A 72,089-nucleotide genomic window follows, 5' to 3' on the forward strand; every position below is an offset into this window, starting at 1 on the left:
AGCATCATGACTTTGTTATCAATGAGTGGTCATGTGAAGACGAAAACGAAGACCTGAAGAAGAAGAAGAATGGAATACTTCTTCCTGATAATATACGAGCAATTATTGTAGGTCCATCCAATTGTCCTCATGACGCTGCTAACACACGTAGATGGAGTCCCATTTGAAAATGCTTGCGTATTTTCAAAAACAGTGTTCCAGCCCAAAAATCAGCTATTACAGGAGATATTGCACAGTGTAAAAGACGTTACATACACTACATGCAGTGAAATCGGTGATATCCCCCCACCTGAAAAAGTAAAACCAAAGACTGTGTTTTGACGATGTTGCTGTGGAAAATATTTCTGTTTCGGTCGTTATATGGGTGCTGATGTATCTTATCTACGCCAAACATATTCTAGAATACCGAAACAGTTGGTTACGGATAATGCAAACCTCATTATAACCTTCAAAGAAGACAATCTGAATTTGAAACATGTTTACCAAGCACTTGTAGGAACTGACATGTCGTTCAATGATTTTGTAAAGATATCTGCCGATTGCTGGAATCATTCACAGTACGGGTTTCTCGTCATTGATAAAACAAGAAAACTGAATGATGGTAGGTACAGGCGAAACTTTCAAGAGTTTCTGTGTACAGAGCGCGGTAAGAGATATCAGTATACGCTGATCCATGGACAAATTCGAGCTCATGTCTAGTTTTCAACCAGAGAGAATGAGTATAAATAGACAGAACATTCGCTTGTACATGGATGCGAAAATTCAGGCTATCATGTATAAGGCTGGGGTATGTGCAGGGAGCTAGAGACTTATACCAGTCTCTTCTGAGAGCTTGTTTACATGCATCTTATGCTCACCGGCAAATTGGAGCCGACGACAATATGTTTGTCCTGCTCATCTGACTTGCTTTTTTTCTCCAGGCCATAAATACGAACTGATATTCCGGTATTCTGCACTACAAATTTAGGTACGTCCTGGATCTTCACAGGGAACTCGATACCATCAAAGTTATAACACTTATGAATGTCAAGGTATCTACGATATCTGTATGTGCGCTGCGGATCTTTTGTGTAATTTCTCTTGCAAGTCAGGACTGACCATGAAAAACAAACCTGATCGGTTATATTTTGGACATTAATACATTGATGCTTATCAGCTATATCTTTAGGTAGCTTGATATAGCTAGACCCTCCATTTACCAGATCATAGACATGTGTATGGACGTCCAGCTGTAGTACTGAGCTGAGTGGTTTAGCTGACCCTCTCACTCCCATCTCGACCCAGTATAGCACTCAAGGTGGATTTACGAAGCCACTCGGCGATTGACGTGCTCCCCATTATCACGGCATTTCTCCCCCAAATACAATGAAGACTTGTCTCTTCAAATACAGAATCAACTTTGGGGGGGGGGGGGGGGTGATAGTTTGATGCAGAGCAACGCACTGCATTTAATGGCGGGATATCGCAGATCGTAGACTACATTGAGGATCCCTTTTCCCTGACAGGAAGGCACACAAAATGAACAGGTTCTCGGTACCCTTCTGCAGGATTCTCGATCTTCGTGAAGGATATTCGCTCCTCAAAGGCGTCTGCAATCTCCGTGTATTCTAAATGTGGTATGGTGTCACTGACCTGATGTCCTTCACTAAAAGGATGGGAGAGGGAACTGCCAATGGCCACAAGATCGTTGCTATTACTAATACTATAACTACAACTAGCCGATGAAGTTGCTTGCAGTGATATGCCGAGCAGTATGTGCTGTTCCGTCCGAGATCAGCGAGGACTTGACAGCGGAGGAGGAGGAGGAGATGTGGCGGAAACGGGCCGCTGCGAGCAGCCTGCTTGCTGCAGCCCTGACCCGCTAGTCTGAGGAAGGACAGTCCATAGTCTTCGCCACCCCTGTTAGCCGAACTACGGAGTGTTGTGGGAATTGCCTCCCTGACACAGCTGCTGTACAGTTATGAAAAACAAAATTAAGTGCAATGTGCTAGACATCGCTTGCTGCCACTGCTGCTGCAGGGAAAGAAAGAATACTGACTCTTTGTAAGCAGAGTGAGTATGTGGTACCTATTTTACTCTGGCTGCTTGGCATTTCCCTCATCTCCTTGCAGCGATGAAGGTCATTCACATCTCCCCCATACACTGTGGCATTTCGCCCTCACCTGCATTGGGGAAGGTTCATCGATTCATCCTCCTATATTTTCTGCAATATAATGATCTACCAATAAAAAAGAACATACACACGCAAAAACTACAGGAAAAAAATACATTTTTTTCAGAATATACACTCACGTAAGATCTCTGACGGCTCCTACATATCTCCAGCACACATCCCTCCCCGTTCTTCATCTGCCAGGAAATCATCAACAAAAACAAAGAATATACACCGTATTACATATACAATGAAATTTAATTAGGTATACACAGTACTATGGAGATGAAAAAAAAGATATATATACTCATACAATATGAAAAAAGAAGTAATGTTTATCGATTCTAATCCTCGAAAATCGTCTACAGCGACAACAACATATTACATACACGATGAAAAATATATATACTACTTACGATCATGCTGTTACTGCTGTTGGACCTGCGCCTCCAGCTGTTCCACAAGTTGGTGTATGTATGCTGAAAAACCACGAAAAAAATTGACATGTAAATCCGAATTTGACGCTGTGAAACTTTTTTAGGAAAATATACACTGCAAAATCCGACCTCACACTATGGAAATAAAAATATGCGTACCTGGTAATTCCCACTGCCTGAGGCGTCACGCACACAGACACAGACACATAAACACCCACATACACACACACACACATACGTGAGCGAGAATAACACAGTATCGTAAAATGATGTTATCGAAAGTGTTGGAGCTGCACAGTAAATGTCCAGTGATGGCGAATACTCAGAGGTCATCTCTTTGTTGATGTAATGTTCTGCACAACACAAATCATTCCATAAACTGCAGTTTAACAGTTCTCTACAAATTTTCAATCTCTAGCACAACATGCCAGTTAATGTCCATTGATGCTTCTACACACATCAATAAAAGTTTTGCGTCACCTTGGTTCCGAGAGTTCCGGAAACTGTATAGAAAATTGGAACAGAGACCAACGTAAACATCATTACAGCGATGTGTGGTTTCCATGAGTACTAAAAATAGTACTCATGGAAAACACACATCGCATGTTGTACCACCATTCAGCGAGACCTTCAGAGGTGGTGGTCCAGATTGCTGTGCACACCGGTGCCTGTAATATCCAGCAGCACGTCCTCTTGCATTGATGCATGCTTGTATTTGTTGTGGCATACTATCCACAAGTTCATCAATGCACCGATGGTCCAGATTGTCCCACTCCTCAATGGCGACTCGACATAGATCCCTCAGAGTGGTTCAGCAGTATTTCTGGAACGATTCCCATTCAGTCATGTGCCTTCGAAGGATGGAATTCTGTGTGCATCGGTATTCCGCAGACATTCACCGGGTGAACGCTGCTTTGTTTGTGGTTCGGTCCAACCGTGACTGACAGTGCGTGCAGGCACAGCAGGACGCAAGGAGAAACAGAGAAAGCATACGTGTTTCAACAGGGATTTCTCAGATGCTTTTCTTTGAGGATTAGCATGACATTCGGTCTGTCAGTCATGGGGCCTGAGCTGTCGCTCCTGGATAGATGTGTAGCACGTCGCTTTGCACAATCCCGAGCGAGCTGCATGTGTGTTGGTGCGAGCTGGCATTTGCTGCAGTCCAGTTGACGGGGGACAGTGGATGCTGTGTGCTTCAGAATCGAACGATTTTTAACAACGTAATTACATGTGATGGGTGTTTCATGATGGTATTCGTTGTGCAACTGGAATTAAAAAAAAGATTGATGTAATTACTTCTTTACAAGACCTGCATCTTCCCAAACAGTAGAGAATGATGAGCAAGAGAGATCCAACCCCTTCTTTTATAAATAAACAATATACCCTCTGCTATGTAATCGAACTTCCTGTCATGAGATCCTCCCTCTCTACCACAGAGCCTCCAGTTTCCAGGTAGGTGAGGGGAGAAGGGAGGGGAGGGTTGGGGAGCTTCCCAGAGGGGAACGGTTAATTAATTGATCAGTCTAATTAAGTAGACAATCAAATTGATAAGAGTGAGAGGGGGCTATTTGAATAACACAGGCTTGATGGCTTGATAGCATACATGTATCAGGGAAGGGGGGGGGGGGGGAGAGGTTAGAGGTTTCCTGAGGGGATGAAGGAGTAGGTAGAGAGAGTGGGGTTGGGGAAAAATAGGTTAAGGACCTGTCAATCAAAAGGAAGGCTTATCCCCAGAGAACAATAGGTTTGCCACCAAGTGCATACCTGCCCCAGATATAGGCAACCTTCAAAAACAAAATGCTCCACTACATTAGCTTGCCCTACTACTAAAGAGGCCGATGTGCAGGACCAATTTTTTTCTGAATGGCTGGGCGATATTATTCGTTTGTTCGGAAGGCGGGGGGGGGGGGGGGGGGGCTCGATGTTTTCACCATCTTTGGCTGGTTGGCGATGACAGAATCGAGGCGCACACTCTGCAAACTTTCTTAAACAATTTCGTAAAAACTGTTTGTTAAAAAAGCATTCTTTTATTACTTATAGCTTTATATGTCAGGTTCTTGATGATGCACGCATCATGGTCATAGTTATTGCGATATTTACATGGTAGTAACACACTGTGTGAAAGTCGAAAATGCTTGCAACGAAAAATGGGATCGCTGTGAGTTTGCCATTAGTGCATATTACATAACATGTTGCTGCATATGAACTTCAGCTAACACACCAAATTTTTCTTTAGACTTGGGTGGAGGTCTCTGTCACCAATCTCAAGCCAGTTTATCTGATGTAGCACTCTCATTTACGATCGCGCCGCGCCAGCGATGAAGCTGTAATGAAATATCCACAATATTCCTCATATTTCATGAACGGTTTGAGATATCAAAGTGAGATTTTGGAAAAGGATAGCACACAAGGAAGAAAATATTTTACCGTATGGTTATTATGCAAAACTTCATTATCTGCTGTAAAATTCCACTAACAGTGTGAAACAGTGTAGTTTTTAGGGGCTATCGACAGCTGGTGAAATGGGGAATGCTGTGGGTTTTGGAACAGCATAAGTGAAGACATTACACGTTTATTTTGTACAGAAGACGTGTCTTTAGTAAGCTACTGACCTTACTTTTCCTCAGCTCCACACTTAATAAACTTTATAGAACACTGTTTCAGAATTCTCTCGCAACAGCGTCTGCACAACCTGTTAGAGAGATGACACTGTGTAAATACCGCTGTGTTTTGACAAAACAAGCAAATTTTAACAAGGCAACAAGAGAAATGTATAGGTTTTGCTCAAAATTCGCCACTCATGACGCTTCTCTGAAGGTTGCAAGTGGTTAACAGACCAAATGAAAATAAATCGCTGCGTTTTCTTTGGAATTCTTTTTAGATGCTAATCAAAGCAGAGGTGACAGATCTCTCCGAATGGTCACTGTGCAAGTGTGAGTGTGGAGGGGCTCCAGTAAATATTTACAAAAAATATGAACTTATTCTTCAGTTTAGAGCGCCACTTCCCTTCCAGCGCTCGACATTTCCCCTACAGTGCATACCCATTAACCACCCACTACTGGTCTCGCCACAAATGCCCTGCTGACTGTGCATGGTATTCTGCACAGACTGTAATTCTGGGTACTGTATTTTCAGGCCACTGTTTCCATTGAAGTTGAGCAAAATGTATTCTACATCTACACTATGTGATCAAAAGTATCTGGACACATCGCTGAAATTGACTTACAAGTTCGTGGCGCCCTCCATCGGGAATGCTGGAATTCAATACGGTGTTGGCCCACCCTTAGCCTTGATGACAGCTTCCTCTCTCGCAGGCATACGTTCAATCAGATGCTGGAAGGTTTCTTGGGGAATGGCAGCCCATTCTTCATGGAGTGCTGCACTGAGGAGAGGTATCGATGTCGGTCGGTGAGGCCTGGCACGAAGTCGGCGTTCCAAAACATCCCAAAGGTGTTCTCTAGGATGCAGGACAGGACTCTGTGCAGGCCACTCCATTACAGGTATGTTACTGTCTTGTAACCACTCCGCCACAGGCCGTGCATTACGAACAGGTGCTCGATCATGTTGAAAGATGCAATCGCCATCCCCAAATTGCTCTTCAACAGTGGGAATCAAGAAGGTGCTTAAAACATCAATGTACGCCAGTGCTGTGATAGTGCCACGCAAAACAACAAGGGGTGCGAACCCCATCCATGAAAAACACGACCACGCCATAACACCACCGCCTCCGAATTTTACTACACACGCTGGCAGGTGACATTCATCGGGCATTCACCATACCCACACCCTGCCATCACATCGCCACATTGTGTACCGTGATTCGTAACTCCACACAACGTTTTTCCACTGTTGAATCGTCCAATGGGGGCTCTCCTTACACCAAGCGAGACGTCGCTTGGCATTTACTGGCGTGATATGTGGCTTATGAGCAGCTGCTCGACCATGAAACCCAAGTTTTCTCTCCTCCCGCGTAACTGTCATAGTGCTTGCAGTGGATCCTGTTGCAGTTTGTAATTCCTGTGTGATGGTCTGGATAGATGTCTGCCTATTACACATTACGATCCTCTTCAATTGCCGGCAGTCTCTGTCAGTCAATAAACGAGGTCTCTCTGTACACGTTTGTGGTGTACGTGTCTCTTCACGTTTCCACTTCACTACCACATCGGAAACGGGGGACCTAGGGATGTTTAGGAGTGTGGAAATCTCGCATTCAGCCGTATGACACAAATGACACCCAAACACCTGACCATGTTCGAAGTCCATGAGTTCCACGGAGCGCCCCATTCTGCTCTCTCACGATGTCTAATGACTACTGAGGTCGCTGATAAGGAGTACCTGGTAGTAAGTGGCAGCACAATGCACATAATATGAAAAACATATGGTTTTGGGGGTGTCCAGATACTTTTGATCACATAGTGTACATATATCCTCTGCAAGCCACAGTACGATGCACCTTGTACCACTACTAGCTATTGCCTTTGCCGTTCCACACCCAGCCGGCCAGAGTGGCCGAGCGGTTAAAGGCGCTACAGTCTGGAACCGCACGACCGCTACGGTCGCAGGTTCGAATCCTGCCTCGGGCATGGATGTGTGTGATGTCCTTAGGTTAGTTAGGTTTAAGTAGTTCTAAGTTCTAGGGGGCTTATGACCACAGCAGTTGAGTCCCATAGTGCTCAGAGCCAGCCGTTCCACACCCAAATAAGCGAGGGAAAAATCACCATCTACATATCTTCGTGGTCCTTATGGAAATGTAGGAATTGGCCACTGTAGAATCGTTCTGCAGTCAGCCTTAAATGCCGGTTCTCTGAATTTCTTCGATAGTGCCCCACAAAAAGAACATCGCCTTTCCTCGAGGGATCCCCATTTAAGTTCCGAAAGAATCATCGTAATACTTGCGTACTGATTGAACCAACCAGCAATAGACCTACCAGAACACCTCTGAGCTGTTTCCATGCCTTCCTCTAATTCGACCTGTTGGGGATCCCCCACACTCAATCAGTACTCAGGAATGGGTTGCTCTAGTGTTCTATACGCTGTCTCCTCTACACTGATATGACTAAAGTCGTGGTATACTTCCTAATATCGGACCTCCTTTTGCCTTTCCATACCTCAGACCGTTTATGAGGTACGAGGGATTTGTAAATTTCTCTATCTGTCTTTTTCACTGGCGCATGCCTTCGTGACAGAGCTTCCTCTACATTGATTCCTTTCCCTGAAACTGGAGACAGATAGCGATATCCTTCAAAGTTTAAAGAATAATTCAATATGTTATCTACATTGTATACGCAGTAACATATGACGTAACAAGCATGAAACGCAAATTCTTAGAGACACTTATTTTTCACTGCCATGTTTAAGAATTTCTTGCAGTGGTTTACCTTATATTGAAATATCTCAGTAACTATGACCATTAGCGGTGTGATAGGCAGTTCATCATGAAGCCGACGAAATAAACTATAAGATGTGCGAGAATCAGAGTTTATGATCTAGTGGTTTCTTTAAAATCGTTTCAGAAAGATAGCACCTTGTCCGGATTGTGAGGCTTGCAGTTCACGTAGGCAAGCGAGCTTGGCGTTGTCAGCCGCAGACGAGTTCAGCACACGCTGCCAGCTGCGCTTCCCTCCACTCGCTCCGTACTGAACTGTCAAAAGTCGCAACGAATTTTGAACGCACTATAGGTCAGTTAGATACACTGTGAAAAGTCATGGTCCTCTAACACTCCCTTGGGTCACACGTGAAGGTTCTTTTACATCTGAAGACCTCTGTTGAGAACGACTTGCAGTGTTCTGTTTACTAAAAACTCCTCACTACAGTCACATAGCTGGCCTGATACTCCTTGTGCTCGTATGTTGTTCACTAGGCGGCAATGTGAAACTGTGTCGAACGCTTTCCAGAAGTAAAGGAACACGGCATTATACTGGCCGCCGGCGTCTACTACTTACTGGGGTTGGTGGACGAACAGAGCAGACTTAATAGCGTCATTGTTTTCGGAACCATTGCTGATTTCTACAGAGGAGATTTTCAGTCTTTAGAAACGTCATAATACGCGGTCGAAAATATGTTCCAAAAGTCTACAAAAAACCAACGTCAAAGATATCAGCCTATACCATATAGTTTTGTTCGTATGTTCGACGACATTTCTTGAAAACAAGAATAACCTAAGCTTTTTTGCAATCACCAGGAACGCTTCTATCATCCAGCGACCTAAGTACACTACTGCCAGAAGAGGAGCAAGTTCTTTCGCACACTCTGTGCGGGATCATATTGGTATCACGTTTTCTCTGTTGAGCGACTTCAGTTGTTTCTCTATTCCACAGTCACTGTCATTTTCACGTTCGTTCGACGATTTAAAGGAGGAATTACTGTGCGGTCTTCCTCAAACAGTTTTCTAAAAACACGTTTAGTATCTACATAGATACTCCGCAGGCCGTCATATGATGCATGGCGAACAGTACTTCCCGCCATTGGCAGAGGTTCCCTTCCGTGCTCCACCAGGCAAACAGAGCAAGGGAAAAACGATGTAAGGGGCAATATTTTTGGTTTTACTTATTCTAGGATTGAACCCAACTGTGTACGTTCAAATGACATGTTTAATGTCGCAATATTAGCACAAAAATACGCTTTTACACAGTTTTCAATGTGACAACAAAAACAGTTGTCAGGATAACGCATCTCATCAGCATCAAAAAGTGAAATAATCCTAAACTCAACAATATTAAATATTAACTCTCAGAAGGTTAAATTTACCTAAACACGACAATATTAATGTTTAACTAGAAGTTTATTTACAAAATTGTTCCTACACTTACGTTATGATGTTAGTCAGTACTACAAAAAACGTCCGATTCCGGTTCAAAGTTCGGTACTATTTTTAGGATGACAATCAAGTCTACGGTGGATGGATAGTTATGTGACAAATTGAGCAAAAGATGACCCAAGGTCGCTCGAATTTACAGTGGACGCAAGCTGGTGAACCAGCAAGTTTCGCCTCTGAACGCGGTATTTACCTTAAGCTGCAATGAGCTGTCATCTGCTAGGCCGCTCTCTTCCGCTGATATTCCTATAAAACTATTACAACTTTGCTGAATTTTCCAGCAGAAACTTTCCGTATGTTTCTCGTTATGCAAGAGAACGTGTACTTATCCCTAGTCTTAGAATGTGGCGATATACACATGCATGGTTGGAGCAGCGCGCAAATTATAGTGCTCTTTCAGTTCTTGCAAGAACAATTAACTAATTGGCTGGTTCGTTTCTCCACAGTCGGAGCTAAACGATGCTACAGCTGATTTCTAGCTGGATATCAGCTGCTGTGAACGCAGTGTTCACACAAATTACTCCTCTGCGTCGTACAGAGCGTTATGCACTCCATTCTGCACTTGACGCCAGTTCGGAGAAGAGTCCCTGAAAATTTCCGTCTTGCCTTATCTCATAGTCGAATTGTCTCCCCACCTGGGTTCTTTTGTTCCTCACGTCACGGCTTTTTTCGACCAATAGGAGCATTTCTCTTATTTTGTGGAAACTCTCTCTACAAATCGCAATATCCCTGCCAATAAACTGCGTCAGAGCTTTGGATCTTTTCTCCTTCCTAGCGCGTTTCCGCCAATCATACGTTTTGTGCCTGTTCCAGACGCCTAAATGCGTACATAGACCCTATTACGTGTGTACCACTCACTGGAAATGTGATCGAAAATGCGTCACTGGTATTGTTCCGTATCCATTTGGAATTCCGAAATGCAGTTTTCTAAAAGCTTTCTTTCCTGTCCTCCCTCAGATGGGCCATTATACTCGCTCTCCCTGTCTGAGTCACGTGGTCGTTTGTTGACTTTCCGCCTGGGACACCCTTTTAAGTGGTTTCCGTGGTACCCCCTGTAGTGCGGCCTTGCCTCTGCATCGTCCCTCTGAATTCCAAACTAAAACGCCTCTCCCTGCTTGTTTCACCTCCCGCTCAAACATGCATTAACGGAACAGTGTGTTAATTACCGTCAATTGAATGTCATCCCTTTTTGCATTACATACTGCTAGACAAATTTGCTCATTACCACCGAATTAAGTTAGGTGCCATATTCACCTTCCCATGTAAAGCTCTTATGTAAGGTGCGAATCTGACCTTCATTTATTCTGCCACCTTACAAATCTAACTACATGCTTCAGAATGGGTTGTGGTCCTTATGCGGAATGTATGTTGATGGCAGCAAGATCGTTCTATAGTCTTTCATACATGCCGGTTCTCTAAACTCCGTCAACGGCATTTTACAAACAAATAAATAAATAAATAAATAAAAAATCTTCTTTCCTCCAGGAATTGTCATTTGAGACCAAAGAGAATTTCCGTAATACTCGTTTTGATCAGGCCTATCTGTAATAAATCTAACAGCACGCTTCAGAACTGTTACGATGTCTTCCTTTAATACAACCAAGCGGGAATCCCAAACACTTGAACAGCACTCAAGAATGGATCTTGTTAGAGTTGTATATGCAGTTTCCTTTATAAATGAGCTACACTTTGCCAGCATTCTTCGAATATACAGACGTCGACCATTCGTTTTTCTAGTATGAGAACATTACAGGATTGTTTTTCCTTCTTGTCAGCATTAACTTTCAATACACGCTTCCAATGTGCGTTCACCGCGATGTCACCAAACACGGATGCGACCATCATGATGCTGTAAACAGAACCTGGATTCATAAAAAAATTACGTTTTGCCATTCGTGCTCTCAGGTTCGTCGTTGAGTACACCTTCGCAAGCGCTCCTGTCCGTCATGCAGCGTCAACGGTAACTGCAGCCATGGTCTCCGAGCTGATAGTCCATGCTGCTGCAAACGTCGTCGAACTGTTCGTGCAGATGGTTGTTGTCTGGAAACGTCCTCATCTGTTGACTCAGGGATCGAGACGTGGCTGCACGATCCGTTACAGCCATGCGGGTAAGATGCCTGTCATCTCGACCACTAGTGATACGAGGTCGCTGGAATCCAGCACGGCGTTCTGTATTACCATCCTGAACCCACCGATTCCATATTCTGCTATCAGTCATTGGATCTCGACCAACGCGAGCAGCAATGTCCCGATACGATAAACCGCAATCGCGATAGACTACAATCCGACCTTTATCAAAGTCGGAAACGCATTTCTCCTCCTTACACGAGGCATCACAACAACGTTTCACCAGGCAACGCCGGTCAACTGCAGTATGAATGCTCTGTGTGAATGCTCTGAAAAGCTAATCATTTGCATATCACAGCATCTTCTTCCTGTCGGTTAAATTTCGCGTCCGTAGCACGTCATCTTCGTGGTGTAGCAATTTTAATGGCCAGTAGTGTACTTGAAGTCAGCAGAGAGAGCTCCCCTGCACAAAATACATGAGTGGAACTGGTACAATGGGACGTAACTTCTGCCATGCGCTTTACAGTGTAGATGGAGATACACAAAATGTTTCTGAACAGCGATGATCAAAATTTCAGACACAAACCGCAATCCGGGTCCACTTTGCGCGAAAGTGTCAAACCAACTGATCGCGTGCGCTTCGAAACATCGTGCGTCGCACGATGTCCCGCTCATGTGTGCTTCCGAAGGACAATTCAGCACTTGGCAACAGTACGACCCGCCTGCGTGAATGATTTTTAAACGGGAAATTTCTTCAGCCTTCCTTTTGCTGTCTTATAGTGCCGCAACAGACTGATCGACGAGTGACTGAATAGCGGCATTCGACCCGCTTGGTGATTTTACGTAGAACCAGAGTTTTCTGAGGTTGTAGGCGTCATGTACGCTACACCGCACTGCGAAGCAAAGGAATTAGAAATCCCGACGTCTAATAAACCACGGCGACACAGCACTGGCCGATACTGGCAAGGGAAACTGCCCGCTTGTAGTCACCAGGCCGGAACAGGCGAAAGTTAACGAAATGCCAACTAAAAACCCCGCCTGGGCGTCAGCTGCCTCTGCCACATCGTTTTATCCTCGTTCTCGGTCTTTCTCGTCAGCTTTCTACGTCGAAAACTTCTTTTGATACCGAAATTAACTTTAGTGTCTTTAACAGGTTCCGCAATGGTTTAAACAACGCTTAGCTTAATGACGCCACGCACTGGCGTCCTATACGAAAGATAACTATCACATCTTGAAAGAGTCTACAGTTGCCACTAAAGTCTCCTATGGCACCTCTGCTCCGCAAATAATCAAACTATTGAAAGGGTGTGTGATGAAAGGAAGCAGTCCGCAGCTCGTGGTCATGCGGTAGCGTTCTCGCTTCCCGCGTTCCCGGGTTCGATTCCCGGCGGGGTCAGGGATTTTCTCTGCCTCGTGATGACTGGGTGTTGTGTGATGTCCTTAGGTTAGTTAGGTTTAAGTAGTTCTAAGTTCTAGGGGACTGATGACCTTAGATGTTAAGTCCCATAGTTCTCAGAGCCATTTGAAATGAAGCAAATTTCAAAGATAGTAAAGGGAGACGAGAATTTAATTTTGATTCGCGACTGGAATTCGGTAGCAGGAAAAGAAAGGAACAAATAGGAAAAATAATAAAACATGGACTGTATGAAAAGCATGAGAGGCGAAACCATCTGATAGAATTCTGAGCAGAGCAAAGTTTAATCATGGTTTAAGAAACATGAAATAAGACTGTATACAAGGATGAGACCTGGAGACGTCGGACGTTTTCAGATGGATTAAATAATTATAAGACAAATATTTCAAAATCAAATATTAAATTGCAAAACATTTCCAGATGTAGTCGTGGTCTCTGACCACAATTTGTTGGTTATGAATTGCAGATTAAAAGGAACGAAACTGCATAAAACTAGGAAATTAAGCAGGCGTGACTTTGATAAATTGAAAGAACAAAAGGCTGTTACGAGTTTCAAAGGTAGCATTAGTAACGGTTGACAGAAACAGGGGAAAGGAATGCCATACTGGATGAGTGGGTAACTTTGAGAGATGAAATAGTGAGGACAGCGGAGAAGCAAAAAGCCTGAGCCCAGGAAAAATTCTTCTATAACACACGACATACTGAATCGTAATTGACTATCGGAGAAAATATAAAAATGCAGAAAACGGAACAGGCAAAAGGGAATACAGGCGTCTAAGAAATGAGACTGACAGAAAGAGTAAAATGACAAAGCAAAAATAGCTGGACGAGAAACGTTAGTGAGAGGGAGCAGGTATGACTAAGGAAAACATAGATGCTGCCTACAGCGAAATTAAAGAGATCTTTCGAGAAAAAAGAAGCAGCTGTATGAATATTAAGAACTCAGACGTCAAGCCACTTTCAAACACAGGAGGGAACGTTGAAAGTACAAGGAATATATACAGGGGCTATACGACGGAAACGAATACAACCTTATACAAAGAGAAGATGTAGTAGATGACGATGCGATAGGAGGTACTGCGAGAAAAATTTGACAGTGCGGTGAAAGACGCATATCGAAACAAGTTCCTTGGAGTAGATGCCAATCCTTCGTAATTATTGAGATATTTGGGAGAGCGAGGCATAACAAAACTATTCCACCTGACAAGATACACAAGAGAGGTGAAATATGTTTCGACTTCAAGAAGAATATAATAATTCCTACCCCAAACAAGACAGTTGATGATAGATGTAAATATCATCGAACCATCAGTAATCGTTGCAAAACGCTGACACCAGTTATTAACACAAGAAAGGACAGCCTAGTCTTAGCAGAAGCCTATCCCAGGGCAGATCAGTTGGGTCACAGAAAAATGTAGAAGGACTGTCACTAAAATAGGCACCTGAAGGTCATACCACTGTCCTACAACACTGCCAGTTACTGATAGTTTCAAATGTTGGTGTAAATTCCGAAAAAATATTATACATCTCTATTTTTAGTCTAGAATATGAGAGAGTACTTTCCAAAAGAAAATTCTTGCCAGCTGCTAAGGAAAAAAGCTAACATTACAAGAAATTTTGAAAAAAAGTATTTTTTTTCTTCAGCCTGCGGAAAGAACAGAACCACAAACATATTTGGAGTGAAAATAATGTATGGGCATTCTCGAAGTTCTTAGATGCATGTGATACGTATTTTATAAAGAAAACCCAAAAGTACCCCGAGATAAAAAAAAACAAAAACAAAATACCGTTAAGAGATGTGAAACTACTACGCTGATAAATTTGCGTTCAGTTGGACACCGTAGAAACTTCCAGCGAGAAAGTTGTTATGAAAGTTATGAAATTAATTTTGGTTACATCTGGGACAACATCATGGTTTATGTCATGTGTGAACGCATTTTATTGAGGTGGCGCCGCCAGGATTTTAGTTCCGACAGCTCACCTTGATAGGACCGAGAATATTCCCTACCTCCCGAAAATTTATCCGCAGCTTTTACTGATCCTTCGTCACTGCACCCATCACCCAGTTATTCAATGTACACTGTACAAAAGTACCTGTTGGTACTTTCAGTTCAAGTAGAGCAAAACATTTTTGCGTGCGGTTTAGTGACAACCGAGTTTTAACGAAGTATACTACAAGACTATTGTCCTCATCACGCAGGAAGTGCATTTTACACAAACTTCCTACTTACTGCTGCGATGTCACTGCATTCCATTAAAAAGTTTTGTCCATCATCATACACTACTGGCCATTAAAATTGTTACACCACGAAGATGACGTGCTACAGACACGAAATTTAACCGACAGGAAAAAGATGCTGTGATATGCAAATGATTAGCTTTTCAGAGCATTTACACAAGGTTGGCGCCAGTGGCGACACCTACAACGTGCTGACATGAGGAAAGTTTCCAACCGATTTCTCATACTGCAGTTGACCGGCGTTGCCTGGTGAAACGTTGTGATGCCTCGTGTAAGGAGGAGAAATGCATACCATCACGTTTCCGACTTTCATAAAGGTCGAATTGTAGCCTATCACGATTGCGGTTTATCGTATCGCGACATTGCTGCTCGCGTTGGTCGAGATTCAATGACTGTTAGCAGAATATGGAATCAGTGGGTTCAGGGGGGTAATACAGAACGCCGTGCTGGATCCCAACGACCTCGTATCACTAGCATTCGAGATGACAGGCATCTTATCCGCACGGCTGTAACGGATCGTGCAGCCGCGTCTCGATCCCTGAGCCAACAGATGAGGACGTTTGCAAGACAACAACCATCTGCGCGAACAGTTCTACGACGTTTGCAGCAGCATGGACTATTAGCTCGGAGACCATGGCTGCAGTTACCCTTGACGCTGCATCACAGACAGGAGCGCCTGCGATGGTGTACTCAACGACGAACCTGGGTGCACGAATGGCAAAACGTCATTTTTTCGGATGAATCCAGGTTCTGTTTACAGCATCATGATGGTCGCATCCGTGTTTGGCGACATCGCGGTGAACGCACATTGGGAGAGTGTATTCTTCATCGCCATACTGGCGTATCACCCGGCGTGATGGTATGGGGTGTCTTTGGTTACACGTCTCGGTCACCTCTTGATCGCATTGACGGCACTTTGAACAGTGGACGTTACATTTCAGATGTGTTACGACCCGTGGCTCTACCCTTCATTCGATTTCTGCGAAACCCTACATTTCAGCAGGATAATGCACGACCGCACGTTGGAGGTCCTGCACGGGCCTTTCTGGATACAGAAAATGTTCGACTGCTGCCCTGGCCAGCACATTCTCCAGATCTCACACCAATTGAAAACGTCTGGTCAATGGTGGCCGAGCAAATGGCTCGTCACAATACGGCAGTCACTACTCTTGATGAACTGTGGTATTGTGTTGAAGCTGCATGGACAGCTGTACCTGTAAACGCCATCCAAGCTCTGTTTGACTCAATGTCCAGGCGTATGAAGGACGTTATTATGGCCAGATGTGGTGTTTCTGGGTACTGATTTCTCAGGCTCTATGCACGCAAATTGCGTGAAAATGTAATCACATGTCAGTTCTAGTATAATATATTTGTCCAATGAATACCCGTTTGTCATCTGAATTTCTTCTTGGTGTAGCGATTTTAATGGACAGTAGTGTACTTTCTGAATCAAAAACCAAGAGACCGGAGAAGACAAACAACGGAGGGCTCTGAGCCAGAATAATTAACTTTTTCTCGGTAATCAATCTATATTTTTCTAGTTGTCGGATACTCTCGTCTGTCGTAGATCGAAGTACTGTTCCACGCACTAACTTTTTGTCAAAATCGCCAAATACCGTAATTTCCGTTTTATTTCTATCCCTTCCTCGGATAATCTAAACATGTGCTCACATTTAGAGATTCTGTGATGTTACTACACTGTTAATTCGGAATGCAGTCGATTCGGAAATGCCACAAGGTTTTGTTGTCATTTTATGAACTTGTGCAAAATGTATACTTATTCCTGGTTTCTTTATTGTTGGCCATATAAGTAAAAAATTTTCTGTACGTTCTATACGATAATTTTAGAATATTTTGGAATGTCTTTTCACCCTTTGCCCACACCGCACACCGACCGGCGTAGCATTACACGTGGGCCCTTGCTCATTCATTTCCCGCTGCCAAACACTGTTCCACGGCACACTGAAATCACACGTGAACACACGATATCGCACGGAAACACAGACCACTCAGCTGGCGCTGACCTAATGCAAAATGCACTACAGAGGGGCCGAGCGGATGACGCCTCTGCACGATGTCAGGAATCGTCTGCAAGCGCTCGTGGCGCTAAGAAAAGATTGTTCAGTGAATCGTTTATTGTGGCAACTTTACAAAGGGCCTTTGTCCGTAGTTGCCTTCTGCCCTGGTCACGGCCAGACTCTCCGTGTCGGAGGCTGCACCAGTGCTTGCGCCTGCGTCCTAGCGAAACGTCGTTCCTCTTGCGTCGATACGGTTGCTTAGCCCACCTGCTTTCTTTGGGATTGGAATTATTATATTCTTCTTGAAGTCTGAGGGTATTTCGCCTGTCTCATACAACTTGCTTATCAGACGGAAAAGTTTTGTCATGGCTGGCTCTCCCAAAGCTATCAGTAGTTCTAACGGAATGTTATCTACTACTGGGGTCTTGTTTGGAGTTAGGTCTTTCAGTGCTCTATCAAATTCTTCACACAGTATCATATCTCCCATCTCTTCCTCATCTACGTCCTCTTCCATTTCTACAACATTGACCTCAAGTACATCGCCCTTGTATAGGCCCTCTATATACTCCTTCCACCTTTCTGCTTTCGCTTCTTCGCTTAGGACTGGTTTTCCCTCCGAGCTCTTGATATTCATACAGGTGGTTCTCTTTTCTCCAAAGGTCTCTCTAATTTTTCTGTAGGCGGCATCTATCTTACCCTAGTGATATATGCTTCTACATCCTTACATTTGTCCTCTAGCCAATCCTGCTTAGCCATTTTGCACTTCCCGTCGATCTCATTTTTGAGACGTTTGTATTCCTTTTCGTCTGCTTCAGTCACTGCATTTTTCTATTTTTCTCATTTCAGCAATTAATTTCAATATCTCTTGTGTTACCCAAGGATTTCTACTAGCCCTCGTCTTTTTACCTACTCGATCCTCTGCTGCCTTCACTATTTCATCTCTCAGCGTTACCCATTCTTTTACTACTGTATTCCTTTCCCCTTTTCTTGTCAGTCGTTCCCTAACGGTCCCAATGAAACTCTCTAGAACCTCTGATTCTTTCAGTTTATCCAGTACCCATCTCCTTAGATTCCTACTTTTTTGCGGTTTCTTCAGGTTTAATCTGCAGTTCATAACCAATAAATTGTGGTCAGAGTTCACATCTGCCCCTGGAAGTGTCTTATAGTTTAAAAACTGGTTCCCAAATTTCTGTGCTGCCGTGCTGGCCGAGCGGTTCTAGGCGCTTCAGTCTGGAACCGCGCGACCGCTACGGCCGCAGGTTCGAATCCTGCATCGGGCATGGACGTGTGTGATGTCCTTAGGTAGTTAGGTTTAAGTTGTTTCTAAGTTCTAGGGCACTGATGACCTCAGATGTTAAGTCCCATAGTGCTCGGAGCCATCTTTGAACCAAATTTCTGTCTTACCATTATATAATCTATCCGAAACCTTCCAGTGTCTCCAGGTCTCTCCCACCTGTGCAGCCTTCTTTCAAGGTTCTTAAACCAAGTGTTAGCTCCCCCGCCCTGCTGGCCGCGCGGTCTAGCGCGCTGCTTCCCGAGCGGGAAGGTGTGCCGGTCCCCAGCACGAATCCGCTCGGCGGGTTAGTGTCTAGGTCCGGTGTGCCGGCCAGCCTGTGGATGGCTTTTATGGCGGTTTTCCATCTGCCTCGGCGAATACGGGCTGGTTCGCCTTATTCCGCCTCAGTTGCACTATGTCGGCGATTGCTGCGCAAACACTGTCTCCACGTGCGTGTACACCATAATTACTCTACCACGCCAGCATTTGGGTTTACACTCATCTGGTGTGAGACGTTTCCCAGGGGGGGGTGGGGGTGGGGGTGGGGGGGGGGGGGAGGGGCTTCCACTGGAGGACGAACCACACAAAAATCTGAGTTCGGTGTGGGGCTGCAGTGGGGTGGTTGGACTGCTGTGGCCTGTTGTGGGCTTGTGAACCACTGTGGGCTACGGCAGGGCGAAGCCTCTCTGTCGTTTCTAGCTCCCCGGTTTAAATACACAATACACAAGTGTTAGCTATGATTGTTATACTCTGTGCAAAATTCTATCAGGCGGCTTCCTCTGTCATTCCTTACCCCCAGTCCACATTTACCTACTACATTTACTTCTCTTTCTTTTCCTACTATCGAATTTCACTCACCCATGACTATAAAATTTTTTCATCTCCCTTAACTATCTGAATAATTTCTTTTACCTCAACATACATTTGTTCAATCTCTTCATCATCTGCAGAGCTAGTTGGCATATAAACTTGTACTACTGTGGTAGACATGGGTTTCATGTCTCTATTGGCTACAATAATGTGTTCATTATGCCGTTCGTAGCGGCTTATCCAGGTTCCTATTCTTTTGTGTGTTATTAAACCTGCTCCTCCATTACCCATATTTGATTTTGTGTTTATAACCCTCTATTCACCATACCAGAAGTCCTGTTCCTCCTATCACCGAACTTCACTAATTCCCACTATCTCTAACTTTAATGTATCCATTTTCCTTTTTAAGTTTTCTGACCTACCTGGACGATCAAGGGATCTCACATTCCACGCTCGGAACCGTAGAACGCCAGTTTTGTTTCTCCTGATAACGACGTCCTCCTGAGTAGACCTCTCCCGGAGATCCGAATGGGGGACTATTTTACCTCTGGAATATTTTACCCAAGAGGACACCATCATCACTTAATCATATAGTAAAGCTGCATGCCATCGGGAAAAACTACGGCTGTAGTTTCCGCTTGATTTCAGCTTGATTATAGAGATTATGATAAACAAGTGTGTTGTGAACGATGATGAATGATCGAGCCGTTTCTGTGGAAGTACCTTTAAAACCTTCGAACAGTAAATTTTTTCTTAGGTTCGGTTATTTCCAATCAACCAAGAATGTAACTTTTCAGGACGTTAATATTTCCTTTAAAGTACTTGATGGAAAAGCATGGATCTTTATGTGTATGCGTGTATTTCTTTCAACAAAAAATGTGCTGAAATCAGACTGACCCAACACTGTTATTGGAGTAGAATTTTAAATTTAAATTGTTGTATCAATAAGTTATTTATTTTGTTGACTGTACTTCAGCTCGCTCGATGTGTAAATTTTGACGTGTTACGTGATTAATAATTCATGATATGAAGTTCTATAATACTCTTCTGTGATGTATGAACATATGAGTATAGGGAATTTTAATCCAGAAAAAATGATTTCTGAAAAATGCCATAAACCCAATCTACATAAAAGGCCTGATTAGTAATTCGGAAAAAAGTTCTTTGAGTTCGATGAAATGTGAAATAATTTCAGTGAATCGTGGAGCAAAAAAAGGATTCCTCAGCTCCACGAGACCAATACTGGACTCATTCCTTGAGTTCGATCTTCTCACTTTTCCTTAATTTTTTAGTTTGAGAAATGGACAAAGCGGAGATGAGGAAAGCCAAATAATCGACATAAACAGTTAGTTTCACGTAATCGCCCTTTACAGGCCAGATAGAGACATGTTCGATGGGAGGAAAACAGCTGCCTGGTAGTTAGTACAGAAAAAGACAGGTGCTTAAGGAAGAAGACGATGAGAATCAAAATGATGCTCTACAACGGTATTTAAAGCAAAAGAGATGATGACATAGCAGCGTGGAGGGTGGAAAGATGGATGCTGAGCCACAGACCAAAGAACCTAGCGGAACTACAAAGCCACGTCTTAATCTTCAGGACATCACCACAAAGCTGACCAGAACATCCCTATGACCACGAAGACAGCAGCACTGTTGACAGTGGGCCATCCACAAGATTTTCGATTGGTCTCCTCCACTCGACAGAAGCCCTAGTTTATGAGGGAACCTCCGAGAACGACGCATCTCGCGGAACTGAAATTAGGCGAGCCGAGTCGTAAAACACCGGAGGGACTTCAGCTGCAGTAGTCACCACCGCAGATGGGAAGGAAGGCGAGTCTAAACTTGAAGACACAATTGACTCAGATCCTGGAAGATGGCCGGACGTTACTAACGATTGCCTTCGAACGACTTTGGTCATGGTAGGTCCTCCCGAGTGCATTCATCAAGATGAAGAACATCTTAAAACACAGACAACCGGCGCTTCAATCCTGTGCATTATAGCTATTCTTTGAAGAATCTAGAAAAAGCAGACAGTGTACCCACTGAGCAAGAATGCTTTAATATGCTTTTGTTGCAAATTTTTTTCGTCATCTACAGTAAAACTTGCAAAGAACGGTATAAGGGACTGACAGTACCTTGCTTCTTATCTCGAAAGACATGGGAAGCCTACTGAGCACTTGAATTCAAACAAAAACTGGATCATGTTAGTAGTGGAGCAACAAGGACATCAGAGCACATTGCGGGTTGCCTACATCAGGGCCAGGAATACATTCAGAGGTAAACCTGTTGTTCTCTTTTGATTGGTAAGTACTTAACCTATTGTTCTGCTAAGAGAATTAAGACCGCCTGGAGATGCTCCATCCTTTTGATTGACAGTTTCTTAACCTATTGTTTCCCCACATATCCCCCTCCACCTACTCCTCCACCTACCACTCCTCCTCCCCAACCTCTCTGGGAACCCCCTCATCGATACAAGAACGCTTTTGGTATAAATTTGATTGACTAATTAATTAAATATATCAAATAATTAACCCCCTCTGGAAACACATCCAACCATCCCCCTCCCCACACCACACCCAGAAATGGGGGGGGGGGGGCAAAAGGTGTAGTTGATCGGCCACTTGAGGGAAATCGATACAGTATATGGAATATTGTTTAAACTATTTAGACACTGTGCAGAATATTCCAGAATGAGATTTTCACTCAGTAGTTGAGTGGGCGCTGGTATCAAACTTCCTGGCTGATTAAAACTATGTGTGCCGGACCTAGACTCGAACTTGGGACCTTCTCCTTTTGTGGGAAAGTGCTCTACCATCCGAGTTACGCAAGCACGACTCACGCCCCGTCCTCACAGCTATAATTCCACCAGTACTTCGTCTCCTACCTTCCAAACTTCACAGAAGCTCTCCTGCGAACCTTGCAGAACTAGCACTCCTGGAAGAAAGGATATTGTGGAGACATGGCTTAGCCACAGCCTGTGTATTTACGCTGTCACAGATTGCTTAAACATATTTGAAAAACATTCTCACGTCTCGCCATGCGTGCAGGCTCTCCAGAGTCGGGATGACCGGAGGGATTTTGGAAATGACAGCGCGCTTACTGCACTGCTGTTGGCTGTCAGCTGCCTTCTCAGGAGGTCTGTATACGTGAAACAGCCTGTTGGATACCAATGACGCAAGAGCCACCTTTCATCCAAAGTAAATACCTGATTGCGATTCGATCCTGAAATACTGCTGAAGTTAATAAATAATTAATTTCCAGTCACATGATCGTGATGTAGGGAATATAAGGCGGGCATGGTTGCTTTTTCACACACACACAAATTGGCAATGTCACTAAACTAGAAGCAGGCTAACTGTAACCTGACCCAGGCTTCCTGGCGCACTTCCTCATGGTGAATTTCATGAACTGCTTCAGGAGTCATTAAATCTGCCACGGAATATCACAACTTGAATATATTGATATTTGATGTCACAATTGGAAGCGGTGATGTATGAAATGATAGTTGGAATTTTAAATTTGAAGTGAATTTATATTGTCACGGCTATAGTTCCCGACCACCATAGGTCTGCTAAGTATATTTTCTTTTTTAAAGCGCTATAGAATTCGTAATTCACTGGTTCTCTCTGTTACACCAGAATGAAGAAGGAAGGGGGAAAGGGTCTATCATGTGATGGGACAGTAACAATAACAACAACAACAAATACCTATGCAGGACAGAGTCCACTTATTGAGAAGCACTAAACATGACACACTTAAACCACGATCCGGTCCGTAGTAATAAGTTGTCATGGCCAGATGTCAGGGATCGCTATCCATCGGGAATTTGGCGTCGCGACATAACCTGCGATCGTTAACAGACAACTTCTCCTAATCACATTCATCAGAGGACTTCCAACTCTGTGTGTTGAAACACGTCAATCGGTGGAAACCTGTTCCCGTGCCCTCCTCTTTGATGCTTTCCTGAAAAAAAAGAGAGCCATTTGCATCTAAAGTGACATGGATCTGCATTAAAGGACTATAGAAAGTATATGGAGTGATTGGTTGAGAGGAATAGATGGATATGTTGCTAGAGGCCATTTATCACGCATTTAACCATTTTTTTCCATTGTTCTGTCTGGGTGTATCAGTTGTGGGGTATAACCTGCGATCTACTCGTAAACGACTGACTTAGAGCACTATCTATCTGCGATCGTTAGGAGCAAACCTCTCCAAAGCACAGTCATCAGAGGACTTCCAACTCATATGCGATGAAACGCGTCCATCGGTGGAAAACCTGTTCCAGTATCCGCCTCTAGACGAACGAACATGTACGTGAAGTAGTCCATTTCTCTGTCCAGTCGGATGTAAATCGAGCCTTCAATTTCATACAGGTACGAAGCGACTGTTAGTATGTTTGTCGTGTTCGTCCTATCCTAAATGCATGCACGTAGGCAAGTCAGGATTTTTTCGTAGGTTAGTGTATAAGATGCGCAGATATTCTCATACAAAATGAAACAGCACACGGGTATGTCAGCAGTATGATCATATACATATGGAAAACTGTGAAAACAGTAATGAAAATGACATAAAATTGGTGAAATTCAAGAAAAACCTGGTATAATCATGAAAAATTGATGTGAGATACGTAAAAATTGAGGGAAATACCATGAAATATGTAAAATCACTAAAACATAATAAAATTACGGAAATTAACAGAGAATACATAAAATCAGAGACAAATACCAAAAAAAGAGTACTGAGGAAAATCGAGAACATTGCGCGTTCAGGAGGAGGAGAGTAGACTAATGTAACATATACACACCTTAATAGTGGAAAGAGGTGGCATACTAGAGACACGGCGCCAAGGCTAAACGACAATATTATCCCTCACATGAGCAATACGGCCTATCATCAGACCAAGGTTTCCGTGTGCAAGAGGAAGGTTAGTTAATAGGGGCAGTGGTATACTGCGATAAGACTGTTACCTCTCCTCTGGCTACTAATCGTGGTGTTTATTTCCTTGTAAGATGTCGCTGTTTCTTCGTATGCGTTTTTGGCTGTCGGCTATCATTTTAAAGAGCTGTTGTGAATATATCATACTTTCCGAACCGTAACTGGGCTTGAACTTCGTAAACAGCCGGTGTCATACACCTCTGGAAACCTATCTGGTGTTTATGTTACAAAGAATGGATGTTTTCTTTGGTGTGCAAGGTAGTAGTTTCATCACTTTACAGATTTTCACCACAGATTATCGTAGAGGTACTTGAATGGAGAATATATGTTCGAGAATTAACAACGCACAGTCATCTATCTACATTCGCAATCGTACTCACAAAGTAGTGGAGGGGTGGTTTAGCGATGATACAGAAACTGGGCAGCATGCTGCTGTGTCATTGGGCGCCACTGAAATTACAAAAAAAAAAAAAAACTGGTAAAATTGCTAAAATTGACCACACTACCAACTATGATGCTTATTACAGTACATCGACGGTGTCTTTTCCATCCCATCTGTCCACTGGTTCACTGCTGATTACCACATAACCACTGACACTGACATCACTTGTTTGAAATAGAGAGAGAGTCTTGGTGGAAGGCCACACTCTCCGGAGGTGGCCTACACCTAAACAGTGATCGCGTACATGACTGTAATATGGGAGATCAATCGAAACAGGACACCTATACATCTGCAACCACATCGTTGTGAAAGATAACTTTAAATGTCGATGTCGCCAGTCACCCTCATACAGCTGATTGGAAATGCCCCACAATGCTGAAAAACTCTTCCAGTTTCCATATGTTGCAATGTCTTCCGATTTTTTTATATCAGTAAGAAACACCGCCTCTGTCTTTTATTTCCATCATCCTGTATGTGTTATGAAAGCAGCAGCAGCATAATTTACACCGTACGGTGTTTTCTGTGAGAGTCAATGGATCGAAACATGTTAATGTAGGTTTGGCATCTGACACAAAGCTTGAAGTCATGGTGAAAAAACAAAACGACAGTGGTGTATATAGCTGTAGTCATACACTGTTTGAATATGTACAAAAGGGAAAGAAACAGTGTATCAAAAAACAATACGGGGACCCTCTCTTGTGATCAGTCTGTGGGATATGCTCCTCCTACAATATAGGTGATGAAACTTGTGAAGGCCTGTGGAAATAACTTTTTTCACTGGCCACCTGCTCCAATGAAAGAATACCTGTATATTTAGTAGGATCGCCACATACGCTCGATGCTGGCATGCAAACGGCATTTGTTTTCGATATATGTACCAGATGAGAGGGACGCAGTAACGTAATATGGAGTTCTCCGTCAGATGATGTTAGAGGAGTTTTTATAGTTTGTAGTTCTTTTCTCTATTGGATGGTACAAAATAATGATGACAGAAAAAATGTTTGGGTGACAGAAATGAATAATGAAGATCTCCTTCAGGCGGCAGTACCTGTATGTAGTTTGGAGACATCACAATGCAGCGGCATAATCCTCATCCTTCTTCCTTCCTAATTTTCCCAATAAGAAACACCATCATAGGTGTTCATACTGTCCTTTCTACTACCTCGTGTTGCAGGACAGTGAAAGCTCCGTTTGGTGCTGGCCTTACACATTGTACGGGATATGGACGACCTACGGCAACATGCACACATTTCCACCTAGTGGTCAAAAATATGATCCTGTTGCATTAACTCAGCTCACTCTGTTCCTCCGTAGGATGCAGAAGACAGATATAGCACTCTCCGGCTTCTGTTCAGTTTTGACTTAAACTGGGATGGTCACATGGACGAAGATACAGATAGGGTGGGACAGAGACCATGGAGCTGGAATTTTTGCTGTAGGAGATAGATTCGAAAAAGGTGACTCGTTTGGAGATATGAGAGGGCCACGAACATTATTCACCAGTGGCTGTAATTATTAAAATGCGTCTCCATAGGATCCAACGAAAGTATGTGGTTGAACGCATAGCCTTGATTCCAGATCGCTGGCAGCATTTCTACCAGAAAATGTAACGCTACTAGCGAGTCTTGTGTGTGTCTGTGGAACCAAGACGGCTTTTTATGCAGGTGACAGTAACACAGTCATTGTGATCGTGTTTTTAATAGCGCAGTACTTACGCAAAATGTATGTTGCCACCAGCAGAATCCTTATGTGTTCAGCTTCAGATGATGGTTCTCAATAGTGTTCCTTGAAAAGAACATCGTCTTCCCTCCAGTAATTCCCATTTGAACTACCTGGTGAGTGTAATCCGACAGTTAAAAAAGATTTACCCGCCATGCAAAGTGATTCTCGTGATCAATTTAATTAATTAGCCTATCAATTTGACATCAGTAACATGCCGCCTGGCAGGTGGAAGCGATGGCTGGGGCACCACACAAATGATTCGTGACTTGGAACGGTAATCAGGCTTTCTTTTGCGGCGATATCTCTTAGCGATATTTCAGTCCTTCACCTAAACAGCGAGAGACGACCATCGTAATAAAATCAGTTGTATTGCCGAATTTATAAAGTGACACGTAGTATGAACCTGATATTTACGACTTCAACGAAATGTTACAAGACTGAGTTCTGCTGTTATCTTTTCGACGTAGTCACATCATCTTTGGACGAGAGATTCACTCAGTTGCAGTCTCATCGCAGTCATTTTGATTTTCTGTACGACATCGGCTAGCTGAAGAACACGGCTCCTTATAGCCTGGACGAAAAGTGTAGAAACCTCGCAGCGGTTTTGCAAGACGAATCAAGCGATGTTGATGCGCTGGAATCGAGGAAAGAACTTAAAATGCTTTCAGCTTTGGTGAAACCCGGAATAGGTCCAACAGAGACTTTGAATTTCATAGCAAGACATAATATGTGCCCCTGTGTTAACATTGTTCTAAGAATTCTCCGAAAACTCCTGGTGACAGTTGCCAGTGAAGAGAATAGTTTCTCAAACCCAAAATTGAAAAAAACTTATCTCAGATCAACGATAAGGCAAACTCGTTTAAGTGAACTTGCAGAGGAAAAATTGCACGTATCAAGGGAAACAGGTTGCGCAAGCGAAAGCCAAGAAGATTTGATTTGTCTAGTGTTTTTTTTTTTCAAATGTTCAGATTCTCTGTTCTTTCCGTGTTGTTTTTTATATTTTCAGCACAAAATAAATTGTTATTCTGCACATTAATGTTCAAAGCACATTAAAATGTAAATTTTTTATTGCTTTGTAATTCTGTTTTGTTTTCCGGAGAATACATTATCGGTAAACAACCATAAAAAATGTTCATTTACGGTAACTGTAAATTCGCATAGTTTTTAAAATTATTTTTAAAAGCTATATTTGTTCAACTCATATGACTAACTTTTCAAGTAAAATTTCCACACATACAAAAAATGGACTGATTTCAACATTACACAAACTTTTTTTAAAAAAAGTTGGAAGAGCGGCCATTTCGCATTTCACACGGGGCGGCAGTTAGGTTTGTACCAGCGTAGAAACATTTGGACATGCGGAAGAGAAATAACGAATAAACCATTGAAAGCAATACATTTTACAAACAATCCTGTTGGACGAACATCCGCAACTGAGCATTATACTAGAGGTTGAAAACACCGCTTCAGTTGTAAATTTCTTTTATTATCACTACCAGTTTCGGGCTCTCAGAAGCCCATCCTCAGGTGTCGCAACTGTGCTATGGGCCCCGAGCGCCGCGGTGGACGTCCGCTTGAAGATGAAGAAATGCTGCAGGATGAAGACTATGCTTCACGAATGTTCTGAAGCACAGTTTAATTGGACTCATATCTCCATTCGCAGTTTCCAGCAAGTTGTATTTTTCAGAATTCAGGTACAAATATTTCCTAAAGTTTGTAACGCATTGCTCTAATTTTTTTCTGTAACTTGCAATAGTCCATACTTATGTAGCAGAGCTAAGCTTTGTTGCAGAATCAACTAAATTATAGAAAAAATAACATTTTAATTAGGAAAAAAATTATAAAAATTAAAATGTAAGATGTGAATTTTTTATTCTTTTAGTATACATAAGAGGTGGAATTCAATAGGTCTAGTACCTCAGCCATCATGTCATGCATACCTGGTAAAAAAAATTTCTCCTTCAAATGTATAACATTGGATTAAATGGTACCTCAATTTGAGGAAGCATTTTGGAAAAAGAAAATTCTATCAGTTCCTTTGCAATTTTTTTTAATGTGGTACCATGATATAATTTTGTAGGTGAATTTAGCGGCATACGTCGTTACTATGTGCGAAATCCTTTGCGAATAGAGTTAGTAGCATAGGGGTAATAAAGTTAAACGTCACGCGTGATGCAACAGTTTTTCACGCATCTCAGTATTTATGACGTCATACTGTATGTGGTACCGTGACATACTTTTGTAGATACATTTAGCGGCACAAGTGGATACTGCCTTCGAAATTTATTGCCAATACATTTATAACATAAACGTAATCCATTTAAACGTCATGCAAGATGAGCCAGTTTTTCACGTATCTCACAGTTTATGACGCCATATCTCCCGAACTATGATGAGTAGGTGGTTCTTACCCGACAATAAGGGATATGTGGATAAGTTTGCTTGAAACCGGTTCAGCGGTGTAGGAGGAGATGTGAAACACACACACAAAACGTTTTTCTCTTCATCTCATATATTGGCAAAACTAATATGATTATTCTAGTAACTGAGGAAAGAGTGTACAGAGCTCGCCACGTTCGCCGGCCGGAGTGCCCGAGCGGTTCTAGGCGCTTCAGTCTGGAACCGCGTGTCCGCTACGGCGACAGGTTCGAAACCTGCCTCGGGCATGGATGTGTGTGATGTCCTTAGGTTAGTTAGATTTAAGTAGTTCTAAGTCTAGGGGACTGATGACCTCAGGTGTTAAGTCCCACAGTGCTTAGAGCCATTTGAATCATTTTTCGCCACGTTCTTTTTGAGACAGATATTGCTCATTCACATGCATTCGGCGTCTTTTTAATGGCAAAGACCGCAAAATGTCTTATTAGTTGTGTTACCACATACAGGTGCACATATATGTTATTATTAATATTATTATTATTCACATATGGGCCCAATAGGACCACACGCGGTACAATCAATGTCTCTTTTTATGGTTGACTTCCTTTGTGTCCAAATTTGTTTCATCCTTTCAGAATGAAGTATCTTTCCTTCATCAGACTACGGTGTTCCAGTCCGTTTTCTAGATCTGACCAACTTTCCAATCAAATTACTTTGGTCTGAGCGTGTTTCTGTATGTAACGTCTGCCTGAGTTAGACCGGACACTTTTAAGATCCTCCTTAATCGCAGCGATCCATTTCATTGGGTCAGTTTTGGCCTTACGTCTGTTTCCGTAGAATTCTGCTATTTATTTTGTAACGTAGTGGGTGCCATTCTTTTAATGTAACCGTAAAATTAAATCTTCGTTTTCTCATGTTACCATGTATGAGTGTGTATTCTTCTACTTCCTTATTGCTTCTCAGCCTATAAGTATCACCATCACTAATTTTGGGGCCACAGCGAATTTCGTCTGCAGCCTTTTCCAGAACGTTTTCTTGTATGATTTCCCCCAGGTATTTAAATTAAGAAACCTTTCTTATTTTTCCATACTTATTCTACAAAAACTTTGGTGCTCGTTTGTTGCATGTTACATAATCCGTTTTTTCGAATGATATTTGTAATCCTACTTTTTCTGCAACTTCTTTAAGAATTTCAATTATTTTTTTTAAATCTGTGGTAATATCCCCAGTTAAAATTGCCATATCGTCTTCAAAGGCGAGGCAATCTACTCTGATATTACTTCTGCCTAACTTGATTGATTGATCTATATTTTGATTCAACTTTTGCTCTCGCCGTTCTGTAATTACCTTTTCCAAAACACAGCTAAACAATAATGATGGGGAAAATCCATCTCCCTGTCTAACATCAGTCTTTATATCAAACGGTTCGGAAATTTTTTCCATGAATTTAACTTCAGAGCTAGTGTCAGTTAACGTTTCCTTAATCAGTGTTTTATTATCTAGCCGTTCTTCCTTTAAAGTTTGGAAAAGAGATTCAAAATCAACTGAGTCGTAGGCCTTTTTAAACTCCACAAATGTTCATACAATATTGTTACTAGAAATCCTCTGCTCCCTAAGGATTAGTTTTAAATTAAGAATTTGTTCCGGACAGGATCTGTTTGGTCTACAGCCTGCTTGGTATTCACCAGTTTTAGGTTCTAATTGTTCTTGGGCTCTATTAAGTCAACACTGCAAGAGAATTTTGTATTCCTCGGTAATTATTAACATAGGTTCTATCCCCATTTTTATGCACTGGATGAATTAGGGCAGTTTTCCAATCCTCAGGTATTTTCTCAGTTTGCCAGATATGTGGAGTGATCTCGTTTATAGCGGTAGGGCCAGCTGATTCTGGTAGATCTGCGATTATACCATCTTCTCTCGATGCTTTATTGATGAGTCTGTTAATTTGTTTAGTTATTTCGATTTCGTCAGGTTCTTTAGAGTTAGGGCTGGTGTTACTACTTTGGTTGGAATTTATTCGCTGATTGTGGACAGTTTAATAGTTTTTCAAAATAATTAGCAAGTACCTTACCATTTTCCTGGTTGTTAAAGGCCAAACTGCCATTTTCATTTTTGACACAAACACTTTGAGGTTGGTAAGAAGTTATTTTTGTTTTGAATGTTTTATAAAAGTTTCTTGTTCTTTTGGAAGTCTTTTTCGATTTCTAAAATTTGGACATTTTCTTAGTTTCTTATAGTCGTCGGATTAATTCAGATGTTTCTTTTCTTACAGTGAGAAAGATCGTTGTACGTATTTTCAGTTTCGTTTCTATTCCATTGTTTTGAATGCCTCATATATACACTACTGGCCATTAAAATTGCTACACCACGAAGCTGACGTGCTGCAGACCCGCAATTTAACCGATAGGAAGAAGATGCTGTGATATGCAAATGATAAGCTTTTCAGAGCATTCACACAAGGTTGGCGCCGGTGTCGACACCTACAACGTGCTGACATGAGGAATGTTTCCAACCGATTTTTCATACACAAGCAGCAGTTGACCGGCGTTGCCTGGTGAAACGTTGTTGTGATGCCTCGTGTAAGGAGGAGAAATGCGTACCATCACGTTTCCGACTTTGATAAAGGTCGGATTGTAGCCTATCGCGATTGCGGTTTATCGTATCGGGACATTGCTGCTCGCGCTGGTCGAGATCCAATGACTGTTAGCAGAATATGGAATCGGTGGGTTCAGGAGGGTAACACGGAACGCCGTGCTGGATCCCAACGGCCTCGTATCACTAGTGGTCGAGATGACAGGCATCTTACCCGCATGGCTGTAACGGATCGTGCAGCCACGTCTCGATCCGCGCCGCAGCAGAGCCACGTGCGGTACTACCGCAGTCTGAACAGTCGCGACACTCACTGTTGTGAAAGTTGTTACCGTTTCACAGATGGAGGGACACTAGTGCTCCAAGCGGCGAGTAAGGTGAACATCAAACGCGTTTGTTTTGCATCAATTTCCTACGTAATTTACGAAATATTTGAGTTATTTTCTTGCCTCCAAGGGTTTGTGTAGTATCAGAAGGCATATATGTTTCTAAAAATGATTCTAAAATAAGCGCAAGTATGGACAAAAACCATGAATCGAATGGCAAGCTACAACACATTCGTGAAGAATCACTTGTGACGTTTTAAGAAGCACAGACATGTACCTCTACATGGAAAAGCGATCGTTCGGTAGGCCTACTGTGTTTGTCATTGTCGCCTGTTGCCACAAGTACGACCTTCATCTTTATATTATTCTAAGTGGGACAAGCAACTGCCAAATAGTGGGAGAAATGTGTTGAAAACATTATAATGAGCTGATTACATTTCACGCAAAACCAAATATTTGAATAATTTTCAAACAATCTGTCAGTGAACAAGGTGCTAACAAAATAATGTCATCACACGAAGGAAGCAAGAAAAATTAAGTGACTAATAACATAAGTGAATAAAACACATACCAAACATTACACTTTTGTAAGACATGAATAACTGCACTTAATCTAGCCACTTCATCGTCAAAGCACGTCTGTGTGTACGATTCACACGAATCTGGCACTGATACATGGAGAGCTGAACTGGCTGCTTGTGTGTCATAGGACTGTTTTACAGTTTTAGATGGATTGTCGAATCTTTGTGGCAGTTTCCTCTTCATCGTCAGTTGAGGTGGCTTACTAGGGATGTCAAACAGTGAGGGTGCTGCATTCCACACGTGTTTATTATTGTCTGCGCTCATGAACTGGTTTTGTTCGAGATGTAGCGAACAAAATTGAATATTATTATACAGGTAAAGTGGGTCTTTTCTTATAAGGTCTTCTCGTCTGCTATTAACTAGCCATTTTCTGCTCCTAAAACGAAACATTAATCATTAATACACATGTAGTTTGCAAGTGAATCCTGACGATACAGTTTAGTTCAAAAAATGGCTCTGAGCACTATGGGACTTAACTGCTGAGGGCATCAGTCCCCTAGAACTTAGAACTACCTAAACCTAACTAAACTAAGGACATCACACACATCCATGCCCGAGGCAGGATTCGAACCTGCGACCGTAGCGGTCGCGCGGTTCCAGACTGAAGCGCCTAGAACCGCTCGACCACACCGGCCGGCACAGTTTAGTAACATGATGGTATATATCTCTCAGGATCTTAGGAAACCTAAAAAAAGACAGCTGTGATGTCTTCTTCCTTTTGTTGCTACAATTTATTGCGCTACAAACGCTCCCGCTTGTAATAACGACCGTAGAAATCAAAATAAACAATCACTATTCGCTTTCACGAGTGCGCCGAACTCACAGTTTAAGTTTCTGGCCGCTTGGGGAGCTGATGGCGCGGTAGACAACAAAATCGAGGCGAAGTGTCGCGACTATGTTAGACTGTGGTACTACAGTTGCCTTTTTCGACAGTCGCGACATGCCTGTGACAGCAGGTCAGTATGCTACCGCCGAGCAGTGCGTACTGTCCGCACGCTTCCTTACCCGCCGCTACAAGTTCGAATATTACAAAAGAATGCCAAACACGCCAGAGACGATGGTGCATCTGAATGAGGGAGTGTTCAATCTGAATCTGTACATATTATTATAGGGTACGTGTGTATTTCTCCTCTTAAACCAATTGATCGATTTCAATCAAGCTTTGTACACATACACTAAAAAACAGCCCACACGCGTCACTGGATGCGGACATGGAGGTGCATGTGGTCAGCACACCGCTCTCCCGGTCGTATGTCAGTTTCCGAGGGCGGAGCCGCTACTTTTCAATCAAGTAGATCCTCAATTTGCCTCACAAGGACTGAGTGCACCCCACTTGCCAACAGCGCTCGGCAGACTGGATGGTCACCCATACAAGTGCTAGCCCAGCCCGACAGCGCTTAACTTCGGTGATCTGACGGGTACTGGTATTACCATTGTGGCAAGGCCGTTGGCACACATACACTATAAGACTAAAAAAAAAAAAGAAATGCACCACGGAGGAATTATACGAAAGGGACGGAAATCAGTAGACGTGATGCACATGTACAGACAAATGATTGATTACGGTTTCAGAAAAATTGGATGATTTATTCAAGAGGAAGAACTTCACAAATTGAACAAGTCAGTTACGCTTGGTCTACCTCCGGCCCTTATAGAAGCAGCTGTTCTGCTTGGCATTGATTGACAGTGCTGCTGGATGTCCTCCTGAGGGATATCGTGTCAAACCCTGTCCACCTGGCGCGCTAGACGGTCAATATTCCGAGCTGGTTGCAGGTCCCTGTCCATAAAGCTCCAAACGTTCTCAATTAGGGAGAGATGAGAGATCCGGCGGTGTTGCTGGTCAAGGGATGACTTTGCAAGCACGAAAACAAGCAGTAGAAACTCCGTGTTCGGGCGCGTATTATCTTGCTCAAAAGTAAGCCCGGGGTGGCTTGCCATGAAGGGCAACAAAACGGGCCGTAGAATATCGTCGACGTACCGCTGTGCTGTAAGGGTGCCGCTCTTGACAACCAAAGGGATCCTGCTATGGAAGAAAGTGGCACCCCTTACCATTAGTTGTCAGGCCGTATGGCGGGCGACAGTCAGGTTGCTACCCCACCGCTGTCCAGGGCGTCTCCAGACACGTCTTCGGCCTGACGTCTCATTGGCGGATCTTCAGTGATGAGTCCCGCTTCGACTAAGCACTGATGACCAACGCGTTGCTGACTTAGTCAGTTTGCGAAGCTCTTTCTCTTGAACAAATCATTTGTTCGTCTGATCATCCATCGATTACCCGATTTCCGTCCCATTCGGACAATTCCCTCGTGCTGCGTCGTTTTTTTATTCTTTCTTTTTTTTGTCACAGAGTGTATTACTTACTGTCTGGAACTAATACTGTGTTGGTGAGAACCAGCAACCGCGTATCGGGATGGGGGTGATTACGTGGAAAGAGAAGGGGGAGGAGGGAGGTGGACAGAGAGGGAGAAGGAGGCGATGGACACAGATAGGTGGAGGGGGGGGGGGGAGGAGATGAACAAAGGGATAGGAGAGAGGAAATGGACATAAAGGCATGAGGAGGAGGTAGACAGAGAGAGGGGAAGGAGGTGATTGAGTTCTGCAGACCAGAGACAGTATATCACTGCCACCAGATGGATCACTTTGTGGACTGTCAGCGACAAGGTGGAACAGGCCTGTATCCCTACCTACGGTGAGGAGAGGGAGGGATGAGGGGTGGCAGGGGGGAGGGGGGTTAAGACTGGCTCTAAGTTGGTTAGTTTGTGACCACACATCGAGAAGAACGCAAGTGAAATCGTTGCTCCTCTCTCCTGGTGCAATCTTTTGGGGTTGATTTTTGTAGTAGTTGTGTTATTATGATGATTTTTCCCAATCGGCAGTACATGTGCTGCATTGTGACCCATTGTTTACAAGTTCTGCCTTTTTCACAACAATTTTGACGTGTAATGAGAACAGTGAAGCATTTTCCATCAGTTGTGGTTGCGAGTATTGGCGTTCCTGAATTTTGAACACCAAGGCTGTAAAGCAATTGTTGAGCAGTGCAGTGGGAGGCGTCTGTAGTGAAGTCCGACAGCAAACAGTGATAGCCACAGTCCTCAGCTGTATGATTACAGGTAATACGCTTATTAAACTCCATTCTGTCCAACACCAGCATCTTATCTGTTGAACACAATTCCAGCCAAAAATAAAGATACTACCCTTCACTCCAGCCTTTTCCCCACCGGCTTGTAGGTGAAGGGATCATCTTATGTAGAGTTTGAGTACATCTGCTACTACTTTCGAGCAGTATTGTAAATTTTTTCCCAGCAGAATAACAACAGTTGTATGACATCATCAATTTTTGATGTGTATTGCGATTTTAGGCACTCCTTGTGTAACGTTACGCATATGGATGTGTAATTAGGTCCGATTTTTACTTCAGTTTCCCATCCAAAATAAATAATGTATACTAACCTAACCTTCCTCTCCTCCGTCTGGACAGTTTCCCTGTACTGCAGGGTGCACTTAGGCATCCCACACAGAAGGACTGCCGTTTGAGTCCCGAAAGGGCACCGCCATTTTGAATTTCCGCCATTGCCCGGGTGGAGGGTGGAATGGGAAGTCAGCAAAACCTTACGACAGTGAAATTTCTACCATATTTGAAATTCCCACCAATTTTGAATTTCCTACCAAAATTCGGAATTCCTGCCATAATTCGGAATTCCTGCCAATAGGGCAGGTGGGGAGTGGGATGGGTGGTGAGGAGAACGGAGAGACCAGGGGCAGGGAAAAGACATGACGCCATCTGGGCGTAAATAGCAGATCAATTTAATTAATTTGCATATCAATTTGATATCAAAAGTGTCCTCAGAGCCCCACTACCCCACTACTTTTGCTGGAGTGATTTCATAAATAAACCAATCATTACAGAAAATTTATTCAAACGTGTATTCCGTTTGTTACAGAACAGATTACAGAATCTTCTTTACTGACTATCGCTTGGTCAGCTGAAGTGCTAAAACAGAAGTTTGGATGGAATTTATCATAGAAGAATTTTAACGATCTGTTTTTTTCCGGTATCGCTTCTGTGAAACACATGTGCCTGAAAGGCAATAGCTTTCATTAAACTTGCGTGGTGTTCTGCGAATTTGTTTTCGGTTTCTTCCGCTGAAATTTTGTCTCAGCTTGGCAAGCTATGCAAGCAATGGTGAGTGAGAAGCTTCTCTAATCTATTCTGTGACAAACGGAATACACAATAGAAGAAAGTTTGTTATAATGGATGATTTATTAGCGACATGACTACAACGAAAATAACTATTTTTGAATATCGTTGCGAGACATGTACTATTTAATGATATTTTGTTGGTTGAAACTAAAAAAAAAGCACTGACAGAAAAAACTGAGCACCAAGAAGGAGTTGTGCGATATAAACCAAAGTTGATGGGCGTGTTTCTACATCTAAAAGATGATGTCTATTCAGTCAGTCGCATAAGAGACACTAGTAGCGACACTATGAGGATGCAAATCAGGTTTGCTTTAAATAAAATGTGTTACCAATTATTTCTTTCACAATTTACGACGCAAATTCGATATCCCGCTGAGATTTCTACAGCAGTACCAACAGAGCTTGGAAAAACAAATGAGTTACGAAATGACGTGTAATTCACGATACTGCCGCTAGGAGATTAGTAAGCAGCAATGGGTGACAAAGGAAGACTGACGACACAGCAACGATCGGCAATTGTGTTACTTTTTCAAGAAACGAAAAGCCATGTTGTGACTCACAGGCGTTTTCGACAACAGTTAAACACACGATGGGTCCCTTGCAAGAAGACCATCCACAGGTTGTACGATAAATTTGTACAGGAAGGAACAGTATTGGAAGCGAAGAGACCTCACCTTAAGCCTGTTTGTTCGCTGGAGGATATTCAAGTGGTACGAGTTGCTGCACAGAGAAGTCCCGGAAAATCGTGTAGAAAGACAGCAGTGCAACTGGAAATATCCAGACACTCCGTTCATTCTTTAAAAGTGACCTCCATATGTACCCATACAAGATGACCTGTGCACAGAAGCTCACTGAAGAACACAAGCAGCGGAGACTGCTGTTTGCTCAGTGGACGGGAGGATAGGGAAGAAACTCTCAACAACGTTTGGTTTTCAGACGAGGCGCATTTTCATTTAGACAGTGTGGTTAACAAACAAAATGTACGCTTTTGGGCCACTGAGAACCCGCAAGTGCTTCACGAACGACAACAGTATGCTCCGAGGATTACAGCGTGGGCAGCAATTTCCAGTCACGGACTTATTGGACCCTTTTTCTTTGAAGAAACTGTGAACAGCGAGCTTTATTTGAGCATGCTTCGCAATAGCTTCATTCCACAGCTTCTTGCTACTGCCTTGCCCTTCAACACGCGGTGTTTCATGCAAGATGTAGCAAGGCCACATACTGCAAACACTGTGTTGGAGTTTTTACACGAGCGTTTCGACATGCGGATCATTTCACTCAGGTTTCCAGGTCGCTTCAATGACGGACAAAATTGGCCCCCCAATAGTCCAGACCTCAATCCATGTGACTTTTTTCCGGAAACGTCCACGTGATTTAATGGAGCTCAGAAGACTTATTCTTCAAGCTTCCAGTTAAATTACGGAAGACATGTGCAGTAGGATAGTCACTAACTTCAGTGTTCGTTTGAAATAAGTTAGGAAACGAAATGGACATATTGAGCATGTGCTGAGTTAGAACAAATCTCCATGGACGGCTCTTCATTGTAGTATATATTCCTTTCAGATTGTATTGACAATAAAGTTTATATTCAAAAACAAAATGGTAACACATTTCATGCGCCACCCTGTACATGCTGCAACGGTCGTGGGCGTTAATTACCTTTGAGATTGAGCGTGGTAAGTTGATGATAGTCAAGAATGCCTTCAAGGCGACAAACGCGGCTTAATCAACAGCTCACTGAGTTTGAATGAGGCCGTGTAATAGGGCTACAAGATTCTGGATGTTCCTTCTGCTATACTGCAGAACGACCTGAAAGGGATGTAGCCATTATACTCAATTGCTGGCAGCGGTGGTCATAGGAAGGTCCAGAGTCACAAGAAGACTGAGCTTCAGATAGCCACATGGCACGCTGCAGAAGCAAGACCATCATGCTGTGGCTCTTTGAGCTGCATCTGCAGCAGGAATTTGAGCAGCAGTTAGCGACACAGTGACACAACGAACTGCTACAAATTGGTTACTTGAGGGACAGCCACGGGCCAGATGCTCTGTAGCGTGCATTCCACTGACTCCCAACCACCGCCATTTGCGACTTCAGTGGTAGACCAAGAGAGAACTCACTGGAGGGCAGGGTGCAGGTCTGCTGTGTTTTCCGACGAGCGCTGGTTGTGCCTCGGCGCCAATGACGGTCGTGCGCTGGTTAGGAAGGAGCCAGTCGAGGACGTGTACCCAACCTGTCTGCGTGCTAGACGCACTGGATCTACACCTGGAGTTATGATCTGGGGTGCTATTTCGTGTGACAGCAGGAGCACTCTCGTGGTTATCCCACTCAGCCTGACTGCAAATTTTTACATCAGTCTGGTGATTCGACCTGTTCTGCTGCCATTCATGAACAGTATTCCAAGGGTAATTGGCAACATGATAACGCTCGCCCACATACTGCTGTTGTAACCCAACATGCTCTATAGAGTGTCGACATGTTGCCTTGGCCTCTTCGATCACCAGATCTTTCTCCAACCGAGCACATACGGGACATCACTGGACAACAGTTCCAGCGTTACCTACAAACAGCACTAACTGTCCCCATATTAACCCACAAACTGACATCAGGCACCTGTAATTACAACACACTGCATGCACGTTTTTATGCTTGCATTCACCATTCTGGCGGTTACACCTATTATTAATGTACCAGCGTTTCACATTTGCAGTGGCTTATCTCGCGCGTACATTAATCTGCGACCTTGCAGTGTCAATCACTAAAATATGTTTCATGGACAAATGTATTTCCGTAATTTCATCACTCTGTATTAATTATTTTTTATGTTAACTGAATCTTCCGTCGTTCTTGGTAGAACGACATTATAATAAATGAAAAGCGCTAGTTCGCTTTTTTTTTTTACAGTATTGTGCTGTAGAACAAACGCAAAATAGCGCTTTTCATTTATTAATTTTTTTTAGTGTTGCAAATTTTGCATTAGAGTATACTACATGGGCAGGATTTGAACCGATACTCTCAGTGTAATAGCTGTGAACCTTAGCCACTGCGCTATGTTCGCCTAGTAAAAATATAATTAACTTTACAGGTTTAGCAGGTATGCATAAAACTTCAACTTCGATTTTCTCGGGAATTAGGGGTCGTCGCAGGAAAAGCCGCAAGCCAGGTACTCAGGACATGTCCCTCGATGAAGTACCTAAGACTCGTCAAAATTCGTGTTTAACAGGTCTTCTGTCAGACCTGCACCTACGGCACGCTCTTTGGCAATGTTTGGCAGAGTTTCATTTCTAGTATACAGGACAGACGATGATAGGGACGATTAGTGATTTAAATTGGGTTTTGTTTTGGATGGTTGGTAGGTGGGGGTTCCAAGTTAGTTTTTGATCAGGAGTAATAGTGCAAAACACGAACGATAATTTTCCGCTTAGATCGACCCACGGATGGGAATTGGTTTGTTACCAGTTCCAGCCGACAGTTGTGCCAGTAAGGGTATACATGTGCTTAGCGCTTTAAGAAAGTATTTATCCTGCAAAGTATGTCTCTAGATTGCTTATGTAGAATTTGTCGCTTACCACCATCACCAGTCATGACAACTCGCAACAAATGGAATAAAAATTTATTAAATAACTCCCTGCAGTCACATTTAATATTCACACTGACTGCGACATCAACAGCAGAGTGCTCAGAACATTGCTGGACGCTCATTGAGTGTCGGAGAATGTGTGACGTAGATACACAGAAAAAGCCTAAGTTCGACTGCCATCATTCACGACTCCAATTACAATCCAAGCTGTTTTGGTTGGGTGAACTGGGCTACGTACCTTAACGCTGCAATAAAGAGCCAAGGAAACTGGTACACCTGCCTACTGTAGTGTCGAAGTGCTGCAACATGACGTGGCATGGACTCGACTAATGTCTGAAGTAGTGCTGGAGGGAACTGACATCATGAATCCTGCAGGGCTGACCATAAATCCGTAAGAGTCCAAGGGGGTGGAGATCTCTTCTGAACAGCACGTCGCAAGGCATCCCAGATATGCTCAAATATGTTAATGTCTGGGGAGTTTAGTGGCCAGCGGAAGTGTTTAAACTCAGAAGAGTGTTCCTGGAGCCACACTGTAGCAATTCTGGATGGGTGGAGTGACGCATTGTCCTGCTGGAACTGTCCAAGTGCGTTGAAATACACAATGGGCATGAATGGATGCAGGTGATCAGACAGGATGCTTATGTATGTATCACCTGTCAGAGTCGTATCTAAATGTATCAGTCCAACTGCACACACCCCACACCATTACAGAGCCTCCAACAGCTTGAACAGTCCCCTGTTGACATGCAGGGTCCGAGGATACCTGTACACATCCATCTACTCGAGACGATTTGAAATGAGACTCGTCTGACCAGGCAACGTGTTTCCAGTCACCAGCAGTCCAATGTCGGTGTTGATGGGCCCAGACGCGGCGTAAAACTTCTTATTGTGCAATTATCAAGGGTACACGAGTGGGCCTTCGGCTCTGAAAGCCCATATCGATGATGTTTCGTTGAATGGTTCACATGCTGAAACTTGTTGGTGGCCCAGCATTGCAATTTGCTTAATTATCTTCAGTCGTCGTCGGTCCCGTTCTTGCAGGCTCTTTTCCCAGCCTCAGCGATGTCGGAGATTTGATGTTTTACGGGATTTCTGATATTCACGGTACACTCGTGAAATGGTCTTAGGGGAAAATCCCCCAAAAATGGTTCAAATGGGTCTGAGCACTATGGGACTTAACATCTGAGGTTATCAGTCCCCTAGAACGTATAACTACTTAAATCTAAGTAACCTAAGGACATCACACACATCCATGGCCGAAGCAGGATTCGAACCTGCGACCGTAGCGGTCGCGCGGTTCCAGACGGAAGCGCCTAGAACCGCTCGGCCACCTCGACCGACGAAAATCCTCATTTCATCACTACCTCGGAGATGCTGTGTCCATTGCTCGTGCACCGACTATAGCAACACTTTCAAACTCACTTAAATCTTGATAATCTGCCATTGTAGCAACAGTAACCGATCTAACAACCGCTCGAAACACTTGTTGTCTTATATAGGCGTTGCCGACCGCAGCGCCGTATTCTGCCTGTTTACATATCTCTGCATTTGAACACGCTTGCCTGTACCAGTTTCTTTTGCGCTTCAGTGTACATCGTGGAGAGTAATTCGATAAGACGCTATGGTGCATGTTGTTTGACAGCGAGTACATTGAAAAGATGTGAAGTCTGTTTTCAAGGGCCGCGGGAATCGGGCAATGACTTCCTGGAAACTTTCGGAGTGCGCTTGGTTGGGCCGCATGAGTTGTGGCGCAGCGGAGGAATCGAGAGAGCTAGCAGAGGCAGGCGCGGGAGGCTTCTGCGAGCTGGCGATGTTTTTGGCCGGTGAGGCCCAGCTCAGCAGGCCGCGCCGTCTCCGCGCCGCGCCACGCCAGCGACTCCCCGTTTTTGCCGACGGCCGCGGCGCTATAAAGGGGCGATCCGCGGATGTCTACGGCAGTCCGAGCAGCACAGAGCATCCAGCAGCATGAAGGTCGCGGTGAGTACCTCTCCCCCGTGCCCAACTTCAGCTTTTGCCCGTCTTAGAAGCAGTTACTCCAGTGGCGTGCCATGCGTGCAAATGCAGCACTGGGCCCTACAGTCTCGGTTGAAGGGAATGAGTCATTCATTATCGTTCTGGCATCAATCATGCTTACATTCTAGTACCTGGAAATTCTTTTCTCCGTAAAGTGTAGCGAAATAGCATATTTTGAATTCCACAAGTTATTCGTGAAATTCTTCTTATACACACGAAACGCACTATAAGCCATTGACTCCGTTGACATATGGGCATACTTTCTTTCCTTCTCATCAATTTTCTGACAGTTCTATGCGGCGATTTATTCCCCCGTGCCCAACTTCAGCTTTTGCCCGTCCTCGAAATAGTTACTCCAGTGGTGTGCCATACGCGTCTGCAAATGCAGCACTGGGCCCTACAGTCTCGGTTGAAGGGAATGAGTGATTCTTTATCGTTCTGAGACATCAGTCATGCTTACATTCTAGTACCTGGAAATTCTTTTCTCCATGAAGTTTAGCGAAATAGCATATTTTGAATTCCACAAGTTATTCGTGAAATTCTTTTTATACATACGAAACGCACTATAAGCCATTGACTCCGTTGGCATATCGGCGTACTTTCTTTTCTTCTCATCAGTCTTCTGACAGCTCTATGCGGCTACTTATTCGCCTGTATTGGCCTCTTCATTTCAAAGTAGCACTTGCACCCAATGTCCTTCTAAATTTACATCTACGTGATTACTCTCCTATTCACAACAAAGTGCCTGGCAGAGGGTTCAATGAACCACCTTCATGCTGTCTCTCTACCGTTCCACTCTCGAACGGCACGCGGGAAAAACGAGCACTTAAATTTTTCTGTGCGAGCCCTGATTTCTCTTATTTTATCGTGATGATCATTTCTCCATATGTGCCAACAGAATGTGTTCGCAATCGGAGGAGAAAACTGGTGATTGAAATTTCATGAGAAGATCCCGTCGCAGCGAAAAACGCCTTTGTTTTAATGATTGCCACTCCAATTCACCTATCATGTCTTTGACACTATCTCCCCTATTTCGCGATGATACAAAACGAGCTGTCCTTCTTTGTGCTTTTTCGATGTCATCCGTCAGTCCCACCTGATGCGAATCACACACCGCACAGCAATACTCCAGAATAGGGCGGATAAGCGTAATGTAAGTAGTCTCTTTGGTAGACCTGTTGCACCTTCTAAGTGTTCTGCCATTGAATCGCCGTCTTTGGTTTGCTCTACCCACAATATTACCTGTGTGATCGTTCCAAATTAGGTTATTTGTAATTGTAATCCCTATGTATTTAGTTGAATTTACAGCCCTCAGATTTGTGTGACTTATCACGTAATCGAAATTTAGCTGATTTCTTTTACACAATTTTGGTAAACATTTTTGGAAATCAATGATCAATTAATTGTTATATTTTGACTAAAGTTCAGTCTTGATCACATCATGTATGTTTTAATAATATAGGTAACCGGTTTCGGTTCCTTCTACAAAACCATCATCAGACCTGTGGATAAATTTTAAGAAATACTAGATACCAATCTTTAAATAAAATGAAAGTGTCTAATGATGTCAAAATTTAACAAGATAAAATAAAATTTCTTTTAGTACTCATGTGAATAACTTCACACTTTTCTTTATTCAGGGTCAATTGCCACTTTTCGCATCATACAGATATCTTATCTAGATCATTTTGCAAGTCGTTTTGATCATCTGATGGCTTTACAAGACGGCAAATGACAGCATCATCTGCAGACAATCCAAGACGGCTACTCAGATTGTCTCCTATGTCGTTAATATACATAAGGAACAATACACGGCCTAGAACACTTCCTTGGGGAACGCCGGATATTACTTCTGTTTTACTCGATGACTTTCCGTCTATTATTACGAACTGTGACCTTTCCTTAATTGTTAGTTGGATATATTCCAGTGGAATAGAAGGCGTTGCTGCCCAGGAGAAATGATTTTAAATTAGATTTGAAATTTGCTTCGCTTTCTGTCAGGCATTTTATGTTATTGGGTGAATGATCAAAAATTTTCGTTGCTGCTTATTGCACTCCTCTCTGAGCCAGTGACAGCTTTAACAATGTTTAATAAAGGTCATGTAGCGTTGTAGGTATATATATCGTTGTTCTTCTCAAATTGTGATGGATTATTAACGACGAATTTCATTAGTGAATATATGTATTGTGACGGCGCCGGTAAATGCCTAGCTCTTTGAAAGTCCGTGTGTATGCGCCACATATTAATGTTCACTTTTTTTGCAATCAATACTTTCTTTCTAAGTGATGAGTTGCCCCAGAAAATTACTCTGTACGACATTACTGAGTAGAAATATGCAAAATGTGTCAGGAGGTTCGCCAGCTGAGTTGGCCGAGCGGTTCTAGGCGCTTCAGTCTGGAACCGCACGACCGCTACGGTCGTAGGTTCGAATCCTGCCTCGGGCATGGATGCGTGTGATGTCCTTAGGTTAGTTAGGTTTAAGTAGTTCTAAGTTCTAGGGGACTGATGACCTAAGATGTTAAGTCCCATAGTGCTCAGAGCCATTTGAACCATTTTGTCAGGAGGTTCATGTGTTTATTTCTAAGATTAGCTGTTATACGGAGAGCAAAAGCAGCTGAATTTAATTGTTTTAGACGCTCCTAATATGCCTCTTCGAGTTCAAGTTTTCATCAGTATGTATAACCCAAAAAGTTGGAGCATTCTACCCTACTTACTGACTCCTGGTCATATGCTGCATCAGTTGTTGGTAAGACTATTTCTTTTACAGAACTGAATGCAGCACGTCGTTTCAAAATTTAGGGAGAGCCTATTTTCAGAGAACCACTTAATAATCATTTGGAAAATACCATTCGCCAACTCTTCGGATGCTTTCTTTCTAATGGGATGTCTTAACATATGCCCTACCATCCTCTCCCTTCTTCTAGTTGGTGTTCTCCAGATATCCCTTTCCTCTCTGATTCTGTCGAGAACCTCCTCAACTTTAATAGTCCACTTAATTTTAAGCATTCTTCTGTAACACCCAACTCAAACGCTTAGATTCTCTTCTTTCCCTGTTCCACCACAACCCATGTTCCACTTTCCAACAATGTTTCTATGCCCTTTCTTCTTCCATCATGCGTTGTTTTGTTTCCAAGATAGCAGAATTTCTTCGCTTCGCCTACTACGCAATCGTCAATTTTAATATTAAGGTTGTCGCTCATCTCATTTATGCTCCTCTTCAACACCTTCGTCTTTCTTTGGTTTACTCTCACGCCATATTCTGTGTTCAGTAGATTGCTCATTCGATTCTTCAGATCTTGTAACTCTTTCTTTCATAGAGAACAGCAATGTCAGCACGCTTAATGTTAATCGCCACATTGAATCTTTCTCTATTTTTTCTTAAGTATACGGTTGAACATCACTCACAGACACTGCCTTGCTCAGAATCATTTTTTTCGCAGATGTCTCATGCATAATAACGTCCCCTGACTTTTCTTAGAATCTAAAAAAAATTGTTGTCTTTGGAAACTACACTTGTATCGACTCATCAAGTAAACAATGAGGAATTGAGTTGTGCTTCCTCGAAGTATTACTGCCTGAATGGCTAAATAACGGAAACCACTGAACATCCTCCTCGTCGATGACAGGTGTACGTTGCTGTGATAATTTCTCGCCCATTTCCAGACTCCGGACTTCGTGCGTGGCGTCCAAAGTAAGCAACATACCAGAAACCTTTATTAGATGTTCAGTTGAGTCCATGATTCTATTTTTGAAGACAATATGTAGACCACTGGACTACTCTGAAGAAGGAAGAAGATTAGGGCTTCTCGCCCCTTCGGTAACGATGTCATTAGGGACAGTGTAGAAGCTTTCATCGGGCAAAGATGGGATAGGAAGTCGGCCGTCTACTTTTTTTAAAGAGGCCATCCTGCCGTTGCGCTAAAACGATTTACATAAACCTTGGGAAAACGTCTTCTAAAAGCGAGTTGAGTGCCTTATCCATTATGTTCTCCCTCTCGGCGAGACTAATCATTTTTGTCGTCTGCTGCCAAAATGAGGATCAACGCTCCATAGACGAGAAGGTCTTGAGAGACATAGATTAAGATCGGATTGCAGAAGGATGGGGAGGGAAAGCGGCCGTGTCCTTTTCAAAAGTATCGTCCTGGCATTTACCTTAAGGAATTTATGGAAACCACAGAAACTTAAATCTAGATGGCAAAACGAAGAATCTCTGTCCTTCCAAATGCAAATACTGTGTCTTTACCACTGCACTAGATTACCCCGTCACATAGGCCTACTGTCAGTGAAGATGGTCTTAGATGTAATCGCTGCCTGGACTCGAATCATAGAGTGAACACACCAAGCAATAAGATTACCGCTCGTAGTACATGACGAAGAAGATTCTGTCAATCGTCGAAATGATGTGCATAAAACTGCCATAGCTAGTTTGATTGGATTCATGAAAATGTAACATCAGGCATTAACGCCAAGATAGTCTCATAAATCACTATAGTCCAAAATGATTCTGCAGTACGTTCCAAAACAGTTACAACACTCATCCTAGAGGTGGTTTGTGAACTTAATTGCTCGTCAGTGAAGAAGAAAACTCATGGGAAGAAAGACATCATTACGTCGTTACCAGTCTATTGTTACGTATGCTTTTGGTGAGCTTTGGTAGCACCTTACAGCAGCAGACGGATGGCGATTGGAGTCTGCCTGTTTACACTAAGACCACTGCGGGGAACTAGTTCAGTATTAGAGCGCGTTCTCTCATTTTCGCCACTCACTCATCGATTGTGAGAAAAGTTGCTACTTGAAATTTTCCACATGAACTTTGCTTTTTTGATCAGAATTTTACTTGCGTCATCTGCTCACTTCTCTCAAGGATGAGGGGTACAACTGTCAGTGTGTTTATTTGAAATCAACCATCCTAGTATTTCATCTGCCTAGAGCCTTCTCTTCTCCTTCTTCCTTTTTCCTGGCCTTATGTCGTGTCTTCAGACAGTCGACATTTTAATCAGGATTTGCCAATGTTGGTAGTAGACGGTAGCCGGATGCTCTACCAGTCACCACCCCTGATCAGTAGTATCCGAACACCCCTACGTAATACGGAATTGACCACTAGATGCCACAACAGACGGACGCGCCAGTATAAAAGGGGGTGGGAGTATTGTGTTATAAGTACAGAAGCTGTAACAGCAGAATGGTTCGGTGGGAGACTTCGAACGTGGATGAGACATTGGATGTCACCTACTAACATATCCATCGTACATTTCGACACTTGTAAAACTGCCAGAGATGTCTCTGTGAAGTAGAAACGCAAAGGAATAACCACAGTTAAACCAAGGCCAGGGAGAGCTCACGTGCTGACGGAAAGGGGCCGACGAGCATTTCAGGGAGTGACTGTAAGAACTCGCATGAAATCAGTGGAAGGGATCACTCGGGACCTCCCTCGGGCATGGGTGTGTGTGTTTGTCCTTAGGATAATTTAGGTTAAGTAGTGTGTAAGCTTAGGGACTGATGACCTTAGCAGTTAAGTCCCATAAGATTTCACACACATTTAATCACTCGGGAGTCCCAGAGTGCTACCAGCAGGCCAGTTGGCACATCACTCGGGAGTTCCAGAGCGCTACCAGCAGGCCAGTTAGCACAACAGCTGTGCGTAGGGAGTTAACAATGAATGGGGCACAGTGATCGAGCAGCTCTTCATAAGCGGCACGTTTCATCTGTCTTTACAACGCTCGACGTGGTGTAAAGACCGATGTCACCGGGGAATGAGTGATTGGAAACAAGTGTTTCGAAGTGATGAATCACGCTCTACCCTGCAGCAGCCCGATGGATGGGTTTGGATTTGGTAAATGCTTGGAGAACGTTATCTGCCGTCAAGAGCAGCGCCAACATTGAGGTATGGTGGAAGTGTTGCCACGGTATGAGGGTGTTTTTCGCAGTCAGGATAAGATCCCCTTTTTGCATTTAAGATAGCATTAGATGCGGAAGGATCTGAACACATTTTACAGCTTTGCGCGCTGCGAACAGTAGAGGAACAGTTTGGAGACGATGACTATTTGTATGGGCATGACACTGCATCTGCGAATCAATATTTGTTGACAGTAACGTTCCCGAAATGGACAGGCCTGCCCAGAGTCCCATCCTGAACTGAATGGAATACCTTCGGGATGATACAGAACGTCGACTGAGCTTCAGAAGCCAGCGTCCAACATCTCTAATTTCGACTCTTGTGGAAGAACGGGCTGCCATTCCTACACACACACACAGACACACACACACACACACACACACACACACACACACACACACACATTCAGACACGTCACTGAAAGTGTCTCCAGCAGAGTTCAAGCTGTCGTAAAGCCAAAGGGTAGATACACCTCGTATTAATGAATGCTAAAGATGTCCAGATACTTTTGATCAGATAATGTACATGGAGTTTTCGTATCAAAATTTATCAGATTTCCACCCCAAAGGAATTTCTTTTCCCATTCAAATTTGTGACGCCGGCCGGTGTGGGCGAGCGGTTCAAGGCGCTTCAGTCTGGAACCGCGCGACCACTACGGTCGCAGGTTCGAATCCTGCCTCGGGCATGGATGTGTGTTATGCCCTTAGATTAGTTAGGTTTAAGTAGTTCTAAGTTCTAAGGGACTGATGACCTAAGATGTTAAGTCTCATAGTGCTCAGAGTCATTTGAACCATTTTTTTTTTGAAATTTGTGCTGATATCTTTGAAACTTAGAGGACATGCAACTCTGCTGTTTTGAAAATCCAAGTGCTCCGGTATTATGGAACGTCGCCTTCTGCGTAACTAGACTGCTGCGTTGACGCACCTTCTTTCGGTGAATTTACCAAAGTAGTTGTACTTTCTGCTCTTAGAAATGGGTATAACATAGTAACATCGATCAGTTTCTTGTGGTTTTATGGTCAGGTGCAAGTCTTTCAACGCAACGCCGCTTCGGCGACTTGCGTGCCCCTAGTCCACCCCAGTTATCAAACCGAGGAAAGGGGACCTACAGTTTAACGTGGAATCCGAGCCATATGCCGTTCCTGGCGACGCCCCACATCGTTGAGACGTGAAGATTAAAAGCAGACTTAAAATTTCCGTGGTTCGTCCGCGATTCGATCCCGCAATCTGTCGATTTCCAGGAACACGCTTACCACTAGACCACCACGCTCCACAAACTTCGCTTTTTCTTCTTTTTTTAAAAATCTTATGGGACTTAACTGCTAAGGTCATCAGTCCCTAAGCTTACACACTACTTAACCTAAATTATCCTAAGGACAAACACACACACCCATGCCCGACGGAGGACTCGAACCTCCGCCGGGACCAGCCACACAGTCCATAAACTTCGCTTCAAACCGTTAACGAGAACTTGGGTAATTGCGCGAAAACAGCAAGTTTTGACGACAGGACGGCAAAATGAATGTTTCTACGACGTATTGCGGAGCCGGGGGGGGGGGGGGGGGGGGGGTCTGCGCTGTTTACAAAAGACTGGAAAGTTTATCCTTCGCAGTAATGTGACAGTCATTACTAGGCACATGATGTGTTGATTCTTTTGGTATCTGACGACAGGGCAGCCTTCAGTTTAGCCCCGATAGGAGTTATCAAACCCATTGACATTATGTGTGCGGCTAGACATAGGCTAGCCATGATGGTAGAAAATAACCAGGCAAAAATTCGAGATCGAAATATTTAGTTCCGAAAAAAATACCATTCGACCAACAATAGAAGTCGACTGCGATCTAGTTCCGATTAATGATCGATACAAAAGTGGCATGGTCAGCTGACACTACAGTAAATATCCTCCCTTGTAATTTAAGCAGTAGTGCTTACACTCAAAGGTACAGAGCGACGTTAATCTGATCGAGCATTGGCGGCGTGAACATTTTAACGTTGACTTTGATAGTCGTGTTACCCTACTGTTCAGTCAGGCCTCTTTCTCAACTACACAAATTTCACTGTTCGTTTATTTGCGTCGTTGCCGTGCCACTAATGCATTTGAAAGTCGCTGTGCTTACTTTTGTAGAAGATTATTGTTATTTCGTCAATGTTCATGGAGCCGTAGCGAGTGGGTGGCGTCTTAACACCTTTATTACGTCCACGTAGCATCTTAAAGAAACGCCTGCTACTGAACAGAAACCTTGCTTAATATAGTTTATGTGAGAACGCTGTATTCAGTTCGCGCAGCTGCCGCCTGCACACGTTCAGCAACGGAGTTCTTGCTGGTACTTCGCTACAGTGTTACACGATCTCAAGGATCGACAAGCAGGTGCTGAAGCAAATGTGCTGCTTGGCCGGAGGCTTCCGATTGCTGCCGATACCTTCGACAGAGGGCAGAGGGTTGGAACGAGACGTGACGGTGATGGAAGCAAAAAAAAAAAAAAAACTGTTGGGCCGCAAGGGATACCGTACATAAGTTATTTGGCCTTCCAACCAGCACCTCTGCTGATCCCAAATTTCGGTTGGTGCGATCTGCTGTGCAGGTAAAAAGGAATTCAAGAATAAGCCTTCCGTGACTTATTAATAAATTTACGCGAGTTTTTCGGTGTTGTACCTATAGACAAGTATATACTGTTTATAGAAGTCGAACCGTGTGCAGACAAGCTAATACTCTCCCATTGGTCATCCGCTGCATTCCTCAAGCATGTGGTGATTTAACGCTGCTAGAAGTATATCTTACTTATGTACTAAGCCTTTTGTTGTTATTCAGTTGCTAAACTTAAGTAATATAATCAATGAGTTTTCTTTGTTTAAAACACGGAAATAAAGGCAAAATGATAACAAAAGCACAATTCCTTCAAAGGGATATTTTCTCCACTCTAAATAATAGGCTTTTCAAATTAATAGTTTACGCCTTTTTTTCATTCCCGCGTAATTATTATGACTTTCCAAACTGACATTATTGAATGAATAATTTATTATATTCAAATACCTATCCTGAAATAAGGAGAAAAAAATTTTCATGAGCAGATTGGAACTAAAAAAAGGATACACAAGAAATTTCAGTCAAATCATTACAGTAATTTTATTTACATCATTGCATCTACATGTGTGACAAGAATAGTGTTACTTATGGTACACAGCACGAAACAGGATGAAGCTGATCACAGAAACGTGGAAAACAGTGACTATTCCGACATACAGCACTTGTAATGAACGCCGAATCATTGCATTTACATGGGTTTTTTTTTTTTTTTCAATGTGTCTGTTGCTAAACAGGCTTGGTTTACATTCGTACAGCGTACTCGGTCATGGCACAATTTCGAGGTGTACCACGCATATTCCGTAAGTGAGATTCGATCCACAGACCACACGATTGTGAAACTAACGAGCGCTTACTAGATCGGCGGCGGAACGCTTGATTGCTAGCGACCAAACGAAGTACCGTGTGTAGCGCAGCTAGCGCGGCTGATTGCTGACCGAAGGCGTCCGGATTCGATTCGTCACCAGGTAGGAGATTCTCTCCGCTTGGGGACTGGATGTTGTGTTATACTTACGTTCGTAACGCCATACTTGACTTTCCACTATTGAGATGGCTGAATGGGCACGTCCCGAAGGGCAATAAATTAAAAGGAAAAAACAAAACAGTATTTAAGCACACGTAAAGTGTTAACATTCTGTTTTCTCGAAAACGGCTGACAGTCGCTGCTTCTTATTTACATGTACTGAAGTCCTAGTCGTGCCCTACACAACCTATCAATACGAATCATATGGACGAGCGGAAGTTCGTACGGCCTGCCTTTAAGCCAAAATGTATAACGAAATGGAAACATAAGCACTCAGAAAGTATGACTGAAAGCACCGTAACTGGTCTTAAAGCAAAATGAATTTGTCGTTCGTTATAGTTTTGATGCTTGCGGGGATGCTAAGTACTCATGTGCGCACGTACTCACAGGTGGCAGCAGTGTTGGTGTTGACGGCGCTGGCGTCGGCGAGCGCGTATCCGCGCTTCCTGGCCATCCCCCTGGACGGAGAGGCCGACATCGCGCTGCTGGAGGAGGCGGGAGCGGCGGCCAGAGCCCCCCGAGCCGCCCCCGCACTGCCGGAAGAGGCGGCGCGCGTCGAGCGCGGTGCGCACCACCACCTGGGAGGCGGCGGAGGCGGGGGCGGAGACGGCGGCCACCACCACGGTGACTACGTCGACTTCGGCGCGCACACTGGCCACCACGGCGCCTTCGGCTGGTACGCCGACTTCCCCGTCATCACCCACGGTCACTAGTCGCCCTTAATGTACCCTGCTTGCTGTTATGTTTTTAGAATAAACTTTGTTACGTTTGTAGAAGCAACAGCCTTCTTACCTAAGCTGCGGCCTAAACGAAACCTTTTCCCATCCTGTACCATACTTCATAGCTTCATAGATCAGATAAAAAGAAAAAGAAATCCTGCAAGTACAAAATTATGCATACCCTTGATAATTTATGGATCTTCTCCTAAAGTATAGTGTGCTGACTTCCAAAACCGTGACGTGCATCATAAGCCGGATGAGCAATTAAATTAGCAAGTGTTCCAACATATGTGAGACTGCTACTGTTCATTGTACACACTTCTGACTTGGACACACGACATACGAGGGGGTGGGGGGGGGGCAAAAATAACTGGAATTTCTTTCTAGAAAGCATATACTTTATTGTTTTCAAATACAACCTTAATCTCCTTCAAAGTACTCTCCATTAGCATTAATACACTTGTCCAAACGTTCATTCCAGTGTTCGAAGCATCTTTTAAATTCGTCCTCTTTGATACCTGCTAGCACTTTCATGAAATTGCGGGTTACGTCTTCTGCATCCGCAAAACGCTTCCCTCTCAAGCCTCTTTTCATCCTCGGGAATAGGAAGAAGTCCGAGGGTGCTAAATCCGGCGAATAGGGCGCATGGGTCAAGGTAGTCGTCTTCGTTGAGGACTAAAACTGGCGAACGCTGAGAGTCGTGTGCGCGGGAGCGTTGTCGTGATGCAGGAACCACACGTCAGAATCCCACAAAGCCGGACATTTTGGCGACAAACTTCTGCGAAGCCGTTTCATAATCTCCAAATAGAATTGTTGGTTTACTGTCGGGTTTTCAGGGACAAATTCAGAGTGTACGATCGCTTTGATGTCAAAAAAACAGATCAACATCGTTTTCACATTCGATTTCACTTGTCGAGCCAGGTGACTTCCATTGTGATGACTGTTGTTCACTTTCTGGATCGTACCCATAGCACCATGACTCGTCACCTGTAATGATTTTGTTGAAAAAATGTGGATCATCTTTGAACGCATCTTTCATTTCGAGACAGGCTTGAACGTGACGATCCCTTTGATCTCCGGTAAGAAGCTTCGGCACGAATTTTGCTGCCACTCTTTGCATCCCCAAATTGATGGTCAAGATGCGCTGAATTGAGCTCCAGGACAACCCGGACAAGTTCTCGAATTGGTCGATTGTCCTGCGTCGATCTTCACTGATGAGATCACGGATTTTGTCGATGTTGTCTTCGCTTCGAGCAGTTGAAGGTCGACCGGAACGGGGCTGATCTTCAACCACCATTTCTCCCTTTTTAAACTGAGAAAACTATTCGTACACTTGCGTTTTACTAAGAACATGGTCTTTGTAGGCTGTCTGAATCTCCGCAACAGTTTCTGCTGCATTCTTGCCGAGCAAGAAACAAAACTTCACTGCCACACGTTGTTTGTAAGAACTAGCCATTTCCTCGTGTCACGTCTGCACTGTAGGCACACTCAAAGAACTGGCAAAGAAACCACACTTCTCACTGTTGGGTGACTCCGCGTGGTACTAGAATGACCCAGCAGAGCTCCTACTACAACTTAGGGCGGCGCAAACTTCTACTACAAGTACACGATGTGCAGCATTATGATTCCGGTTACTTTTGGGTCCCCCCTCATATGTCATATCCTCCTCCCACCTTTCATGTTAAGTTGGTGTCATCGTGACATAACAACTGTAATATTGCTAAATCCAAAAACATAAAAACATGAGGGGAGCCAAACAAACAGATGGAGAAAGAATTGTTAAATCTAACATTGCAAATGCTTGGAAAGAAAACAAAAATCTAATTCCTACTCAGTCTCACTTTTTTTTTTTTTTTTTTTTTTTTTTTTTTTTTTTTTTTTTTTTTTTTTTACAAATGTATGTCCAATTTGAATGCCTTACGCATCATCACATCTACAAATGGAGAGCAGACAGTGGGGATACGATGAGAAAATGAACACTATTTAACACATGAACATCTAACATTGTCGAACATACGCCACGTTAATTACTTAAAACGCCTAGCTACAACTAGCAATAACAGTGTGAAATGCAGTATCATAAGCAGTCAGCTAAGGGTTGTGAGGCTTTCACAACCTTACAGTGCAGACAGAAGCCATGCACACTCTTGCAGTTACAAAGTATAACAATGAAGTGAGAGCATTTAAATGGGTTTTACATGTTTGTAGAGTTAGAAATCGTGACATCTCTAAAATCATATCTATGTCCTGGGAGATATTCTTCTCCATGTACAAAGAATGGAAAAAGTCAAAATTAGTGCTTGATAAATATGCAAGGAAGACTGGGGCAAGTGACGATGTTAGAGTGTACACTTTTTTAACAAATTCATTTGACAGATTTTTTAAAAAAAAAAATAGCCTCTTATTGTATTATACTCTACTTAGTTCTATAAATTTTTATTTAAATACAATCACAACTAATTAAAAATATTAAAAGCTAATAAGAGTACTTTGAGCAGGGGGCAAGACAACGATATCAATACAAGACGAATAAATTTTTATTCTTATAATGTGTAAAACAGCACATTAATTATTTAACATGTGTGTGTGTGTGTGTGTGTGTGTGTGTGTGTTTTACTCAGTAGTATTTAATCAGAGGATAATTGTTTTGGTTGATCCACATTGCATGCTTCAGCAATGTTTTGGCTTAATGGAGGCAGCATTTGTTGAAGGCCTTGGTTCTTCAGTATATTCTGCATGAAGTTCATCATGTAAATAATTAGGGAGTTTTTGTGGGATGGCCTTCAGGTGCTACAGCCTCAGCAGGAGCAGTTTCTGAATGGTCTGTGATAAGAGCAAAGTTTGTGGTTTTCCCACAGAAAAACCGTGCTCATTAAACAAAAGGAGATCATAAGCTTCAATCCTACGTTCTTTGAACCTTTGACTTCATTACTGGGTGGAGCTGCTTAGAAATAAGCAGTGCCCAGTAGATGGCAAAGTCATCAGCTTGCCCCAGTCAGCTATAATAAAAGTTTTTCATATTTGGAGTAGGATTAACAAGAATAAGACATGATTAAATTGTGATTGGGACATACATACTCTCTGTTTAGTCATCTGTAGTAAATATAACCAAATAGGTTACCATTTAAGCTAATGTTAAATGTCTAGTGATTATAACTCATTATGAAAAGTATACAGCAGTTGTTTCACATCAGACTAATGTGGCGGTAGTGGCCTCAGCTTGCAAGTTTTTAGTTCCTCTCTGAATGAAGCATTAGTAGTAACTATATGATGGCACTACCTAGAAGTATGAACTTTCCGAGTAAGTACATGTACTGTCTTTTCACATCTGATGATTGTGCATAAAAACAAGTCATGTGTTAATAAACATACTTTTGTGGTACTGACACTTCCCTCACTCCAGTGAGGATCCATACCATTTTAGATTTCATAACATTTTAGCAGTGATTTTACTATCAATCAGAGAGTAGCTGTAGAACTAGATGACAGTCTATGTGTAGGAATGGTGAAAATGAAAGTTTTGTGAGATAAACTTTTGGATATAGGACTGAGTACTGGTCCGTCTGACCAGTTAGCCTCTTAGTTTTCAATAAATAATGCACAAACAATACCTCCTCTGCTGGAATGACAACGACTTACTTTGTTCATAGATCAAGTTATACAGAATGTCATTCAGATGCAGCATACGCCTAAACAAACTTGAGAGATGATGAATAACACTCTTGTTGACTCGTTACTAAAGGCTACGCACAATCACAAAACTCATCATAGAATATGAACATATAAATTGGAGTTTATAGACAAAATACAGTCCTTCTGACAGCTGGTGCGGAACCAATTTGACAGCGCAAAATTGAACACTCATGCCCCAACACACGAACGAAATACCCACGCACTACACTATACAGAACTGCTGCCCATGCTTGCTACAAGCTTGAGCATAATCAGATATTGAGTAGAACAGATCATGATCTTGGTGGTGTCACTAAAGAGGTGATAGAGCCTACAGTTGATCCGAACATGACAAAAGTTTATTGAAAGACACGGTTAGTTCCATTGTAACTTGAAAACATAGAAAATAAAGTGATATTACAAATTTAAGACAGATTATATACAGCTTATAAAAAATTTATTACAAATTACCTTAGCAAGAATAACAACATTTCGCTGGAACATCTGTGTTAGTTGCCTGATCCACAAAATTCTACAAATTCTTATCACTGAAAATCAGATACAAAGGGACTACCTTTCGCAGATTCTCAGGAAGTAATGAGGAGTGTCATGTGGATCTGACAACATATTTGAAAAGTTTGTTATAAGCTGATTTTAGAAAAAGGCTTGACTCTATTATATATTCTTCAGCCTGTTGTGTTCAACATAAGTTCTCTGTTTGCACAATGTTTTCTTTTGACTTTACTGTACATCAGCTGAATGAGTAGATGAATGACTTCTGCACATTGACTTAAAGAAGTAGACATGTGACTTCTGCACATTGGCTTTACTTGATTGCAGTGGTAAATAGACTCACATATTATACAGGATAAGCTCAACTGACATTCAGTTGAATAAAATATCTTATGCAAAACAGTTAACAACATGATGTATTCTTATAGTAAGTGTTTAATACAAAAGGATTTTTGAAGATGTGGTCATAACCTGTAAATTATTTTCAATGTGGTTTTACTTGCACTTAAGTGAAATTTTTCTAAGCTTTACAAAAAGAATCGAAATGTGCTGTTGTTAGGAAATTATTGAATAGTGTGCAATTAGAGACTTGTGGGGATGCCATGAGAGATGAACTTTTCTGACCATCAACTGCATCTTCACTAAGAAGGTTTTTGGAAGGTGGATTTAGTTCACTCTGTGTCTGTCAAGCAATGTGACATGTTTTGTATAAACACTGTATCAAAACTAAAGTGTGTTATGACCAGCATTGTATAGCTATTGTCACCCTTATCTTAGAGTGTCATGAATGATGCATGACAACTGAATATGGATAATTTTTGGACTCCTACATTGGCAAAGCAGCCATTTTGCAACTACTGTACATCACAGTTCTGATGGTAGGACAGTGATATCAATATGTAAGCATACATAGTTTTACAGCTGACTCCACAACAATGCATATTCATCAAAAATAAACATGACTTTCATCAGTGCAGTGCTACAGGAATGGACAATGGTACTGAATAATGGATTCCTACAGATAATTTACTAGGCGATTTCATTCTGGACTCTACTCCACACAAAGGTCCTACAAATACTGAGCATCAGCTGATTGAATGGCCCCATTCATGAATGTTCACCACTGTTTATGTTTCTGCCACACAATGTTCATTCTCTTTCATCCCGTTTGTGCTGCACCATATGGCCCAGCCTGCCAACAATTTTCAGATGTGCTCACTGCACCTCCAACTGTGCCAAGCACTCATCCATTTTGAGTCTCCCTATTTTGTCTTGCTCATCGATATGACCATTCAACGATAACACCACCACACTTTGTAGGGTTCAACCAGATCCACCCACTATCTGGTTTGCAATTTTCAAGAGCATGCTCATTACATATGAAGTGCTAAATTCATTGTGTTACTAAGCCACATCATTGACATCATTATTTCACCCACATCTGATAATAAGTACCTTGCTATGACTCCACTATTCTCCAACGCCTCTCCCAGATGTTAGAGTAACAGTTGCAACAAGTTATGTATGATGAACATCTGGGGGATGGGACATATTTGCAGCTTTGGCACCGGTTACATATATTACTGGATGTCAATCTGATGATAGACCACATGCTCTGTACCCTGTCGGTTGCCGAAGTCCAGTCTCAAGTTTAACTTGCAATGATTTTGTATGAACATGAATCATCAGATTGTAAGTTAAAATTGGCAGAAAGAATCTTTACAATTTTACTGCATCAATACTGTATACATACTGTAGACAAAAATGCCTCCGAACATAGCTCACAACAGCCTTGCTGTGTCCAATGCCTCGCTACAGCTGAGTCAGATCAAGTTCACCTGACTGCCGCCAAACATAATGTCATCTCTGCTGCATAGGACAGTGACCTTCACACAACCACAAGAAACATCTCCACGACTTGCTGCCACACCCTGCATGCTGACACACCACTACAGGGTCAGTTTTACTGGTTCCATACGCAGTTCGACAACACTGCACAGAGCTGCTGACAGCTATACTAGTATCCAAAAGTGATGCGTGGTCCACAATAGATGCACAGGACTGCAAATGCCATTCGAGTTCCCTTACTTCACGTTGCATCAGTGAAATGCCTTCCACATTGCTGGTAGCAGACTCTGCATCTTTAACCACATCAATCAACAATATTTCTCATCAACAAGGGTTCTGATTTGAGTACCTAGCCTTCTGCATTGAGTGCTATTTGCACCAAACAGCCCTGAGCAGTGAATGACTCTTCCATCACCATCCATGGGGCCAAATATCACAACCTATATCTCAGTCTTGGGGAACTTTTTACATGGAACCCCCTGAATTAAGATATCAGTGATCAAGTGTTCATCACCAACTTCCTTCATCATTTTACCGGACCTCACCCGTGGTACTCATTGTGACAGCAGCTGCCCCATTACTGGCATCATCAGCTGTGCCTCCCCACTGCCACGGCATGCTTCTGCCACCTCTCTACCAGACAACAATCAGTGTCATGGCCTGACTGCCACACGTCAGTAATACCTACAAGAATGTATTGCATTACTCATCGAACTGTACCAGCTTCAACTGCATCATCTCAACATAAGACTTGATTCATTACATCTACCATACAAAAGCTACGCTATACCTCATGCAATCCACCAGGTGTGAGAGCAACTCAGAACAAAGGGAAATTACCTAAATGGGTCTCAAATGTGACAATACCTCACATCTGTTCCAGAGGACTCATCCATACCATCTCCAGTCAATCTCAGCACAAAAATAGCGTCCTCTGCAGCAGTATCCAAGTCCACACAGCCTCCACACCTGCCCAAGATTGGAAAAGCACTTCCTGTGCTCCTGCTGCTCACTGAAATTTCTACTATTCCTTCGTGCAACCCTTGGGGTTATTTATGCAATGTGCTGTTTGAAGCAGAACATTTCACAAAATTACCATCACCCCAGGCCCTCCTGTCCACTGCAGGCCATGCAGATTATGACTGGAGAAGCTCCATGCCACCAAAGTTGCAGTCAATGAAATTTTACAGGCTAGGATCATGATACCTCCCAATAATTTGTAGGCTTCACATGCAAGTCATGACATTGGCAGACCCATATCCACATGCTGAACTCACGATTGTTTGTGGTGTGAGTGACTCTGTTAGTGGAGTAACAAGAAGTGGCAGGCAAAAAGCAACTGCTCCAACTTTTTTTTTCCATATATCCTGCTTCACAGTGCAAGTGGTGGGCCTATGACCATGAACTGGCAGTGTATGAAGTTTTTCATCAGTTTAGAGCTGATGTGGTAGGCAGACCTCTTGTCATCTACACCAACCATCGACATTTGGCAGACTTGAAGGATACATGCCCTCAATGATCTCGCCATCTTCATTATACAGCACAGTTCACAACCAATGTTAAACATCTGCAAGGTTTAGAAAACATTGTTGTGGACTATCTGTCATGCATGTACACCCTCTGTGCGCAGATCGATTGTGGCAAATTTGAAGAGGCAGAGCTAAAAGATCAACAATTCATGGATTTACTCCATAATACCATGACCACATTCATCTGGAATGATGCCAAGTTCTGAGCACAGATAAACACCTCTCATGTGATGTTTCACAAAATACCACTTGTCCATTTGTACCCAAGTCACTGTGGGAGTCTATCTTTGAACAACTTTCATTTAACTTGTGCACACTGGCATCCAGCTGACAACATGACTCATCATGGATCACTTTGTGTGGCTTAATGTAGAAAAGCATTCCAGAGAATATATATATATATATATATATATATATATATATATATATATATGTGTGTGTGTGTGTGTGTGTGTGTGTGTGTGTGTGTGTGTGTGTGTGTGTGTGTGTGTGTGTGTGTGTGTGGAGGGGGGGGGGGGGAGGGGGGGAGAGGGTTATCAACAAAACAAAGTCGGATATCATGCACAGCAGCCACTTGCTCAGTTTGAGGTACTGAAAGAGTGATACACCTCAACTTGGTGGGGACACTACCTGACTCTGAATGCTACTGATACATAATCTTGGTCATTGGCTACATCACATGGTGAGTGGAGATCATACCCCTTAGAGACATCACAGCAGAATTGATGGCCCAGGGCTTTATTCAACACTTGGATATACTGTTTCAGTTGCCCAGCCTTCATAACACCAATCAATGTTGGCTGTTTGAATTAGCATTGTTCAATGAACTTTATAAACTCTGCAGAATTTGTCAGTACCGCACCACCACAAACCAACCATAAAATAATAGCCTCATCAAATGCAAGGACTGAACTTTGAAAGCTACCTTCCTGTGTCATAAGGGTGAGTGGGCCATGGCCCTCCTGTGGGTACTATCGGGCATTCGCTCTGCACACTAGGACAATCTTGGTATCTTCCTTGTAGAGGTCTTGTATGGTGAAGCACTCACTCTACTGGCAGACTTCATGCTCCAGGCATCATCGATATTGGCTACAGTTATGTCCACCCACAGTGCATGTATCAGACAGCACGTAGCATACGGTACCTTTGGATGCTCCTTCCACAGCCACACAGCATCTGAAAACCTTCATCCACAAGGTGCTGGCCGACTGTGATTTTGTCAAGCTCTGCAATGATACCATTTGGCTGGCACTCCAGCCATTGTGTACAGGGCCTCAAAACATTCTCAAACATGGGGGCCACACACTTGACATCTTGTTTCATGGCAAGCCTATTATAGTCATGATCAATCGGCTCAGCCAGTGTGGACCTTCTGTGACAATACTTTGAATGACAATGCACCACCTGCTTCAACCCATGCAGTCACACCTAGACATAGCTGGATGCCATGGCTGCCAACACTTTCACATCTGACATCTTCAAAGTATGCCTCCATGTCCAACACTTTCTGCCAGTTGATCTACACATCAATCTAGTTGATAACTTTCTGCTGGTTGTGGGGTGTCATGCCAAATGACAAACTAAGAATAGATTCATTACCCATCAATTCTCACCACTTACAACCTACCTAATGATGTGGAACCATCTGCCATCAAGTCACACTTACCACCCAAAGAGTTCCCTACTATAACAGCCAATAGGAAACCATGTGAGATCACCTCTACTCAGATGAATCCTGATGCCTCCACTTCACCGAGGGCTCATGTCAGCCCCAGTCTGACACTCAACGTCTATGATACATACCTTTACGGCCACTCTTGTCACTCCTCACCCTGCCACCTGGACTACCACCTCCCTCACATGACATGGGGAAGAAAAAGATAATGGTACCAAAACCATCATACCAACCTGGAAGGCACCTTGCAGAGTGTAGGTGCAACGATGCCTTCAGCTCTGTACTAGAAGTCAACAGTGGTGCTGGCTGGTGAGTGGTGGCTTGCCAGTCACTTGGCAACCCATGAACAGACATTTCCAGTGCATAGGAAGCCCAGGGTTGCAGAAGTTCTCTTAAAACATGATTTCGGCATCGTTAGCTCGCCAAGTTTTTGTTTCTTAGTCTAATATCCTACATGCTGCCTCCTGATCTGGCTATGTAGTTTAGATTTTACCATCACTTTAGAGAAAATTAAGATAGCTTCAGGTCCAACAAATGGAGTTGTTGCCCTGCCCTGGACAACCTACCAAGTTGTTTATTACTACTAATTCCTGTATGACAAGGGAACCACAGCAAGCTTACCCTTTGCTTCTTCTAGCCTCACAGTGGATTCATGGCACCCTGTGACTTTCTTTCATCTTGTTGTAGGGGCAGATACAGATTTCAGAGCGCTTTGGCTGCCTGAATGAATGTAGATCCTTGTTGCACCTACATACATTATCCTCTGTGCACACACTGAGTGTGAATATATCCACCTGGGAAACCACAGTCAGCTATCCTACAGAGATTTTGCTCTCTAGTGTAGGCTGTATCCAATATACCCCATCCCCACCACCTTCATCTGTTTTTGATCTGCCAGTAAATGAGGCTACATCTTCTGAACAGTATTGTGCTACTTTCTTCCACTGCTCCCTTCTTGTCAGGCAGTAGTAGTCAACCGAGACAGACGCAGCAACAGGGAAGTAACCACTTTTGTGACATTTACGACTTCCTAACCAGCAGTGAATTTTATTATATCATCTGTGTGCTTTAATAGTTTAGTTACTTGAGTTTCTGCACGCAAATTTAATATCTAATAGGCACAGTTCTTGCGTTTCCATTTGCGTCGGAAAGTTAACTGATTTTGTGACATATTACAAGTTCCAAATTAGGAGCGAATTATTTAGTTTCACCTGAATGCTTTGGTAGTTATGTTTTTGAATATTTGCGTATTATTGGACACACTTCCTGCATTTTCATCAGGGTCTACAGTAGAGTTGTGCAGCACATGCCAAGTCTGTTTATCTGCATAGTTTAGTTTTCCACAGTCTTCAGTATAGACAGGGACTGTGATTGTTGTGTGCAGATGCGAGCCGAGTTGGTGACACTTTGCTCTCAGCTTCAGGCTGTGATGGCTTCGGTTACACAGCTTGGATGGGCATGACTGTTGTGGGCCAGCCGTGGAGATTCAACGGATGTCCATCACGTCAGAGTCCTCCGATTGGTCCTAATTGGTGGCCAACCCAGTTACTGCTCGCAATGAGGCTGACCCTTCACTTGTGGTCGAGTGGGAGGTCACCCCGGGGTGAAACAGGTAAGAAAAGACTTCCCAGGTGGCCACATGCAAGGCCTCCCGAGACTGTCTGACAAACAGGTTCCAGGTGCTGTCCATGGCTGACACTGTCGCTGAGCCAGATGCTGTTGCCTGTCCTGTTTCAGAGGAAACCATCCAGCCTGCAAGATCCGGGCAGTCACAGAGGGTGGGATTATTGGTAGTTGGGACCTCCAACGTTAGGTGCGTTATGGGGCCCCTTAGGGAGTTGGCTGACAAGAAGGGTAAGAAAACCAATGTGCCCTCCGTGTGCATACCAGGTGGAATCATTCCAGATGTGGAAAGGGTCCTCCCGGATGCAATGAAGAGCACAGGGTGCAGCCAACTGCAGGTGGTTGCTCATGTTGGTACCAATGATGTGTGTCACTTTGGATCAGAAGAGATTCTCTCTGGTTTCGAGCGGCTAACAGAAGTGGTAAAGGCTGCCAGTCTTGCTTGCAAGATGAAAGCAGAGCTGACCAATGGCAGTATGGTCGACAGGACCGATTGCGGACCTCAGGTACAGAGCCAAGTGGAGGGTCTGAATCAGAGGCTCAGACGGTTCTGCGACCGTGTAGGCTGCAGATTCCTTGACTTGCGCCAAAGGGTGGTTGGGTTTCGGGTTCCGCTGAATAGGTCAGGTGTCCACTATATGCAGGAGGCGGCTACATGACTAGCAAGGGCTGTGTGGCGTGGACTGGGCGGTTTTTTTTAGGTAAGAGGGTCTCGGGAAAACACAAGAAGGGCTTCAGTCACAAAGAGTGCAGGTTGCACACAGGAAGAACGTAGATCAGGGGTTCCCAACAAAATTTTCTTGAGGACCCCCTCATCGAGTATAATTGGTACCTTGTCATATCACAGTATCAAGTACCTAAAAAAGCCAAATTAAGAGTCTTTTTATAAGTTTTCTATTTTTGGTACTTAGAAAAAACATTGACATATTCATTATTGAAAAATATTGAGCTTAAAACTTTTTCAATTTAGCCATCATTGTTATTGTTAAATTTCTGATTATTGCTCAAAATCTTTGTCTTCAAATCTGGGTGTTTAGTATAACAAACTCCTTAAAAAAATTGAGTATGAACTGAAAATGACAGGAAAAAATTAAAACTTAGTGTATTGGTCTTTCAAGTGTACTGCACTTGAGATTGCATTGAGTATACATGCGTGAAAAATAAGAAAACACTAATTTCATACAAGGTATTATTTATTTGAAAAAACACAGTTACAACAGAGTACTCCATCAATATACAGTTAGATTTAATTTTCAGTTCTTAATTAGATGAGTTCAATCTGACCTTTGAGTACATTATTTCTGAAATATTAAGTTCCAAACTTGAAACTTTCACTCTGAAATCCGACCGCATGTCGAGCCGATTCCTATATTTGTTTTTCATGAAACACATAGAGGAAAATGCTTGCTCACAACGATATGTAGTTGCAAATGGAAGGATCTTTTTCATTGCCTTATGTCCACATTTCTTGCAGTCCTTGTGTGCTGATGCCCAGAAGTCTGTAATTTTATCACCGATGAAAATTTTTATCATCGTACTACAGCTGGACAGATCCACAAGTTGATCTTGCTCATATTCAGTGAGGCCTTGGATTTTGCCTATTTCTTCACAGCTGAAGGGATTTCGAATACATCTGCCATCAGGGTCAGGTTCGGGGAAATACTCTCTAAACGTGGTGGCTAGGCTGCAGAGATGCTCGGCTACATTGATCTTGATATGGTCCGGTAAACTCTCTTTTGATGACTCCATGAATTGTTTTAAAGTAGAGAAGTTAGTTAGTGACTCGTTTTCTATCCTTGACGCCCAGATCTGACACTTTTTGACTATAGCACTAATCTTATCCTCAACTTTGAACATGTCCACATTTTTTCCTTGTAAACTCAAGTTTAACACATTCAAGTGTCCAAACACATCAGCTAAGTACACAACTGAGCAAAGCCAAGAGAAGTTAGTGAGAAAGTCCGCGTACTTTGTGTCAAGAAGGAACACACGAACCTTGTCTTTAAGTTTAAAAAATCTTCACAAGATTCTACCTTGAGAAAGCCATCTTACTTCTGCATGAATAAGAAGTTGCTCATGCTCACTGCCAATCTCTTTACACAACAAAGAAAATAATCTGGATTGCAGATGTCGAGTTTTAATGTAGTTGATGATTTTAACTACTTCGTTAAGTATCTTTTGCAAAGGTTCAGGCAATCTTTTGGCTACTAAGGCTTCACGATGGATACAACAGTGAGTCCACTTCATCTCAGGGGCTACTGCTTTGATATGAGCTAGAAGTCCTGTTTTTTTTTTTTTTTCTTTTTTTTTTCATTGACTTTGCTCCATCCGTCGACAAGGCTACACATTTTTTCCAGGTGACATCGTGGTCATTGAGATAATTATTTAATGCAGTAAATATATCGTCTGCTGTTATATGCAGCAGTTCGCATGAAAAAAGAAAATCTTCGAACACTTGGTCCTCCCATAAGAATCGTGCAAAAACCAACTTTATAGCTTTTTTTTTTTTTTTAATATGTCTGTGCTTTCATCCAATTGTAGAGCGTACATGTCACTCGTGCAAAGTCTAGCCAGCAATGTTTCTTTGATGTTAACTGCCATATCAGTAATTCGTCTCTGAACAGAATTATTTGAGAGTGAGACAGTGCCTATTACCTTAGCAGCTGCATCACCTGACATTCTCTTGCAAAGTATTATTGCTGATGGTAGTATAATTTCCTCAGCAATTGTATGTATAGTTGTTCCCACATTTAGCAACAAGCTGAGCCTCCTTGTAAGGCGCAAGGGTTGCATTTTCATTTACATTTGCACCACAGTGTTTGGTAATTCTTTTACGAAATGTTTTCAACTCTCCTAATTTATTTTTGAAAGAAATCTAATGACTTTCTTTTGTACTCTGGGTGCTTTGCTTCAAGGTGGCACCGGAGTTTTGCTGGTTTCACACATTCATTCGAAAGGCTTTCATAGCAAATTACACATTGAGGTTTAGGCTGTTGCTCAGGTCCACTGAACGTAAAACCGATTTCCAAGAAATCACTTATATTTTCTAATTTTTCCAGTAAGCTCAACACTTATCTTGGAAGGGTTAGGTTCAAGAGACGCCGCCGATTTAATGTTCAATGGACACTAACAACTTCGGTTCAAGAGTCACTGACTTATTTGTTTGAACATCAAATGCATTATCTGCTTATGCATCTGTAGGCCTTTCTCGTTTTAACGAACCACTTTTTAACCAATGGTCCATTTTTAACCACGCGAACTGTAGCTTCCGCGAAAAACAACCCTTTACAAACACTACTGTTTTAATGCAGAAAATTGAATATGTAAACAACACGGTCTGTGAAAGCACTGGCAATAAATTAACAATGGCCAATTGTTGTCTGAAATGCGAGTTTCTGTGTAAAGTGACTGTCAGTTGTCAGCTGCAAAGAGGCAGCGCGCGAAGCCTAACGGCATACAGCAGAACTATTTACCTCTATCTAATTCTAGTTTTTCGGTACAGTGTGCTAGTATCAGTTGGCTCTAGGAAGACGCTAGACGCAGAAGTTAGCGTTCGCTAAAGCTCCGCTCATGCAGGAAGCGGCCAAAACAAAAAATCTGTTATCATACGAAATATATTTTTTATTCTAATAGCATCTTGCGGACCCCTCTGGTGTAGCTCTCGGACCCCTGGGGGTCCGCGGACCACCTGTTGGCAACCACTGACGTAGATACAGGAACCATTGGTATAACAGTTGTAAATTGTCGTAGCTGTGTTGGGAAAGTACCAGAGCTCCCAGTGCTAATAGAAAGCACTGATGCTCAAATCGTTATAGGCACTGAAAGCTGACTAAAGCTGGATATACGCTCAGCTGAAATTTTTACGAAGAACCTAACGGTGTTCCGAAAGAATAGGCTAAACACGGTTGCCGGTGGCGTGTTTGTTGCTGTTAGAAGTAGTTTAACTTGTCGCGAAATTGAAGTAGATACTTCCTGTGAGTTAGTATGGGCAGAGGTCATTGTTGGCAACCGGTATAAAATAACAATAGGATCATTTTATCAACCTCCCTACTCAGATGATACAGTTTCTGAAAGGTTCAAAGAAAACTTGACTTTGATTTCAAACATGTACCCGACTCATACGATTATAGTTGGTGGTGACTAATTTATCCTTGATATGTTGGCGAAAATACATGTTAAATTATGGAGGTACGCATAAAACATCATCCGAAATTGTGCTAAACGCATTCTCTGAAAATTATTTCGAGCAGCTAGTTCATGAGTCCACATTAATAGTAAACGGTTGTGAAAACACACTTGACCTCTTCACAACAAATAATCCTGAGTTAATAACAAGCTTCAAAACTGATTCAGGGATTGGTGAACACAGGGTTGTTGTAGCGAGATTGAATACTGTAATCCCCAAATCCTCGAAAAATACCTATTCAAAAAAGCAAATAAAAATTCACTTGACGCCTTCCTGAGGGACAATCTCCACTCGTTCCAAATTAATAATATCCGTGTAGACAAGATGTGGCTTGAATTCGAAGAAATAATATTGGCAGAAATTGAGAGATTTATACCACATAAATTAACAAACGATGGAGCTGATCCTCCTTCGTACACAAAACGGGTTAGAGCACGGTTGCAGAAACAATCAAACAAATATGCCAAATTTAAACAGACGCAAAATCCCCAAGAAGGGCGATCTTTTACAGAAGCTCGAAATTTAGCGTGGACTGCAATGTGAGATGCTTATAACAGTTTTCACAACGAAAGTTTGTCTCGAAACCTGGCAGAAAATCCAAAGAGATTCTGGTCGTATGTGAAGTATGTTAACGGCAAGAATCAATCAAAGCCTTCCCTGTGCGATAGCAATGGAGATATTTCGAAGACAATGCTGCCAAAGCAGAGTTACTCAACACAGCCTTCCGAAATGCCTTCACAAAAGATGATGAAGTAAATATTCCATAATTCGAATCGAGAACAGCTGCCAACATGAGTAACGTAGAAGTAAATATCCTCGGAGTAGTGAAGCAACTTAAATAACTTAATAAAAGCAAGTCTTCTGGTCCAGACTGTATCTGTATACCAGTTAGGTATGCTGATGCATTAACTCCATACTTAACAATCATATACAACCATTCGCTTGACGAAAGATCCGTACCCAAAGACTGGAAAGTTGCACAGGCCACACAAATGTTCAAGAAAGGTAGTAATCCACTAAATTATAGGCCCATTTCATTGAAGTCGATATGCAGCAGGATTTTGGAACATATATTGTGTTCATACATTATGAATTACCTCGAAGAAAATTGTCTATTGACACACAGTCAACATGGGTTTAGAAAGCATCGTTCGTGTGAAACACAACTAGCTCTTTATTCACATGAAGAGTTGAGTGCTATTGAAAGGGATTTCAGATCGATTCCGTATTTCTGGATTTCCAGAAGGCTTCTGACACTGTACCACACAAGAGGTTAGTAGTGAAATTGCGTATTTATGGAATATCGTCACAGTTATGTGACTGGATTTGTGATTTCCTGTCAGAGAGGTCACAGTTCGTAGTAACTGACAGAAAGTCATCGAGAAAAACAGAAGTGATTTCTGGCGTTCCCCAAGGTAGTGTTACAGGCCCTTTGCTGTTCCTTATCTATATAAACGATTTAGGAGACAATCTGAGCAGTCATCTTAGGTTGTTTGCAGATGACGCTGTCATTTATCGATTAATAAAGTCATCAGAAGATCAAAACAAATTGCAAAACGATTTAGAAAAGATATCTGAATGGTGCGAAAATTGGCAGTTGACCCTAAGTAACGAAAAGTGTAAGGTCATCCACATGAGTGCTAAAAGGAATTTGTTAAACTTCAGTTATGCCAAAAATCAGTCTAATCTAAAACCCGTAAATTCAACTAAATATCTAGGTATTACAATTACGACTTAAATAGGAAGGAACACATGGAAAATGTTGTTCAAATGGGTCTGAGCACTACGGGACTTAACAGCTGTGGTCATCAGTCCACTAGAGCTTAGAACTACATAAACCTAACTAACCTAAGGACATCACACTACACCCAGTCATCACGAGGCAGAGATAATCCCTGACCCCGCCGGGAATCGAACCCGGGCGCGGGAAGAGAGAACGCTACCGCACGACCACGAGCTGCGGATTGGAAAATGTTGTGGGGAAGGCTAACCAAAGACTGCGTTTTATTGGCAGGACACTTAGAAAATGTAACAGATCTACTAAGGAGACTGCCTACACTACACTTGTCCGCCCTGTTTTAGAATACTGTTCAGTGGAGTGGGATCCTTACTGGATAGGACTGATGGTGTACATCGAAAAAGTTCAAAGAAGGGCAGCACGTTTTGTATTGTCGCGAAATATGGGAGAGAGTGTCACAGAAATGATACATGATTTGGTTTGGACATCATTAAAAGAAATATGTTTTTTGTTGCGATGGAATCTTTTCACGAAACTCCAATCGCCAACTTTCTCCCCCGAATGCGAAAATGTTTTGTTGACACCGACCTACATATGGAGAAACCATCGCCACGATAAAATAAGGGAAATCAGGGCTCATACGGAAGGATATAGGTGTTCGTTCTTTCCCCACGTTATACGAGTTTGGATTAATGAAGTATTGTGAAGGTGGTTCTATGAACCCTCTGCCAGGCACTTAAATGTGATTTGCAGAGTATCCATGTAGATGTAGATGTAAATCCTGAAAGGTTTGTTGAAGCAGCTGGAAGATAGTGTATAGTCAGTCAGCATTTCCCCAACCATTCCTATATTTACCACATTAATTATGTTAGTGTGGGATTCTGGATGTCCTAAAGGTTTCTAGTTTTCAATCAGTATGCCCTTGCCTCCATTGTAACCCAACAACGTAATGGGGGTGTGTCCAATATGGACTCTATTCTAGCAGCGACTGGACTGCTAATTCTGCTTGTTATGACTTAGCAGTCCAGACTCTGCACTTTCCCATGCACATTAGCAGCCACATTCTGTTCCACTTTATTCCAACTTACTGTAGCCTTTTAAGTTATAAAAGGTGTTATTAAAGATGCAACAATAATAATTTTGTGTTGCTAAATGGCCTGGTGCAAGTCTTTCAATTGGACACCACTTTGACGGCTTGTGTGTTCCTAAGCTACCTCGTTTTTCCAGCTGGGGAAAGGGCACCTGCAGTTTAATGTTGAATCCAAACAACACATAATTTCTGGCAAATCTCCATATCAATGAGACGTAAGTGCTACAATAAAAGGCAGACTGAAAAATCAGTGGTCTGAATGGGATTCAATCCTACCAACCTTTGGTTTCTGGGAATACACGTTACTGCTAGACCACCAGGCCTGACATTACAGAGGTGTATCTCTACTGCATGGTTCTGGGACTTAAATGCCAGTTTTTACCGAAGACCCTTCTAGTGCACATGATATCACCTTTTGGCTTGGAACTTAAATTATTTCACATCCATGTTTAGCTCTAGGCACTTCAAAACCCCATTAACAGTAATATTCCAATACGTATTCTGGATATGCTTCCTTGTGAATGGTGTTACAACAGTTTTCCTGGACTATCCCTTAGATCAGAGCACACTGTGCTGTAATTCTAACAGTACTTGCCAATTCGCCAAATATTCTTGCTGTTGCGATCTTCAGTCCGAAGACCAGTGCGATGTAGCTCTCCATGCTAATTTATCCTGTGCAAGCCTCTTCATATCTGAGTAACTACTGCAACCTACATCCTCAAAATTTTAAACATGGCGGAAGCAGCAACTGTTGAGAATCTTCACGGTAAATAATAACAGCCAAACAGTTGCAGGATAAAGATTTATTGAAACCCTTGACCACGGTTTCGGTATATCAAAATATACCATTATCAGAAGCAAAAATACGCCTGCACAGGTGAACCCAATCATTAAAAAAAAACTTAGCACCGTAACTGAGAGAGAAAAAACACTTATAGCTTTAAGTAACCGTAAAATTACCAAAGTATTACAAGCACAAAAACTTTTAGCCACTTACTAAAATCACATCCTGCAGTGGAGATACATAAACAATCGTGCCAAAGGTGTTGTCAGTAGTTAAAATATCACCTCCATTTGTACAGCATAATTATGAATAGAAGGCCGATGCGAACACAGCATATCATCAAGTACTTAAAAGCCTGTGAACTAGGGTGAGGAGGGTGTGGAAGCCATAGAGCAGACAATTTCACCGAGAGAGGGCACTTGTGGTATGCGCGAGACACTCGCGCACATTAAAACCCAGGGTTACATACTCATGCGCATCAAAATTTTAAAAATTGTGCTAATTCAGACCCTCTGTCTTAATAAATAAAACATATCAGAACCATTTAAGACACCTACATACAATAGAAAATATGAAAGCAAGTCCTGGTGTCAATCAGATGAAGCTTTCGCTAAGGAACACATCTATCAAGAGAGGGCACTAGTGTTATGCGCAACAATCTCGCGTAACTTAAGACTAGGATACATGCTAGCGAAAATGAACAAAATGTTGTAGTAAATCGAAACCATCTGCCGCCGTGAATAAAAAAAACATAACAGCATCATTTAAACCACACATACACATCGGAAACCGCGAACAGCAAACATCAAAAATACGTAAAATCCCAACAAGACAGGAAAGGAGCATCTCACCAGTATCAACTGACAAGTAAACTAACTTCTAGTCAGCCAGACTATATTACGTTAGAGCAAGGAGGGGTTCGAAACTATCCAAAAAAAATTTTGTTTCTAAACTGCACATGTTCGTTAACAATAAAACCATCTTTTTGAGACAGAAGCTTGAAAATCTATAATTCCTAGAACAGGTCCAGTTTGTAACCCTTACTCACTTCGTGTAGCAATTCGACGTCATCCAGTTTACGTGGCATTTGCTGTAAGAGCAACACTTGTTCAGCAAACGTGGAATTCTACACGTTTCCCACATTTTTACCTTGCATGTTTTCTTTATATCATACTTCAATGGGCCTACCTGTCTGTCCAATGTAATAGTTGGGGCAGTCGTTA

General features: G+C 42.8%; 1 protein-coding gene across 1 annotated transcript; it reads left to right on the forward strand.

The window, feature by feature from the left end:
* The first annotated feature begins 41,913 nt into the window (after positions 1 to 41,913).
* LOC124596229 lies at positions 41,914 to 52,265 on the forward strand. Its single transcript, XM_047135288.1, has 2 exons — positions 41,914 to 41,952; positions 51,879 to 52,265. Exons 1-2 carry the CDS (start codon positions 41,941 to 41,943, stop codon positions 52,200 to 52,202), a joined length of 336 nt encoding a protein of 111 aa, XP_046991244.1. The 5' UTR covers positions 41,914 to 41,940; the 3' UTR covers positions 52,203 to 52,265.
* Positions 52,266 to 72,089: the final 19,824 nt, after the last annotated feature.

The sequence above is a fragment of the Schistocerca americana genome, chromosome 2, assembly GCF_021461395.2.
Source record: "Schistocerca americana isolate TAMUIC-IGC-003095 chromosome 2, iqSchAmer2.1, whole genome shotgun sequence".
Classification (NCBI taxonomy): domain Eukaryota; kingdom Metazoa; phylum Arthropoda; class Insecta; order Orthoptera; family Acrididae; genus Schistocerca; species Schistocerca americana.